Source organism: Prosopis cineraria, unplaced genomic scaffold (assembly GCF_029017545.1).
Source record: "Prosopis cineraria cultivar Desert tree isolate PC_DT_omini unplaced genomic scaffold, ASM2901754v1 PC3, whole genome shotgun sequence".
Classification (NCBI taxonomy): Eukaryota; Viridiplantae; Streptophyta; class Magnoliopsida; order Fabales; family Fabaceae; genus Prosopis; species Prosopis cineraria.
Genome location: NW_026555334.1, coordinates 30,829,834 through 30,901,922, shown reverse-complemented (window position 1 = coordinate 30,901,922; position 72,089 = coordinate 30,829,834).

The following is a 72,089-nucleotide window of genomic DNA, read 5'->3' as shown; positions in this document are numbered from 1 at the left end:
GCAAAGAACAAAATATGTGACTTGGAACCCAAGTATCAATCCTTTTATTCAAACTTTTTATTTTTTTTTTCTTGTTTTCTCATCATTTTTTCTTGGTTCTTTTTTTTTTTTTTTACTTTCTAGTCATCTTGGGTATCAAGTCAAACGAGAATAATGCACTTGTTCTTTGAATGAAATGGAACAATGGAAGAATGAAAAATAGGAAAATGAGTTATATCCACTAAGTCAAACCAAAGAAAGATGAGAGTGTTGAAATACAATTTCAAAACAATACATGCAATCCATGGTAAAATAGGGATAGTGTTTAAGAAATGAAGAAAATAAACAAAATGTTCAAAGGGTTAACAAAAAAGGTTGATCAATCCATTAAGGTTGGCCTTTTAAGTCTCTTGGCTATTTTTAATGAATGCCATTATCATCTTCTCTACAACAAATGCAATGATATAGCTTTGATTAAGAGGAAAAACAAGTTCTAGAGGGCATAAATGCTAAGGAAAAATTGCACTAAAGTGTTTAGGTTTCTTCCAACAAGGGTTTTTGCCTCTCTAATCATTTGCACACAATCTAAAAGAAAACTTGTTGAATAAGGTAAAACAATTAAGGCAACACCATTTCAAGATTTCAGGTTCCAAAAATTCAAAAGCAAGTTTCTTAAATAACCCAAGACAAAACAAAACAAATTTTTATAATTTTCAAAAAAAATATTTAAACACACACAAAAGCAAAAATCAGATATTTTTGTCTCTCCCCACACTTAGATCATGCATTGTCCTCAATGTATGTACATACATGTCCTTAGACAATGTTTTCAAAAAAGAATGCATGAAAAATGTAATAGGAAAAATTTTTGTGAATGAAAGACTTAACAAATCAAGACTCGAGACTAAAGAACAATGTTAGATAGAGACAAAACACCCAATTCAAGAATTGAAAACCCTTTTATTTTGAAAAAGAAATAAAGAAAACAAACCTAATTCTAAACCTAATGGAAAGGGTCATATCTCCCCCATACTTAAACCTCAAAATAGATACCACAAAGTATAATCACAAGTAAGAATCAAGTGATCCACATGTGTGCACTAGTGACAGCAGGTATATACCAAAAAGTGCTCAACATGTATGCCAAATGAACAATTAAAGTAAATAAAGAATGTGAGTTAGAGAGATATGATCTTAAAGTCAATCATGGAGGTTTGAAATAAAAGTTGGAATCTCTAATTGTGAAATTGTGCCCCTTCCAAGAGGTTGAATAGGAGAATCCTCCTTTGATTCCATTCAGAGGGTTAGGCTCAATTGGCAAAGGCCTCACAGAATGAGCAATGAACAATGACCTTGCACAATAGAAGACTTAAGTAAATCATTGTAAGCAAATAATACAATTAAGGAATGATACAATATACCATCAAAATAATTCAAATTATATAACTCCCTTTCTTTATCCAATACAATATCACATGAAAGGATCTCCTTTAAAGAATCACGAACATGATTTTTATGAGTGTGAGGCAAATCTTGAAAATCTAGATATAAAGTCCTGATTGAGTTCTTGACAAACCCAAACACAATGTCCATAAATATACTATCCCATTTCCACTTAGGGATATCTAATAGCGACAATATGTCTGCTAGCCTCTGGTGTCCTATCTTAATCTTTTGATAGGTCAAACACTGAGTAACAAAGTCAGTCACTTCTCTCTTCATACTTGGCCATCACCAATACCGTCTTATATCTTGATACATCTTCATAGCTCTCGGATGGATCATGTATTTACTACAATAAGCTTTATTTAGAATAACTTTCCTTAAATCTGTATCATCAAGCATATAAATCATATCCTAATAGACAACAAACTCATCATCATTAAAACTAAAAACTCTAGCTTGGTTTGTAGCATCCTGATTTTCTAATCCTATAATTAGCTAATAATTAGGGGTGAATTAGTAATTAGTAAATAATATTTAAAATTTAGATGATTACCTGATGTTTTACGCTCTTAAGATGTTGAATGAATATATATGAGTGGAAGAACCATATCGTAGGATGAAGCGTGTGTGTGTGGTGAGGATTCTTCTTACTATGCCACGTATCACGGCATAAGTTTCCTTCACCGTGGCACATGACATAGAAAGTCAGATAATAAGTCATGATTTACTTTGATTCTTGCTTAATAGTAATAAAAAGGTTCTTAAGAGTTAAATTAGAGCTTTGCAACTAGTTTAGAGCCGAACGATAGAGCTTTAAACCTATAGGCTCGATTTGGCCCTAAATTAAAAGGAAATTAGGGTAAACATCTTGTTTAACTAAAGTGAGACCAGTGAGGTAATGTAAAGTAGTAATCAAGTAGTAATGGACTTAGAATAGATAAATTGAAAAGAATAGATAGCTAAATATAGCCATAAGTAGTAATTATGTACTTTTAGTGAAATTAGACTAATTGACTAAATTGTCCCAAATGTGTTCAGATTGGCATATCATGGATGTGAGTTGAGAAAGGAAGCTTGTGACAAGCTATTATAGTAATTAATATTCACAGGTAACCTTACTAGTGACAGAAGGGTTGAGGTAACTGGATAACTTCCTCTGTTTGGCTATTTATTATGATTGTGTGTGAGTATGCTATATATTGCATGAAATTATTTTAATCTAAGTATGCTTCATAGCATTGCATGAATATTGCATAAAAATGGCTTTTGATTAAATAAATGAGTAAGAACAAGTGATTTCATTCTTTATATAAATATATGCTGTGTATTAAGGACATGTGCATAAATAAGGAACCTATGTAGTTCGAAAAGCATTATCATAGGGGTGAAAGTTCACCCATATAAGACCATATGGCATATTCTTCTTAGTACCTGACAAGGTGCGGTTTTGGAGAATTATACCTCCTAAGTGCCTTTAAGGTACGGTGTTGAAGATGATCTCGCTAGTGCCTATTGAGGCGTGGTGTTGGAGATTTAGACTCCTTAGTGTCTATATGATATGGCATTAGAGTCAACGATACCCTATTGTGTGTATTAGGGGAAACCATAGTCCAGAAGTAAGATAGAACACCTTTGGCTGGGTGATTCTACTACTAAAGGTGAGCTAAGGACCAATGAGAGTATACATTAGTCTAAGGTAAACCTATGATTTTGTGTTGAGGTGATTGGGAGGTTCAGTCAGTAGTGATCATGCTATATGTTGTATATGTGGAAAAGTGGTGATTATCGGGGTAAAAGAAGTGAATTGACATATATGGTTGTGATTTGAAATGAAATATGTGGTATACAATGTTAAATGATATATTATGCTTTACTTTCATATAGTTGCATTTGATAGTCAATAGAAGTGAGTTATTTTATTGTTAATATTTTTATCTTACCCCTCGTGGTTATATTTTACAGGGCAAAGCAATGATCAAGGCAAGGGAAAAGAGTCAGGATTAGCTTAGAGTTGTTAGAGCTGTGAGAACTCAAAGTTGTAATGAATTGAAAAATCATGTATAGATATGTAAATAAGTTTCCATAGGAGAATGCACGCATGTTTGAGTTATATTTTGCGGGAAGTGTAGAGATTTGTGGTAATGTTGTGAATTCTAGTGAATCTTAACCTATATGTGAAATTATGATGAAATGAGTAATTTGAGACTAAGATTGAGTTGTGATTATGTTATGAATATGTATGGATATATTTTTGGTGAGAAAAGGGCCAAGTAGGCCAAGTTGTGTCAAATTGTAATAGATTATGAAAAGTTAAGAAATGTGAAAATTGGCCGTTGAGGGGTCAAATTTTGGTATACATGCATATATGTGTTGTGTAGTGGTCAATCAGGTGCAATAGGTCCTTTTGGACTTAGTTTAAGGCTTTGTGTGGTCTAATAAGATAAAGGAATCAATTTGAGTGCTTGGATGCACAAAATTTTAAAAAATAGTGACTTTTTACACTCAAGTGTCCAAATTTTGATTGGATCATTAGATCGTATCCAAACCTCTATCATTAGTTAGCTTATGAGATAAGCTTCATGTGAACACTTGAATCACTTCGATTGAATATCGCATGTGAAAACGGCGCACACCGGAAGTTCATCATTTTTGCTATCAAATGACAGTAGAAAATTCGGCCTGCACATGGCATCTCATGCTGCAATGCATGACATAGAAAGTTCGGCATGTAGCTCTATGCCATATGCTGTGGCGCATGTATTGCACACTGTGGTGTATAGCCCTTTTTTCAACCTGATTTTGTAATTTGAGTTGCATGTAGCTTGGTTCTACAAATGCATATGATTTGCTTTCACTGTGTATTACTCAAATGTGTTGTGATTTCAATAGCTTTATGAAATGAGTCTTAGGCCTAAGCTTTTCAAATAAAATATTTGATTACTGATTGGTATGTTTGACGTAGTGATTTTGTTAATTTTCTCCTGTATCTAGAGGATATAGGAGGACGTTACAAATATGTGGCAAATGAATCAAATTTTTGCCTGGATGTTATGTGCAGTGATATTTTCCAAAAGTTGTTGATGTGAAATTGGGCCGTCATGTAAGATCTACCTTACTAGTCCACAATTAACTCCAAAATTTGAGGTAATCATGGGAATAACCCAATTGAATTACCAAGTTTGAAAATTTTACATAAATGGGATCCCAAGATTTCAAAACTTAAAATATTATAAAATCATTTTATAAATTAAAATCATGGCAAAACCTATATACGAAAGCATGGACATCAAAAAAGAGTGAGACAACATCAAATTAGGGTCAAAAGTGTAAAAAAAGTGATTCTAGAAAAATATGCTGTAACATAAACTATAGAACCCATGATAGCAAAAAAACTATCATGGTAGCTTTTCTAGCCAAACTTCCAATGTGTGCCATTTTCACATCTGACATCCGATTGGAGTGATTCAGTGCCTACACGAAGCTTATTCAATAAACTAATTAATGGTATAAGTTTCATTATGATCCAATGTTGTATGTGAAATTTAGACACTTGGATGCAAAAGTCAGATTTTAAAATGATTTTCAAACATCCAAATATCTAAAATTCAAAACTTATACTATTAAACCATTTTGAGGCTTGAACTAAGTGCAATTGACTAATATATACCTAATTGACCATTTAAATAGACAATAACACACTAAACAAAAAATTTTGCCACTTAAGGCTGGTTTCACCCATTATAGCCAAAAGCCCAAAATCACAATCACACAACATTTAGCCTCAAATGCCACATAACACACCACATATACATTATCACTATATGTATACAACCTTTCTTGTACTTGTATTAGTATTGTAGCCCTTCACTATAAAAATCACCACATAATCACATCATATACAATATTGGGCTAAAATACAAAATAGCATAGTATAATAAAAGTACTAATAACAAAATGTTATGCATTCCTAGTTGGCAACTCATATTGTCATATATTTAAGTTTATGCACACACAATCCAAAGTAATGTAGGACATATGCTAACCCTTGCCCGATTCCTTCCCTTGCTCAGACTCAGTAGCACAACCTATAAAATAATAACCACAGGATGAGATAAAAATCTTAGTAATTAAAATAATCTACATTATTGATTAACATGTCAAGTTATAAACAAGCCTAAAAATATGCATAATGAATGCACCATATATAAATTACCATAATTAAAATGCATGATCGTTAATCAACCAATCTTTTAATACTCCTGACTGAACTGGTAGGCTATTTCACAAGACCAAATCACATGTATTGCCCCCAAGCTCACTATCTATGGTGGGATTACCCAGTCAAGGCATCTTAAACCACTTTTCGACTACGGGTTCCCTTTATTATAAGTAATTAGGGTGTCATTACTCCAACATTGCATCCTATGGATGTTAAAGAGCATAATCTTAAACTCCGTACCTTTCTAGGTACTAAGGAGAGTTAGTCTTCAATACCATACCCTTTTCTGGCACTAAGGAGAAATATGAGCTACACTTAGCATCTTGAGGTTCCAACAATACCATATGGACTTAATCTCCACTAACTCCAATAAGGTGACCTCCCATCCTCTAACATGCCACATTTCACTACATATCTCCAGTTGACTATGCATAACTATTTTCTAAACAAATATAATGAATCTTATCACTTAATTCAAAAATAGAAAATTTCATAAATCAATACTCCACACATTTTCTAAAATAGTTAACTTTTACAAAATTTATATATATATAACCAATCATACAAAAACAACTTCTGAATAACTTAATCAAAGTAATAAATAATGTAAATTGTCTAGTAACCTCAACCCTTTTGTTACAAAAAGGGTTACTTGTAGTACTAAATCTCCTCTTGGGTCACAACAAGTTTTCCCCACACCTCAATTTACAGCAACAAGTACTATATGTTAATTTTCAATTAACACAAGTACTATTAAGCATCAATATCACTTTAAATCTCCTACTTTTTGCTCCTATCCTCAACATAAAGAAGCTATTCAAGGTTATAACTAGCACACACACCATCCCCTCAAGGTTCTCTCTAACTCTATCATAGTATACAACTTGATATCTCAAATTGTCATAGCTCAAAACCCTATAAAACAACTAGGGCTTGATCCAATTTATTCTAAACAACCCCTAAGCTTCATAATAAAAATTATTCAAGTTAAAGAAACTCTAATTAACCTCAAATCATCCCATATAATCTTAGGGTTTGAATATAATCTTTCCCAACTGAAACCCAAAATCTCCAACTCTCCCATCCCTTTAAAAAATAACTTAGAGAAGGAGGAGAGGGAGTTAGCAAGCTTACCCGGATGATTGAGAACCCAAATCAACTTCCAATCTTGCCAATACTGAAGCCTTAGCCTAGCTACTCAAGATCCCTCTTTGTGCCCCCCAATCTCATAAATATCTGATTTAAAATTTTATGTTGTTTCACGCACATTTTATTTTTAGATCTGGGCTTTATGCTGCATCATAATTTGTTTATGCTGCAACATAATATACAGTCAGACCAATCTCACTTGTATCATGCTTTCTTGTCCTAATTCAATCCTACTTTGACCCTAGCTTAACTTTGGAGGTATCTAATGATCCAAAACATCAATCAACAACTCAAAAACATGATCAAGTTAATTGCACATTATTTTTAACTAATATTTCATTTAATTAGCAATAAATTATAGATTAAAACTCCGGATGTTACATGTTGAACAGCTAAATTTAGGTTTGTGTGTATGTAAGTTATGAAATGTGGTCCATCATTCTATAAGTTCCTTTTGGACTTAGTTCAAGGCCTAAAATGGTCTAATGAGACAATAAGAGTGATTTGAGTGCTTGGGTGCTTTAAATTTTTAAAAAAAGTGATTTTTTGCACCTGAATGTTCAGATTTTGATCAGAATGTTAGACTGCTTCCAAATTTACCTCATTAGCTAGTTCATGAAATAAGCTTCTTGTAGGCGCCTGAATCACTTTAATTGAACGTTGCATATAGAAATGAAAAGGTCAAAAGTTCACCCTATGAACTGTCAAATGACAACAGCAAAAACTATCATGTGCATCACGGTACATTGCATGCCACACTACGATACAGTACACAAGAGGGGTCAACTCATGGCTTTATGCTACATGCCACAGTGCATGTGGTGTATGCCGCAGTGCATCCCCTATTTCCAAACTATGTTTCTTTATTTTGAAGGCATACATTAAATATGTTGAATGGCAGCAGTAGTCTTCCACTGTGCAATGATTAGTGTGTTGAGTTTTAAATAATTTTGATGATTTACAAGACAAGTCTTAGGTCCCTAGCCTTTCAAACAAAGCTTTTTAAAATTAAAATATGATTTGGTTAGTGAATGTGGTGATTTGGTTAACCTCTCTTAATGTCTAGCGGATATATTAGGAGAGGTTATATGGTTTGCCTCAATTTCTTCTCTAGTCCCAAGAAGGCACTCATCTCCTTATTGTGCCATGCTTAGTTCCTTCTAAAAGTCACTACTGATTAAAATGGAATAGGCACTAACTAATGCCTTCAATGGTGCATCCTACTATGACTCTATAAAAGATTCTATCAATCTATGCTCCTGTACTATTAGACTTGCCATATGCAAAATCTTTCGACTCATTGCGTCAATAACCATATTTGCTTCACCCGAATAGTATTTCAACTCAAAATTATAATCCTTTAAAAGCTCCATCCATCTTCTCTACTTATGTTGAGCTCCTTTTAATCCACCAGGTATTTCAAACTCTTATGATCACTAAACACACTGAATACTACACTATATAGGTAATAGCGCCAAATCTTTAGAGCAAACACCATGGCTGCAAGCTCTAAATCATAAGTAAGATAGTTCTCCTTATACAGTCTCAACTTTCGAGATGTATATACTACTACTTGACCAACTTGCATCAAAACACAATCCAGGCCTCTCAACAATGCGTAGTGTATACCTGATAATGCAACCTCAGATTAAGGATAATCAACATTAGTGCTATGGTCAATTTCTCTTTCAGCTTCTAAAATACCATTTCACATCAGTCATCTCAAATATAAGGATGATCCTTCTGTGTCAACTTAGTCAAAGGAGAAGATATTTGAGAAAACCTCTAGATAATTTGATAATATCCAACTAATCCTAAGAAACTATGTATCTTCATGGCTAAACTGGGATATTCCCATTTCAACACAGCGTCAACCTTATGTGGATCCATAAAAATCCCATCTACTGATACCACGTGTCTCAAAAATCTAATTTCTCTCAACCAAAACTTACACTTACTGAGCTTAGCATATAACTTCTTATCCCTCAAAATCTGGAGCACCATTCTTAAATGCTTTGCATATTACTCCTTATCTTTAGAATAGATTAAAATGTCATCTATAAAGACCACTACAAACTGATCTAAATACGGCTTGAAGATATGGCTCATATTATCCATGAATACTGTAGGCACATTGGTCAAACCAAACGGCATAACTAAGAATTCATAGTGCATACTGAGTTCTGAAGGCTGTCTTGGGCACATCCACTGTACTAACTCTCAAATGATGGTACCCTGACCTCAAGTCTATCTTAGAAAAGACTGAGGTACTAGCCAACTGATCTAAAAGATCATCTATCCTTGGCAAGGGATTCTTGTTCTTCATAGTAACTTTGTTCAACTATTGATAGTTAATACAAAGATGCAAATTGCTATCCTTCTTCCTTATAAATAGTAATGGTGAGCCCCAAGGTGATACCCTCGGTATAATAAACCTCTTGCCTAGTAAGTCTTTAATCTGCGTCTTCAACTCTACCAATTCTAATGGCGACATTCTATACGGGGCCTTTGATATTGGTTTAGTTCCAAGAACTAAATTAATCGAGAATTCCATGTCTCTTTCAGGAGGTAATCCAGTCATCTTATCTAAAAATACCTTTAAGGACTCACTTATTACCCCGATCTTCTCGATTCCCCCATTATAGACTGTACTAGAAGAAAAAAACACCATATACACATCATAACCTTGCCAGATTAACTTCTGTACACTAACCACTAATAAGAATTTGTATTGCTCAAAAGAACTTATTATTGCCAATGACACTAGTAACGAAACTATCTTCCTGGCACAATCAAGTATAGCACTATTCGCTATTAGCCAATCCATGCCAATAATTATATCTATTCCCTTTATAGGAATACAAATCAAATTAACTTTTTAAATTCTAACCTCAAATCGAATCTCCGCCCCCTGACAAGCTCTACTAGTAATACTAGATGATCCAGAATGTGTAGTTACTCTAATAAGCATAGGTAATTCTTGCAATGACAAACTCAATGTATCCATACACTCCTCATACACAAAGGAATGTGTGGCACTATAATCAAATAATGCTTTTACTTGGTGACCATAAATAGAAATCATACTTCTAATCAAGTTCGGAGACACTGTGGGCTTTTCCTGTATAACTATAAATATTCAGCCAGGAATAGTGGATCATTGCTTAGTTCCCCTCAACTTTGACCTTTGGGCACTACCTCACCAAGTATCCTGACTTGCTATACTTGAAGCAAGTCTAACATCTACCTATATGGGATTGACCGTAAATGTTGCATTGAGCCAACCTCCCTACACTTAGTGTCAATGTTAGAATATTGGATGCTTTCCTCAAAGACTGTGGTGGCCCAATTCTCACACCTCAACTTCTCTGTACTGATCCCCTCTATACTAAATGAGATTAAGATCCTATGACAAAACCCTTCTTCTAGAGGAACTAGAACTGCCCGAACTGTACCCAACCTTCTTTGATACTCTACCTGTTAAACCTAACGGGGATTAAAATCTCCTAAACTATCTTGCCTTCTCTCAACTTCAGCCTCTTTGCCTCTTTTGGCTACTACTCTCAACTTGTGGTACATATCTTAATATGTCGTCATGTCAAACAGGGCAATCCGTTGCCAGTAATCGGGACTTGTCTTCTCCAACAACCTTTTGGCCTTTTACTTAGTGTCATTGTTATGCTGGAAGTATGTGGAGTAAATAGATAAATCATTAAATATTCTAATGAACTCCCTATTTGAATGCATAAAATTCTTCCTCTTTCTCTATTTTAAAAGAAAATGGGAAGTACTAATTGAAGAACATCTTCTTACAATCTTCCTAACTTAGACAATCACCACTGGTCGATCATATAGATTCTCACCATCTCTCCCAAATCATTCAAAACATGGTCAAATCATTATTTCTACACTTGTATTAGTATTTTAGCCCTATAAACATATATATGCATATATATATATATATATATATCATCATACATAAAGACTAAGGGCCTAAAATACAAATCTACATTTCTAATAACAAGATAGTGCAGGTATGATGGCATACATCCTAGAATTGAAAAATCATATATTATTACACAATTTAATCTAAACTAGTGGCATACAGTAGGAATATGCTAATTCCTAGCCTCCCAAATCTTCTCCCTCTCAACACCAGAGCTAGAGCCTGAAAAGTGTTAAATGAAAGGGGTGAGCCTAACCACTCAATAACTAAGGTTAAACCTACCCTGTGCAGTTGTATATCAATTATAAACCAAATACATGCATGAGGAAATCAAATGCATAAAACGTGCTGGCATATATTGTCACATCCTAAAACTTCAAATATTGAAAAATGGATTAATTAAGGGATAAATTAGTTAAAAATATGATTAATTTATTTAATTACATTTTTGGGTGGCTAATTAGATTTTTGGGTCATATTTGGCTCTAAATTGAGATAGGATGAAAGTCGGATCAAGTCGGGAAGCATCAAGGGGAGCAAAATCAAGTTGTTGCTCGCTGCACCGTGAGCCATAGCTTGCGTGGCGTGCACTGTGGTGCATGGCACAGCGGGCAACTAAATTTTCGGCAATCAGCGAAAAAATTAGATTTTGTGGTGGGAAACCTAGAGCACGAAGGGGGCAACTTTGGGCACTGCTAGGGCATCAATTTGGAAGGATTTTAAAGATCATTTGATCCTTCAAACTCTTGGGTAAGTTTCCTACCCTTCTCCTCTACCTTTTCATCTCATTTTTCATAGGATTTGGAAGAGTGAGAATTTGATCTGATGGGATTAAGCCATGAGTCAATGTTTTGAAGGTTTCTATTAATTCTAAAGGTTTAATTTAGGTTTATTGATCTTGGATATATGGTAATATGAAGCTACTTTGTTGTTTAGTAGGAGTTGGATCAAGCTTTATCTTGATCATAGGGTGTTGAAGTGTGATAAGTTGAGATATTGAGTTTTATGTTGTGATAGAGTTAGAAAGAGATTTAAAGGAATGATGTGAACAAATTCTAATCTTGATAAGTCTATTTTTTGAGAATTTGAGTGAGAAGTGAGAGAATTGGGAAGTTATTATTAGCTAATGGTGCTTGTGTTAATTGAAAATTAACATATAGTACTTGTTGATGTAGATTGTGGTGTGGGAAGACTTACCTTGACACAAGAAGAGAATTTTATACCATAGGTAACCCTTTTAGTAACAAAAAGGTTGAGGTAACTAGATAATTTACATTGTTTATTGCCTTGTATAAGTTATTCTCAAGTGCTTTTCTATGATTTGTTGAATATATATGCATAAATTCTTTAAAGGTTATCTATTTTAGAAAAAGTGGAGTATTGGTTTTGTAAAATTCTATATTTTTGAAGTTAATGGAAACATTTTGTTATATTTGCTTGGAAAGTTGATTATGCATGGTCAAGTAGAGATATGTAGTGAAATGTGGCGCATTAGAAGGTGGGAGGTCACTCTAGTGGAGATAGTGAAGATTTAAGTCCATATGGCATTGCTGGCACCTCAGGATGCCAGGTGCAGCATTTACTCTCCTTAATACCCGAAAATGGGTGCGGTGTTAGAGACTTATTCTCCTTAGTACCCAAAAGGGTGTGAAGTTGAAGACTATGCTCCTTAGCATTTGTAGGATGCGGTGTTGGAGTAACGGTACCCCCAATTACTTGTAATAGGGGGAAACAGTAGTCCAGAAGTGGTTTAGGACACCTTAGCCGGGTAGTTCTACCATAGATGGTGAGCTTGGGGACCATACATGTGGTTTGGTTCTGTGAAATAGCCTACTGGTTCGGTCGAGAGTATTGGAGGACTGGATGGTTAGGGATCATGCATGTAAATCTGTGGTGATATTATATAATGTAATTATGTCACTTATTTTAATGCTTGTTTATAACTTAGCTTGTTAATCAATAATGTAGATTATCTTAGTTACTGAGATTTTTATCTCACCTCGTGGATTATCATTTTACAGGTACTACCAGTGAGACTAAGCCAGGGAGAGAATCGGGCAGGGGCTAGCATATTTGCTACACTCTTTGTAAAGCTCGATTTTTGTTTGAGTAGTGTACATAAATTTGTTATATGATATTATATGTTGCCAACTAGGAATACATATCATTTTGATTGGTTGCACTTGCTTCATACTATGTTGTTGTGTATTTTAGCCTAATATTGTATATGAGGTGAATATGTGAGAATTTTTATGGTGATGAGCTAAAATACTAATACAAGTGCAAGGAATGTTTTACCTAAGTGATGATAATGTATTGGTAATATATTATGTGGCAATAGAGGTCAAATAGTGCTAGTAGTACTAATTGTGTATTTTGGCCATATTGGGCAAAATGGCTATTGAGTGGTCAAATTTTATATTTGGTATGTTTTTGTGTGTTTGATTGGTCACTCAAATTTATTTTGGTCTATTGGACTTGGTTCAAGCCTCACAATAGGTTAATGGTATAAGTTATGAGTTTTGGGTACTTGGATGGTTGAAAATTTCTTTGAAAAACTGACTTTTGCATCCAAGTGTCTAAAATTTTCATACGGTGTTGGATCATAACAAAACTTATACCATTAGTTAGCTTATTGAATAAGCTTCACGTGGGCGCTTAAATCATTCCAATCGAACATCGGATGTGAAAATGGCGCGCGTTTGAAGTTCACCCAGAAAAGCTGTCATGACAGCATTGCTGTCATAGACAGGTGCACCGCGGCACATTTCATGCAAGCTGCGGCACACGATACAGTGAGAAAATTTGTCTTTTTGTGCCACATGCCGCAACGCACAGACCACGAGCCGCGGCGCATGGACCAAAATAGTCAAAAATGACATTTTTGGCCCTGTTTTGAAGTGGCTTGCTTCCCAAAACTTTTCCATGCTTCCAATGCCTATTTAAAACATTAAGTTTGAGCTTAAACTATCAATTTAAAGGGTTTTTATAGGATCCCAAATATTCTTCAATTATTTTTAAAGGATTATTAGTTTTAACCCTTATATATATAATGTGAGATTAGGAGCAAATCCTTGCTCCTAATTATGATTGGATGTTGTGATTATGTGGTGAATTTTGGTAATGTCAAGGTGGACATTACATATATCATATCTCGTCATTTATCATTAAATAACTTCTTTAACTCTTATAACTAGGGGCATTGTCACCATACTCTCAAATATGTAACATGACCCATACTTATGCAACTTGCCACCACTTAATATGTGTGACACGTCATATATTTACTTAGAAAATGATCAACCAACCTTATATCCTCCTTATTTCCTCAAACTAAAACTGGGAGCTATAATACTGATTAGGGCTCCATTCGTGTGATTAGACTACTCAAGCTCACCAATCATGAGGTATGACCTAGCCAAAGATCACAGGACTCACTCTCGAACCACGGCTTCCCCCATTCTTCAATCCCTTAAATGTCTCATACCCTAGGCTATTCTTCTCATTGAACTAGTGGAGATAACTAGCTTCTAGTCCCTCAACAAACTATGGGACAGTCCCTCGACAAAGAATGGGGCAAGGCTATGCCTCCGTGCATTGAAGGGTAGCCTAAATACGATATTAATTTTTCTCTACTCCCAATCCCTAGGCGAACTTCTGCCACTGATCATGCCATAATCAATTACTCACTCGTCTACTTTTTGCTTTCATATACTCATTATTAGAACAAACATGTTGGGCTCATGACCATACGCTACCTGTAATGTCCACCTTGACATTACCAAAATTCACCATACAATCACAACAACCAATTATAATTAAGAGCAAGGATTTGCTCCTAATCTAACATTATATATAAAAAAGGTTAAAACTAATAATCTTTTAAAATAATATGGAATAATTGGGATCCCATAAAAACCCTTTAAATTGATAGTTTGAGCTCAAACTTAATGATTTAAATAGGTATTGGAAGTTTGGAAAGGTTTTAGGAATCAAACTACTTCAAAACAGGGCCAAAAATGTCATTTTTGAGTGTTTTGGTCCGTACGCTGCAGCTCATGGTCCGTGTGCCATGGCTCGTGGCACAGGGGCCAAGTTTCCTCACTATATTGTGCGCCACGGCTTGCGCGAAATGTGCCGTGGCGCACGTGTCCATGACAGCAATGCTGTCATGATAGCTTTTCTAGACGAACTTCGAACGCACGCCATTTTCACATACGATGTCTGATTGGAGTGATTCAAGCGCCCACGCAAAGCTTATTCAATAAGCTAACTAATGGTATAAGTTTTGTTATGATCCAACACCGTATGAAAATTTTAGGCACTTGGATGCAAAAGTCAGTTTTTTAAAGAAATTTTCAACCATCCAAGTACCCAAAACTCATAACTTATACCATTAACCCATTGTGAGGCTTGAACCAAGTCCAATAGACCAAAATAAATTTGAGTGACCAATCAAACACACAAAAACATACCAAATACATAATTTGACCACTCAATGGCCATTTTGCCCAATATGGAAAAAATACACAATTAGCACTACTAGCACTATTTGGCCTCTATTGCCACATAATACATTACTAATACATTATCATCACTTAGCTAAAACATTCTTTGCACTTGTATTAGTATTTTAGCCCATCACCACAAAAATTCCCACATATTCACCTCATATACAATATTAGGCTAAAATACACAACAACATAGTATGAAGAAAGTGCAACCAATCAAAATGATATACATTCCTAGTTGGCAACATATAATATCATATAACAAATTTATGTATACTACTCAAACCAAAATTGAGCTTTACAAAGAGTGTAGCAGATATGCTAGCCCCTGCCCGATTCTCTCCCTAGCTTAGTCTCACTGGTAGCACCTGTAAAATGATAATCCACGGGGTGAGATAAAAATCTCAGTAACTAAGATAATCTACATTATTGATTAACAAGCCAAGTTATAAACAAGCATTAAAATAAGTGACATAATTACATTATATAATATCACCACAGATTTACATGCATGATCCCTAACCATCCAGTCCTCCAATGCTCCCGACCAATCCAGTAGGCTATTTCACAGAACCAAACCACATGTATGGTCCCCAAGCTCACCATCCATGGTAGGACTACCCGGCCAAGGTGTCCTAAACCACTTCTAGACTACTATTTCCCCTATTACAAGTAATTAGGGTGTCGTTACTCCAACACCGCATCCTACAGATGCTAAGGAGCATAGTCTTCAACTCCGCACCCTTTTAGGTACTAAGGAGAATAAGTCTCCAACACCGCACCCATTTTCGGGCACTAAGGAGAGTAAATGCTGCACCTGGCATCCTGAGGTGCTAGCAATGCCATATGGACTTAAATCTTCACTATCTCCACTAGGGTGACCTCCTACCCTCTAATATGCCACATTTCACTATATATCTCCACTCGACCATGAATAATCAACTTTCCAAGCAAGTATAACAAAATCTTTCCATTAATTTCAAAAATATAGAATTTTACAAAACTAATAATCCACTTTTTCTAAAATAGATAACCTTTAAAGAATTTATGCATATATACTCAGCAAATCATAGAAAAGTACTTGAGAATAACTTATACAAGGTAATAAACAATGCAAATTATCTAATTACCTCAACTCCTTTTGTTACTAAAAGGGTTACCCATGGTACTAATTCTCTTCTTGTGTCAATATAAGTCTTCCCACACCACAATCTATATCAACAAGTACTATATGTTAATTTTCAATTAACACAAGCACCATTAGCTAATAATAACCTCCCAATTTTCCTACTTCTCACTTAAATTCTCAACAAATAGATTTATCAAGATTAAAATTTATTCACTTCATCCCTTTAAGTCTCCTTCTAACTCTATCATAACATGAAACTCAATATCTCAACTTATCACACTTTAACATCCCATGATCAAGATAAAGCTTGATCCAACTTCCACTAAACAACAAAGTAGCTTCAAATTACTACATATCCAAGATAAATAAACCTAAATTAAACCTTTAGAGTCAATAGAAACCTTCAAAACATTGACCCATGACTTAATCCCATCAGACCAAAATCTCACTCTTCCAAATCCCATGGAAAATGAGATGAAAAGGTAGAGGAGAAGGGTAGGAATCTTACCCAAGAGTTTGAAGGCTCAAAAGATCTTCAAAATCCTTCTAAATTGATGCCCTAGCAGTGCCCAAAGTTGCCTTCTTCGTGCTTTAGGTTTTCCACCCTAAAAATCTAAGTTTTTCTGCTGATTCCTGAAAATATAAGTTGCCTGCTGTGCCGTGCGCCACAGCACATGCCGCGCAAGCCGCGGCTCACAGTACAGCAAGCAACAACTTGATTTTGTTCCCCCTCGATGCCTCCTGACTTGATCTGACTTTCATCCTATCTCAATTTAGAGCCAAATATGACCTAAAAATCCAATTAGCCACCCAAAAACATAATTAAATAAATTAATTATATTTTTAACTAATTTATCCCTTAATTAATCCATTTTTTTTTCAAATTTAAAGTTTTAGGATGTTACACTACCCAAGTGTGTATTCTCATCATCTTCTTAACATTATTCTCACTAATTTCAAAATCTAATTGACTTCGCATTTTGCATTTTAAGCCAAAATAGCATTAGGCTCAATCAAATTTTCATACACTCATTGAAACTTAATAAATGGTTTTACATAAAAATCAATCTCATGCTTGTAAAATTCACAATTCACATTCAATAATCAATTAATATATAACTACTCAAAGTAGAGTTTCCCCCCGGTTACCTCAAACCTTTGAGAGGTTAAAGGTTTACCCCTCAATCAACTAGCTTCCAAGCTTGAATTTCCAATCCAATAGGTGACCAAGAGCCAAAACTACAATCAAATAAGTTGAATTTTTTTAACATAACCAACTCAAGCATTTAAACCCTCAATCCCCAATTCTAAATTGCCCAACATTCATTCTACAAGAGTTTGAGCCTATCCATTGGGTTTAATAATTATCTTTAGCCCCTAATAGCATTAATGAGCCATTAAATCTCCATTAATGGCATCACAAACTTTCAACCACCCATAATAAATGAGATTTTTGGTTATTAATGGTGTCTAACAACCTAAGACACCAAAACTCATTATACCTAGGTTTAGATACTCTAATCTACTCCCATTAACTCCATTTGAGTCAATAAATTTGGACCCATAACCTATATGGACTGAAATTCCACTTCCACTATCAAACCCTAACCATAAACTCATAAATGTGGAAGAAATAGGGAGGTTAATGAGTATGATACTTACCTTGGGTGTTTGTAGCCTTCAAAATATCCCTAAAGTTATCCACAAGTAAACCCTAGCAGAGTATTGGCGCGTCTCTTCATTCTCTCTTTTCTCTTCATTCTATTTTTATCTCATTTCACGTCTAATAAACTGCAAAAAATGGCGGCACATGGTACAGAGAGGTCCTCCCTTATTCAGAAATGTTTGTGCACCGTGGCAGACGATCTCCACTCCACAACGTGTGGCACAGCAACTTCAACTCTTGCTTTTCTTCTCCTTTTGATGCCCGGGTGGCCCGCCTTAATACCAAACCCATAACTAGGGCTGAAATACCATCAAATATAGTTATTAGACCTCTCAGGCCACACACCACTTTAATTTACTTAATTACTCTAATTAGGTTTAATCAATCAGGGAATTAAAACTCGGGATGTTACATAGATCGAACGAACTTGTTTAAGTCAAAGTGGATAGAAGAGTTACCTTTTAATTCTTTTAACTTGGCGCATGTTCTCTTCAAGAGTTTGCATCTCAAGAGTTGACAACTTAGATCTGCTCCCTCTACCGGTATCCACACGAACAACTTTCTAACTCAAACAGCATACTAGCGCTCCCATTGTCCGTTCTTCTTTGAACGTTAGTTTTCATTTCTATAGGGTATTTCATGGCTCTCAAAGTGTTTTTGCCATTAGAACTTTTCTAATTCTCTATAAAGCATGTCCCTATCTATATATATATATAGTATATGGATCTGGGTGTTCATCTTCCTCTTAAAAAGCCTACAAAAATTTAATTAAACTTATCTCATAAATTTAGTTCATGATATTATATCTAATTTGAATTTATCTTATAAATTCAAATTATAAAACTAACATGATATTCTCTCATATCATGTTAGTTATTAAATTTAATCTATCATATAAAATTAAATTTAAAACTAACACAATATAATATAATATGATACAATATAATATGAGATATATCACATATACATATTATATATAGACAAATATATATACAAATATATATTTTGAAAATATATGTATATATTATATCAGATATATATACACATATGAATATATATATATATATATATTTCAAATATATATAACTGTATTTCAAATTTTATATTTTATATAAATATATATATATATATATATTTATCAAATAAATATTCAAATATATATATACATATAATTCATTCACTCGATATTACATTCATTGAATCTAGACATATTTCAGATTCAATGAACTTGGACATTATAGCTCAAGTTTTTTGAAAGTTTTTTGAATGCTCAAATAAAGAAAAGTTTGCTCTCATATCAAAAATTCTTAACAAAGCTTGAATTGTATCACATATATAGTTTTGGCAGTTGACAGACTATTAGAATAGTGTTACTAGTCATTCGTGACATATCTTGCGTGCATCCTGACATATCACGTGTGAAATGGCTTGTATCAAAGTTCTAGACAAGTGTATGTGACAATTTAGGCATGAACCTCACAGTATCTCACACGTGTTTTGGAGTATGTGAATATGCAACCTATTTTATGTGACAAAATCACGTGGAACCAATATGCTTTCACATGTGCTTTAGCTGGCATAATGCGAAAGCCAATTCTATGTAACAAAACTCACATGGAAGCAATGGACTATCACTTGTGGAATGGCTTGTTTCAAACTAGAATCATTCGGGAAGACAGATCATGTGTAAGATTCAACAACACTTACATATGAAATGGCAAGCCATAAAACTTAAACCCTTCTAAAATGCATATCACATGTGGAAACTATTATGTGCTCAAGTAAGATTTTCATGATCAAGAGATATGGAACTATGAATGATAGATCACGCAAGTGTGCAAGTTGAACTAGGCTTGAAATGGCTTAAGACTCAGTTTTGACAAGATGTGTTCAAGAGGACTAATGACAAATCATGTGTGGTTATCATCTACTCTCACGCGTGAAATGGTTCTTGACAAAATAGAGTTAAACACAACTTGACAATTCTAGCGTGCAAACTATAGGGTTGCTTGCATGATTTGGAATACAAAAGCAATGTCAAAGCATCACACAAATATGAGTGACAAATCATACATCGATCACTCTTTAATTCAGGCATGAAATGTCAGTTGGTGTGCCTAACATGACAAATCAAACATGTGAACACACTGAATCATGCGTTATTCTTCAAATGAACAATTAAAAGCTAAAATGACATAACTTGCATGCTTGAATTTTCTAACATGAGTCTTAATGTGTATAATTGAGACTTATAAACTAAGGATAATGCATTTACTTTAATGATAATGATATGTGATTAAGCTCTCAAAGTTTTCAAATTGAATTTAAGAGAATTAAATAACTTATCCTATAAATCTTCATCTTCTCTTGATTCTTCATATTCTAGAGGTTTTATCTTCATCCATAATTCTTTATTTCTCTACATACATAACAAATACCTTTTCTCTTAGTTTTGTAATCATTAAAACACATGATCTAACAATCTCCCCCTTTTTGATGATGACAAAACCTTAAGATCATGGTTCTTAGTTCTATTTAATACAAAGCTCCCCCTTAATCAGATATTGGAGTATAAAGATTATAAGTGTAGAAGAATTAAATTTGCAATTAACAGCTTGAAGACATGAATGAATAACTTAGAAAATTTCATTGATTGATAAAAGATAGATTACATATCAGAAGAGTTTATCAATGAAAAATACAAAACCTTAAGTATAAGTTTTCTTCTTAAGTCCTAAGACTATGTCCTACAACTCCCCCTTAAGTCTAGCCTTTTTCTCATGGTATATCTTCTCCCCTTTTGGCATTATAAAAAAGATGCAATTCTGCCTAATAAAGAGGAAACTCAATGTTTGAGATGGGCTTCCAGGACTTCTTAATCAGACAGAGAATTTGGATTAAAGGGCTGAGTAGTAAGAACCATAGCTCAGGTGGAAGAATCATTAAGATCTATACATAAAATGGGATCCAATGCAGCAACTAAGCTTTAAGTAGCTCAAGCAAAATCTTATGGATGCTCTAGATCAATGTCTTCAATTTGACCTTCAGTGGTTAAAGGGACTTGAGTTTACTGATGCTGACCTTCATTTCCTTACCCTTTAGTTTTTCAATAATTGTTTCCTCAACAGCTAGGTGTTCTTGGCGAAGGGAAGGCTTAGTGTGCTCGTGGTTTGCAATGTGTAATGCCCTCACTGACATTACCATACACCACACTACTATCAATCCTAATCAAATCAAAATTATTTAATTTGTAAACTTTAAAAACCTTGGGATCCTAAGAAAAGATTTCCAAAATTATTTCATAATTAACTTGAGTTATAAAACATTGCACACAGTGGAAGCAATAGTTATAAGTGCATTAAAGACTAAGAAAACATGTGCATTACAATAAAATTAAGTCAAAGTTGGGACCGTGCACTGCAGCACGTGCCACATGCATCACGACATGTGGCACAGAGACAACAGTTATTTGCTCTGTGTTGTGTGCCGTGGCATGCGGATACATGTGCCACGGCACACACTTGATTTTGTTGTCAAAATATAAATTTTTAATGTGAATTTTAGATGTGCGCCATTTCCACATTTAATGTTCGATTGGGGTGATTTAAGTGCCCACATGAAGCTTGTTTTGAAATCTAACTAAAGACACTAGTTTCATTTCAATCTTTGATATTTCTTTCAAAAATTGGACACCCAAGTACATTTTGACTGTTTTATGCTAAAATTTGCCACTCGAGCATCTCTATCTGAAACCAAATGCTATTAGCCACCTTTTTTGCCTTGATCACATCCAAATGGAAAATAGACACCTGATTGACCACACGCATGCACAATATAACACATACACATATTTGGCCTGTAAACTGCCTATATCACACTTTGGGCCAAATCTCATTTTTCATTCTTTAATCTCATACAAGGACAATAATTTCTACATACACTTCAAACACCCTATATCCACACATATGCACATTCATCCACTAGCCCATTCAATCATTTCACCATTCACACATATACAAAGGGCTAGGGAGCTCAAAACCAACAAAACACAACATTCCACACTATGCACATGTTTGAATCCTAAGGCAACTTATACATATTCTTATCTAACAATTTACAAATTCATTACACCAATTCTTACAAAACGCTTAGGCGAGAGACGTCGAATCAGCCTATGTCATTCTCTTTTGACCCACCAATACCAGAACCTAAAAATATGAATAATCACGGGTGAGATAAAAATCTTAGTAACAAATATAGTTCGTTAAATGTCTACTACCACAAATAACCATGCCCAAATAACAAAACTAAAGTAATATCAAATATATAGCAAAGCATGATAAAATTTCATATTTTCAAAGTATTTCCACACAAATACACACTAGCATGATCATCTAGCCATTGAACCTCCAATGCTCTCCGACATGAAACCATAAGCTTTCCAAGATCAACCACCTGTTAACTCGAGCATGCTTTTAGTAGTAGAAATACTCGACCAAAGGTGTAACCTTCCCTACATATCCACTTAATATAGGAAAAGATCACGGTATTACCACATCACTCATAACAATCAGTAAATAATTGCTTGTTGAAAAGCTTGAGCACAAGACTCGTTTACACAAAACTAATCAAATCTCAACATGATCAGGGAAAACAAAGCCGAAGCAATCATATATTTACACTATGTGTAGTGGACATTACCCATCAGCATTCTTATCTCAATTGCATGCATTTATATTACAAAATAAAGTTGAGATTTGGTCCGTGCACCGTGGCATGCAATATGTGCATCGCAGCATGTGGCTCTGTCTCTCTATTCGTGCATCACGGCATGTGACACCATACGCCGTGGCGAGCTTGTATAATTTTTTGCTGTCATTTTGATAGCAAAAATGATGAACTTCAGTCGTTCACCATTTTCGCATATGATACCTGATTAGAGTGATTCAAGTACCTACACAAAGCTTAGCTTGTATACTAACAAATTAGATAGGTTTGGACACAATCTAATGGTCCGATCAAAATTTGAACACCTACGTGTAAAAAGTCACTTTTTTTGAAAAATTTGCACACCCAAGCGCTCAAATTGATCCCTTTCTCTCATTAGACCTTACTGGGCCTTAAATGAAGTCCAAAAGGATCCAATATACCTAATTGACAACAATATGTCTCAATCATACTCATATATCAAAATTTGACCCTTCTATGATCAATTTCCATAATTCACTAACTTTATACACTTTGCTATTTCTTAGCATAACTTAGCCTACTTGGCTAATTCTCAACACATTCATACATATTCATGTTTACAATATAATCTTAGCACTCAAATTACTCATTTCATCATAATATGTCCTTTGGCTAATTCTCAACACATTCATATATATATTCATGTTCACAATATAATCTTAGCCCCCAAATTACTCATTTCATCATAATTTATCCCTTGACTTAAGATTCACTATCACGCAATCATTTCAACACAATATTCTCAAATCACAAGCCCTTTTGTTTCAATCAACATATATACACATAATCGGACTAGATTTCATAAAATCCCTATTTAAATCATGCATGCAACCCCATGGCAACTCATTTACACACACATATATACAATCTTAGTTCAGTTCATTACACACACTTAGAGTACACGGCTTCACAACTCAAGTCAGTCCAGACTCTCTTTGCTTGCCCTGATCACTTCCCAATCCTATAAACATGTAACCATAAGGGTAAGATAAAAATCTCAATAATAGAATAACTCACTCTTATTGACTATCACATGCAACAATATAGAAGTAAACATAGTATATCATTAAAACCTCAAAAAATAGCATTTATATCACATATCTCATTTCATACTCAATATTTCATTAATCACATAGGATTCTATGCCATTTCAAAGCTTATCTCATCATAACACATAGCATGCTAACATGATCACTATCAACCAAACCTCTAAATCACCTTGACACAAAACTATAGGCTCACCTTAGACTAATGTACACTCTCATTGGCCTTGAGCTCGCTGTAGTAGTAGAATCACCCAGCCAAAGATGTTCTAACGCACAATATAGACTATGGTTTCTCCCAATACACATAGTGGGGCATCATTGACTCCAACACTGTATCATAAAGATACTAAGGAGTCTCTCATCTCTTATACCACACCTCAATAGGCATTGAGGAGATCTTCTCCAACACTGCACCTTTTAAGGCACTTAGGAGAATTATTTCCAAGACCGCACCTTATGGGGTACTAAGGAAACCTTACCATATGGTCTTTATCATCTCCTACACTCAAGTGAACTCTCACCCCTCTAATTATGCTTTTCCGAACCATTTAAGGTTCCCATTTACCATTTCACATACTTTCTTACACATAACACATACATATAATACTTTACATTTGAAATCACACATTTCAATGCTTTATTTCAACTAAAAGTGATTTCACACAACAATCACTAAATGTTATAAAACATGCTCAGTTTAAAACCATTTCATGCACTACAGAGCACACTGACACACAGTTACAATAAACAGTGAAACAAAAGAAGTTATTCAGTTACCTCAATCCTTCTGTCACTAGAAAGGTTACCCATAAATTTCAACTATCACACAAGCTTATCTTAAGCTTGCTTCCTCTACTCATGCATCCAATATGCCAATCTAAACACATTTGACACATTTTAGTCATTTGGTCCATTTTGAACAAAAACTCATTTTTACTACTTAGAGCTATATTCATCCATAAATTCTTTTTCATTTATCTATTCTAGGTTCATTACTACCCAACTACTACGTTATATCACCTCAACCAGTCTTATTTTTCTTAAATCATATTTTTGCCCTAACTTTCTCTCTCTAAAGGCTAAAATTGAGCCTACAGGTCCAAAGCTTTATCGTTTAGCTTTAAACTAGTCACAAAGCTCTAATTTAACTTCTAAGAACCTTTTTATTACTATTAAGCAAGAATCAAATCCTTCAAATTTTATCGATTCAATTTCCCTATAACTCATTTTCAGAGAAATTTATGTAGAATGGAAGGTAAGATTTATACGTAGCTTACCTGACAAGTTATCAATCAGGATCACCTTCTAATAACCTAAAATGCCTTGACTTAGCTTCTCAGCCCTTCACCTCTCCTCTGTCGTGTGTTTCTTAGATTTTTTACTTCTAAAAATCACCCAATTTCATTACCTAAGAAGTGATTTTCTAGTCCATATGTCACGGCGCATGCATCACAAGCCGCGACGCGTGGTAGAGTAAGATTTATTCTCACCATGCACACTTGCTTCGATCTGAAACACACTCCTATCACCTATATCTATTCATACAATACATAAACAAGTCAAAATATCAATTAATTATCTGAATCTCTAATCCCACACTAATTTCCACTTCACCCTTAATTAACCTCTAAACTCAGGATTAAGAAATTCAGGATGTTACAAAAAGTAATCCAACCTACCTACGGACTATAGTTTCCCTCTTCATAGACTTGTGATAGAGGCATCATTTTCTCCTAACTACACCTTAACGGGTACTAGGGACTTGCCAGACTGTCTGAATGTCCCATAGTAATAGTCCCCTAATATGATGTACCGCATTACCCATGGTAACAGCCTGTACAATACTGCACTGGATGTCCTATAGTGCCAGCCCGACCATATGAATTTTTCACTCACTTCTCCACACACACACATCCCCACATATCCTGGGTGAACTCCTACCCCCTATGATCATGCTCTTTTCATAATTTTCACTACTTTCATTCATATTTCCACATCATATACTTTTATACATAACATATATATATATATATATATATCAATTGAAACCCATAATTTTTCAAATTTCATTTCACAAATAAATTTTCATGCTAAAACTACGTATAATGTCAAATCATGCATAAAACTCATAGAACAACAAATTCTCCATTATGTACATACTTTTACATAGTTATAATAGTTAATAAACATAATAAACTATATGGTTACCTCAACCCTTCTGTTCGATAGAAAGGGTTACCCATGAAATTTCCTTACTTGGATCTCTCTTTGCTATTTGTGCGTCACATACTAGAATGTACACAAAATTATCATCTAAAGTCAATTTCACTATTGACAAAAGTGTCAATTATTGCAATTAAGCACCTAATAACTACCAATTCCATAATTTGTACTCAGTCATGTGTACTATAACTAATTACCCTTTATTAGTAGCTTTTGTTGGAAATTGTACCCTAGGGCCAATCATTGTACTAGGCATATTATTACTTAATGATTTTTTTTTGCTATCATAATAATTGCATGTTCAATATGATAACTGTATCCCTCAACAAACTATAGTGATTGTCCTAAATGTCCTTGGTCGGTCATCTTTGAGAAATCATAGATGAAACAAACCTAGTATGACTTTGATTAATTATAGAGATATAAATTAAAGTCATGGGCACTTGAAAGAGTACAAAGTGCTGGACTGACCTACTATGAGAAAGCTGTATGGTACAAGTCATAAGCTTATCTCATATGTAACTATATCACAAGCCTTTTAACCTGAGATCATTATGGATTCCTACATGATGACCACTGAACTTTGACCTAGTCAAAAGTTACCTTTGACCGGGTGATCATAAAGGCTGTGATTGAGTTTAGTGATATTCATGCAGATGAATATGAGTGGTCAAGATAGAATTTGTCCCTCACATTACGTGAGAGATATTACCGGGCCCCTTGATGAGTAAGGCCAAGAAAATGTATGGCCATACTATAATGGAAAGGGTTTTTCCATTGCTATTGTTAGTCTACTCATAGATTGAGAAAGTAACGGTTAGGTAAAGAAGAATGACAATTTCATATCTCATACTTGACTAAAATATCACATGACAAAAGGGATGTGATATGGTTGCATGATAGGTTATATCGGATCATCGATCCTTATGTGAATTTGGTAGTTGCAATGTCTTGCTAGAGGCTACTTGTGACTTGTGGGCCAATAGCATAATTAACCTACTACCAATTACATATAGGCCTATAGGGTCGCATACAAGAACAGCCCAACTTGAGCTATAATGTCCAAGTTCACTGAATCTAGAATGTCTAGATTCAATGAATGTAATTAAGGTGAATGAATATTATATATATATACACACACATTTGAATATTTATTTGATAATATTTATAATATATATATATTTATATAAAATATAAAATATAATTTTATATATATATTTGAAATATATATTCATATATGTATATATATATATATCAAATATATATATATATGATATATGTATATGATATATTAAATTAAATATAGATAATATAATATATATATATATATTTGAAATATATATGTGTATATATATACTCGTATATATATATAATATAATATGTATATGTGATATATATTATATTATATATATTATATTATATTAGTTTTAAATTTAATTTATATGATAGATTAAATTTAATAACTAACATGATATGAGAGATATTATGTTAGTTTTATAATTTGAATTTATAAGATAAATTTGAATTAGATATGATATTATGGATTAAATTTGTGAGATAAATTTAATTAAATTTTTGTGAGCCTTTAAGTGGAAGACGAAAACCCTTATCTATATTACATATAGATAGGGACGTCCTTTATGGAGGAAGAGAGAGTTAGAAAAGTTCTGATAACAAAAAACATTTTGAGAGCCACGAAACACCCTATAGAAAGGAAAAATCACATTCAAAGAAGAACAGACGCTAGGATCATTAGCATGCTGTTCAAGTTAGAAAGCTATTCGTGTGAATACTGGTAGAGGGAGTAGATCTATATTGTCAGTTTCTGAGATCCAAACTCTTAAAGAGAATGTGTCGTAAGTTCAAAGAATTAAAAGATAACTCTTTTGTCTACCTTGACTTAAATGAGTTCGTTCGGTCCATATCAGGATAGGAACTTTAAAATTTTAATCTTCCATTATACCTCCCTATCTAACAATGGTATCAGAGCTAGGTTAAATTTTTATTTAAGTTGGGTTTTGGTTGATTATGTTCGTAAATCTTTATGTAATGAATTTCTTTATATGAACATTGCTTTGAGATTTTCAAAATTTATATGTGATATTTTCAAAATCTATATATATTTTTCATGTGATATTTTCAAAACATATATATAAACTCATTTTATATATATATTCAAATTTATATAAATTTAAATAAATTAATATGATTAATATTTAGCTATGTGATGTGCATTATTAATATGACTAATATTCATCCATATGATGTGCATTCTCAATGTCATTATTGTTGTAACACTTGCCCCAAGTATTATTCAAAAATTATACAATTCAAACAAACTAAGTGTGGTTAAGGAGTTGATCCTAAAACCAACTTAAAAAATAAACTATTTAAAATACCAAACAATCTACACCACAGAAAAACACACATTTAAATTAATTTTTTTTAGAAAAGCATGAAGAATTACGCTATAGTACATGGAAGCAAACTAGGCAAAAAGGGGTATTTAATTGCTGTCATGATAGCATTAATCTGCTATCATGACAGTCCTTTCGGGAAAACTTCCGAGATGAGCCAATTTATTGTTTGGCCTTCGATGGTAGTGATTTCATAGCTCACACATCACTTCTAATGTGTATTAATAGTGTTACAAATTTTAAAAAGATCCAACAATCAGATTAAAATTTGGACACGTTACAAATTTGGTTATCTTTGTTCTCATGACAGCTTTTCAGTTGTTATGACAGCATGTCTAGACTAACTTTTAAAGTACACCATTTCATCATCAGACCTTCGATCAGAGTGATTCTAAATCCCAAACATCACATTTAAAGGGTACTACAAGTGTACCAAATTTCAAAAATATTTAACGGTTGGATCAAAATTTGTGCATGTTGCAAATTCAGCAACTTTGCTATGATGACAACATTAAATAGCTATCATGACAGCACCTCTGGACCAACTTCCAGAGTGCACCGTTTCTCCGTCTGGTGTCTGATTAATGTGATTCCAAAGCCTACACAAAGTTTATAAAAAAATTTTACTTGTGATCAAAATTTTAGAGAAATCCAACGGCTGGATTGAGATTTGGACACCTGGATACAAAAGTATAGTTTTTTGGTAAAACCATTTTCAAAATTGTTCAAATCTCATCCTAAGGGTCACAAACTTGTGGGAATACTTTGGACGCATCAAATAAGACTAAGAGTACCTAATAGAACATTCAAACGATAGAAAAACTCTTTATATCAAAATTTGATCACCCGGGTGCCATTTCCCAAAATGGACCCTAAACCCCCAAAATGCATACATCATACAATAGTGGTCAAAAATCAACCCAAACACCATGTATTTATATAAATGTACATGTTAAACATTTTCACATGGGCTCATAGATCCCAGTGGGGCCCACGCACCTACTCTCTCTATCCAAGGTGTATGTTTGCCCTTAGCATACAATTCGCAATGCAACCACTTTGCAATTGCGTGTAGAATCACACATATTCATATATATACACCAAAATAAACTTTCTTATAGTAAAAACTTAGTCTATCAAATGAATCCATCAAAACTACATGCCATAACCAAGTTTCCTAAACACAAGTCTATAAGCAGCAAAAATTCATACACAAGCACACAATCCACATATGTGCACATATATGTATAGTCACATCCTATTGGCACCCTAACCTAAATACATTACAATATACTTGCTTAAAAGAAAGGGGTTACAGATCTTTATAATCCACAAGCAAACCCCTAGCTTGGTTCTTTTCCCGTCTACTATTGGATCCTTTACTTAGACCTATAAATATTGTAAAGAAAGGGGTGAGACAACCACAGTCTCAGTAATAGAGAAATCAATATTCCTTATTATAAAGAAAGCCATAGTCAAGTAAATAAATAATAGATTCAAAATAATATATAATTAACTAATTAAAATGCTTGAATGTATGAGATAGGCCGACATAACCTTTCCTAACTAACAGAATGCCCCTTGACACTCTTTAGCTTATAGATAAACCTTACACCCACTGTAACTCCACAAGCACAAAATATAAACTAAGGCATAATCTGATCCATCAAACTGCCTGTACCCCTTCGATGTGAATCTTGAGCAATCAAAGTTAACTCTCTACTAAAGCCAACTTGACTTACCCTCTATGTGAGGGCTACCTTGGCTTAGGAACTCAACCTTACACTTCATATACCGGATTCCCTTCCCCATTGAGAGGTGTCGAATACTCAATCCACTAACCACTTTAGTGTACTAAGCCCATAATATGAAAGGCAACACTAAGTACTAATAGTGAGCCATACAATATCATAAGACCACATCTCCTTATTAATGAACTCCCACTGAGATCATGCCTCCTCCCCTTTTCTAAAACATGTAATGCATGCTAGATAATATTATCTACTTAAAAATAGCTAAACAAAGCAATAAAAAATATAAATTTTCTTGTGACCTCAACCCTTTAGTACCAAAAGGGTTTCCTTTGTATAAAATAAGACTTGGCTTGTTCTCTAACTTCTTAATAAGTTCCCCTAACTATTCCCTACAACACATAAGTGATCCACATCACTTTTCATAGAAAATAGCATAAAAGAAGACAATAACTCATAGCACATAACTTGGGTCAACGAGCCATAATCCATCCCAATAGTTCATGTATTAAACTAACTATTCTCATATTACCACTTAACCATTAAAATCTTTTACTAGCCATTACTAGGCTAATTTCCAATTAATATAATTTTTAATCAATTAAAAACCTTCACTTAGTGTGGTTTACCAAGATAGTTTAACTTAGGGTTAGAGAAGAGATTTAAATAGATTAAGCTATTAATTTAGATTCAATAATGATAGTTTTGTAGTTTACAGGGATAAGATTTGTGTGCCTGAGATGTGGATCTAAGAAAGGTTATCTTGGATGAGGTTCATTATAGCAAGTACATGATCCATCTGAGAGCTATAAAGATGTACCAGGATGTAAAGTGGTATTAGTGGTAGCTTGGTATGAAGAAAGATGTGACGGAGTTTGTGATTCAATGTTTGACCTATCAAAAGTTAAGATAGAGCAACAAAGACTAGCAGGAATGTTACAACCGTTAGATATTCCTAAGTGGAAATAGGAGAGCATTTCTATGGATTTTATAACTAGGTTACTAAGAACTCAATCTAGACATGATGCCATTTGGGTCATAGTCGATAGACTTACTAAATAGGCTCATTTCTTAGTAATTCGGATTAGTAATTCTTTGGAAAAGTTGGCAGAGATCTATATCTGAGAAGTGGTAAGGTTACATGGTGTACCAAAGAATATAATTTCTGATAGAGATCCAAGATTTATTTCTAAGTTTTGGGGAGCTTTACATCATGCTGTGGGTACTGAGTTGAGATTCAATACAGTGTATCATCCACAAATAGATGGGCAAACAGAATAAACCATACAGACTTTAAAGGATATGTTGAAAACTTATATATTAAAGTTGAAAGGTAACTGGGATAGCCATCCCTCTTTAGCTGAATTTGCTTATAAAAACAATTATCACTCCAGTATATAAATGGCATCGTATAAGGCATTGTATGGGAGAAAATGTAGATTGCCTTTTTGCTGGATGGAGTTGAGCGAAAGAAGTATGTTAGGACCGGATATTATGGATCAAACAACTCAAAAGATTGAGTTAGTCAGGCAAAAGCTATTAACGGCTCAGAGTAGGCAAAAGAGTTATGCAGATAGGTGTAGAAGGTCGCTAGAGTTCCTGGTAGGAGACTATGTGTTTTTTAGGGTTACACTAGTGATGGGAATTAGGAGATTGATAAGAACTAAGAAATTGACTCCTAAATTCATTAGTCCTTTCGAGATTCTGAAGAGAATTGGACCAGTTGCCTATAAGATCGCTTTGCCACCACAGTTATCAGGTGTGCATGAGGTGTTTCACATGTCGCAACTTAAGAATATCAACCTAATCCTTCACATGTGATAGAAACGAAGGAGATTAAACTCCAAGAGAATTTAACCTATAAGGCTGAGCCAGAGAGAATCATAGATGTGAAAGAGAAGCAGTTAAGAACAAGACTATATGATTAATTAAAGTTTCTAGCGAGGCATGGCTCCCGGTGATGCTACCTAGGAGACAGAGAATAGAATGAGGCAATATTACCCTTACCTATTTTTATAGGTGTATATTTATGTCTTTTGTTAATTTTAAGGGCAAAATTCTTAAAAAGAGGGGAGAACTGTAACATCCTGAATTTCTTAATCCTAACTTTAGAGGTTAATTGAGGGTGAAGTAGAAGTTAGTGTGCGATTAGAGATTCGAATGATTAATTAGTATTTTAACTTATTTGTGTGTTGCATGAATAGATATGGGTGATAGAAGTGCATTTTAGGTCAAAGCAAGTGCCCATGGTGAGAATAAATCTCACTGTGCCACACGCCGACACTTGTGTTGCATGCGTCACGGTGCATGGACCAGAAATTGCCTTGATAAGCCATGAAAGTTTAGAAATTTCAGAGGAGAGAAGTTGAGAAACACAAGAGATAGAGATAGGAGAAGGGCTGAGGAGCTAAGTCAAGCTATTTTGTAGCAATGAAAGGTGATTTGGATCGGTAACTTGTCAGGTAAGCTACATATAACTCTTACCTTCTATTCTACATAAATTTCTTTGAAAATGAGTTATAGGGAAATTGAATCGGTGGAAATTGAGGGGTTTGATTCTTGCCTAATAGTAATAAAAAGGTTCTCGAAAGTTAAATTAGAGCTTTGTGACTTGTTTAGAGCTAAACGGTAGAGCTTTGAACCCGTAAGCTCAATTTTAGCCATATTATGTGTTAGAACATCTTTAGCCGGGTGATTCTACCACTGCAGGTGAGCTCAAGACTAATGAGAGTGTACATTAGTCTAAGATAAGCCTATAGTTTTGTGTTGGGGTGATTTGGAGGTTTGGTTGGTAGAGATCATGCTAATATATTATGCGATATGATGAAATATCTTGAGATAACATGGAATTCTTTGTGATTGAGGAAAAGCTGAGAATGAAATGAGATATGTGATATAAATGCTCCCTCATGAGGTTTTAATTATATACTAGGTATACTTTCATATTATTGCATGTGATAGTCAATAGGAATGAGTTATTTTATTGTTGAGATTTTTATCTCACCCACGTGGTTACATGTTTATAGGATCGAGAAGTGATCAGGGCAAGGGAAGAGAGTCTGGACCGCCTTGAGTTGTGAAGCTGTGTACTCTGAGGTTGTGTAATGAACTGAACTGAAAGATTGTATATATAAGTGTATATGAGTTGCCATAGGGTTGCATGCATATATTGAATTGAGATTTTGTGAAGTCTAGCCCGATTGATTGTTTATGTGTTGAAATGAAACAAAAAAGAGCTATGACTTAGAGTATATGTGTGAAATGGTTTTTTGTATTGGTGAATCTTAAGCCAAAGGACAAATTATGATGAAATGAGTAATTTGGGGGCTAAGATTGTATTCTGAATATGATTGTATATGTATGAGTTGAGAAATAACCAAGTGGGTAAGTTATGCCAAAAAAATAGCAAAGTATGTGAAGTTAGTTAACTGTGGAAATTGACTGTAGAAGGGTCAAATTTTGATATATGAGTATGATTGTGATTAATTGTGGTCAATCAAGTGTATTAGATCATTTTGGACTTAGTTTAAGGCCTAGTATGGTCTAATGAGAGAAAGGGATCGAATTAAGTGCTTGGATGTGCAAATTTTTTTAAAAAAGTGACTTTTTGTACCCAGGTGTCTAAATTTTGATCGGACTATTAGATTGTGTCCAAACCTATCTTATTAATTAGTATACAAGCTAAACTTCATACGCGCACTTGAATTAATCCAATCGGATGTCGCGTGAGAGATTAGCACATGCTAGAAGTTCATTATTTTTGCTGTCAAAATAACAGCAGAAATTCAGACAAGTGCGTGGCGGTGCATGGTAACACATGCCGCGGTGCACGACACAGACAGGGTGAGCGTCTGGCTTTGTGCCACATACCGCGACACATTGACCGCCTGTTGTGGCACACAGATAAAATTTTAGTTTTTATTTTATGATGAAATGCATGCAATTGGGTTAGAAATGCTGATTGGTTATGTCCACTATGTAGTTGAGGAATGTATGATTTTCTTCTACTGTGTTTTTCTCTGATCATGCTGTGAATTGATTGATTTTACAAAATAAGTCTTCAGCTAAAGCTTTTGAAATGAAATTTGATTTGTTGTGATTGATGTGAGGTAGTGGTAACACTGTAATCTTCTCTTATATTGAGCAAATATAGGAGGAGGTTACAGAATATGTAGCTCCAAAGTTAAATAAAGCTTCTATTCTACTACCGTAGACAAAAATTATACCTTTAATTAGGTTTGGAGACGCTTTGGCCTCTTCCTGTGTCACAGCAAATACTCGTGCTGGAATTATCAACCACTGCTTTATCACCTCAATTCCACCTTCTGGACAATTGTTGGCGATATGGCTCGACTTCCCATACTTAAAGTAGGACTAACATCCTCTCGCATGGAATTTGCCACAGATATTGCATTGGGGTGACCTTCTAGTGTTAAAAGTTAGGAGCTGGCATATGTAAGGCTTGCCTTGAAGGTTACAGAAGCCCAATTTTGACCCTAGTACTCCTCTGTACCGAACCTCTCTGAACTGACTGGATCTAAAAACCTCTAGCAAAGCTCCTCTTCCTAAAAGCTCTAAAATTATTTGAGCTATAAAAGGCTTCTTTGATACACCACCTGATGGACCCAAAGAAGGAAAAAATCTTCCCATGCTGTTTCTCTTCTTCTCAGCCTCTGCTTCCCTACCTCTCCTCGCAGTTGTTCTCAGCTTATGGCACATATCTTCGTATATGGTAATGTCAAATAGAGCAATTTGTTGCTGGTACTCTGGACACATCTTTTCTAGAAAATGCACTGCCTTCCACTTCATATCATTATGGTGCTGCAAGTATGTGGAATAGGCTGATAAGTCATTGAACCTCTTGATAAATTCCTCTTCATCTAAGTCCCCTTGTCTGAACGGGTGGAATTCTTCCTCTTTCTCATTACAAAAGGATGTCAGGAAGTAATAGTCAAAGAACACCCTCTTAAACTCTTTCCAAGAATACTTTACACCACCAGACAGTCTTACTGAATTCCACCATCTCTTAGCTGCTCCGACCAACTAGACTATGGGTAAAATCACTTTCTACTTTGAAGTACAGGCCACCACCTTGAATATTGTCTTGAGGTACTCAATCTACTGCTCAGTTTCTCCTTCTTTCATACTGTCGTCAAATGTAAGTAGACTGAACCTCATATAGGTCTTCCAAGCTTGGTCGATACTTGGATCAACAACAATTTCCAACTTGAAGCTTGAAGAGGCTCAGGTCTACTATGAGCTTTCTCTTGCACCGGTCTCTCTTGAGCTTCTATTTTATCAACTTGATCTCTACCCCTCAATAACACATCATGATCTCTTACTATTTGCCAGATATCGATCATCATATCTCTTAGCTCTTCTAACAAGCTATCTCTTCTATCAGCTTGTTGAGGCACATTCAGTTGAACCTTTGGCACAAGCTCATCCTTAACTAGATGCCTAAACACTCAAGTGCTATGTAAAGCTCGTGTACCTCTTCTTCTCATTTTCTCCCCTCCTAAGATGAAAGTAAAAGAAAGATAAGCAACAGGGAAAGAATAGGTGTAATGAAGAATATATAAGTTGCCAAAGTATAGGATGAATGCACAAACAATCAAAAAGATCAGGTCTCGAAACTCCAAAAACTGATACCAACTATTTGTAATGCCCTCATGTGACATTACCATGTGCTCTACTATAATCAATCCTAATCAAATCAAAATCATTTAATTTTCAAACTTTGAAAACCTTGGGATCCCAAGAAAATATTTCCAAAATCATTTCATAATTAACTTGCGTTATAAAACATTACACATAGCAAAAGCAATAGATATAAGTGTATCAAAGACCAAGGAAACATATGCATTACAATAAAATTAAGTCAAATTTGGGACCGTGCACTGTGGCTGTGGCATAAAGACCATAGCTGTTTGCTCTGTGCCATCTGCCATGACATATAGATACATGCGCCGCAGTGCACACACCTGATTTTGCTATCAAAATGCAAATTTCTAGTGCGAATTTGATATGTGTGCCATTTCCACATCCTATATCTGATTGGGGTAATTCAAGCGCCTACACGAAGCTTGTTTTGAAATATAAAGAATGACACTAATTTCATTTCAATATGATATTTCTTTCAAAAATTGGACAGCCAAGTGCATTTTGATCGTTTTATGCCAAAATTTGCCACTCGAGTGTCTCAATTCGAAACCAAATGCTATTAACCACTTTTTAGGCCTTGGCCACACCCAAATAGACAATACACACTTGATTGACCATACGCATGTACAATATAACACACACACACACACACACATTTGGCTTGTAAACTGTCAATATCACACTTTGGGCCAAATCTCATTTTCATTCTTTAATCTCATATAGGGCCAATAATTTCTACATGCATTTCAAACACCCTATATCCACATATATGCACATTCATCCACTAGCCCATTCAATCATTTCACCATTCCACATATGCACAAAAGGCTAGGGAGCTCAAAACCAACAAAACATAACGTTCCACACTATGTACAAGTTTGAATCCTAAGGCAACTTTATACATATTCTTATCTAACAATTTACAGATTTATTACACCAATTCTTACAAAAGGCTTAGGCAAGAGACATCGACTCAGCCTATGTCCTTTCCCTTTGACCTACTAGTACTAGAACCTAAAATATGAATAACCATGGGTAAGATAAAAAATATGAGTAACTAATATAGTTTGTTAAATGTCTATTTCCACAAATAACTATGCCCAAGTAACAAAACTAAAGTAATACCAAATATATAGAAAAGCATGAAGAAATTTCATCCTTTTAAAGTATTTCCACATAAATAAAAACTAGCATGATCATTTAGCGACTGAACCTTCAATACTCCCTTACATGAAACCATAGGCTCTCTAAGATCAACCGCTTGGTAACCCAAGAACACCTTCAGTGGTAGAAAAAACACCCGGCCAAAGGTAATCTAATCCACCTACGGACTATGGTTTCCCTCTTCACACACTTGTGATAGAGGCGTTATTGACTCCTAACTGTACCCGAACAAGCACTAAGGAGTTGCCAGACTGCTCGGATGTCCCATGGTAACAGTCCCATAGTATGCTGTATCGAATTACCCATGGTAATAGCCTGTAGAATGCTACATTAGATGTCCCATAGTGCTAGCCTGGCCATTTGGGTTTTTCACTCACTTCTCCACACACACACATCCCCATATATCCTCGGTGAACTTCCATCCCCTATGATCATGCTCTTTCCACAATGTTCACTGCTTTCATTCACATTTCCACATCATATACTTTTATACATAATATAATATATATCAATTAAAACTCATAATCTTTCAAATTTCATTTTACAAATAAATTTTCATGCTAAAACTATATACAATGTCAAATCATGCACAAAACTCATAAAACAACAAATTCCCCATTTTGTATTTACTTCTACACAGTTATAATAGTTAATAAATACAATAAACTATATGGTTACCTCAACCCTTTTGTTCGATAGAAAGGGTTACCCATGAAATTTCCTTACTCGAATCTCTCTTTGCTATTTGCACGTCACATACTAGAATCTACACAAAGTTAGCATCCAAAGTCAATTTCACTATTGACAAAAGGTGCCAATTATCACAATAAAGCACCTAATCACTACCAATTCCACAATTCACACTCGGTCACGCATACCACAGCTAATTACCCTTTATTACCAGCTTTAATCTTTACCTAGCCAAATTTCTCTCACTACTCTCTCTCTATATTAGGTTAATTTGTGCCTACAGCTTCAATGCTTTATCATTCCGACTCAAACTAGTCACAAAGCACTAGTTTAGTTCCAGAAAACCTTTCTATTACTATAGGGTAAGAAATAAACTCCTTAAAACTTTTAAATTCATTTTCTCACTAGTAAAACTAAGAGAAAACAAGGTAGAATTGGAGGTTAAGGCAGTATAAGACTTACTCGATAAGTAACAGGTCAGAAACCATTGTCCTTGCTCCTGTAAAACTAAAGCCCTAGCAGAATCCCTTCTCTTCTCTATGCCAAAATCCTGCTCTCTTGTTCTTCCCTTTTGTTTCCATAAGTAGACACATCCCAATTAATCTGATTTCTACACTACATGCTATGCTCACATGCTCTACTTCGCTCTATATTCGATATTCTACTTTCTACTCATATCTGTTTAAATAACATCTCAATGGGTCAAAATAATACTTCACTATCTAGAACCCTAATCCCATGTTAAATCACTAACTTAATCCCTAATCAATCATCAATGATGGATTAGAAATTTAGGATGTTACAGAATGGATTTCTTCCTCTAAAAGATTTTAGTTATCAATTGAGCAGAGGAAAGGGCTAGTGAAGGCATAACCATGGGAATGCATGAAGGTGTGGCTTAAAATGCCTTTACTGACATTACCATTCAACCTTTCACCCAATCCGTTAATCAATTTAAAATATATTTAAAAGCATTGGCCTTAGCTTCACGATCTATGCCATGTATCGTAGCATTTTATCACACATTAACACATGCACCATGGCGTACACATCAGTTTCAGCTATCAAATTATAAAATTTGACGTGAACTTTAGATGTACTCTATTTTCACATCCGATGTCAGATTGCGATGATTCAAGCACCCATATGAAGCTTATTTCAAAATCTAACCAATGACTCTAGTTTTATTCAAATCTAATATCTTATTTAAAAATTAAACACCCAAGTACATTTTAACCCTTTTTATGTTAAATTTGCCACTCGAGCATCTCCATTTGAAACCACAAGTCATTGGCCACTTCTAGGGCCTTGACTACATCCAAATAGACAAACAATACTTAATTGAATAGTTATATATGAAATATAACACATATATACACATTTGGCCTATAAACTACCCATCACACACTTTTAGGCATATTTCATATTCCTCAATCTCATTCATATCTAAGGCTAAATATCACATGGTCTCACATATACTTCACCACCATATTCTCAAATATCCATTATTTGGCCCACATTACCATTTCATCACATACACACATATATACAAGTCTATTGGGCCAAAATCAAAATCTCACACATTCACAAGTTTATGCACAAGTATTGGCTCCTATGGCAACTTATATACAAACATTCAACTACTAATATACAAGTTCATTACACCCTAGCTTGCAAGGTTTTATTGTGAAATCTCAATTCTCGGCCTGAATCTTTCCCTTTAGCACCACTACTACCCGAACCTAACAAATGTAAATAACCATGGGTGAGATCAAAATCTCAATAACCAATATAGCTTATTCAATGTTCATTAACACAAATAACCATGTCAAAATAAAAAAATAAAAGTCGTAGCGCATATATATATATATATATAACATATAGAATTTCCTCCTCTTTTTAAAGCATTTCCACACAATTACCAACAACAGCATGATCATCTATCCAGTGAGCCTCCAAAGCTCCTTAGCACAAAACCATAGGCTCTAATGGATCAATTACATATTGGCCCGAGCACACTTTCGGTGGTAGAAATACCTAGCCAAAGGTAATCTATCCCACATATAAACTATGGTTTGCCTTCATCTCACACACTTGTGATAAAGGCATCGTTGACTCCTAACTGTACCTGTCAACTGTACCCTGATGGGTACTAAGAAGTTACCAGATGCTTAGATGTCCCATGGTAATAGTCCTAATATAATGCTATACCAAATGTCCCATGGTACCAACTTAAATATAATGCTGGACTAGATATCCTATGGTACCAATCCAACCATATGGATTAATTTACATATACCTCCACACATACCCTAAGTGAAGTCTTACCCCCTATAATCATGCTTTTCACACACATTTCATTACTTTTCCATATTCACACTGTAACATCCTTATTTTCTAATCTAGTAATTGGCTATTAATTAGGGGTGAATTAGTAATTAGTAAAAAGTTAGAATATTAGATGAAAGTTTGGTATTATGACTCATTAGGTTGTTAAATGTACAGATATGGTGGAAGAATCATTTCAAGATAAACTATATGTGCGCAGTGAGGATTTCCCTCCCCACAACGTATGGCACAGAAAATGACTTGATAAACTGTGAATTGGCATGAGAGTTCAGAGAGGAAGAGTGAAAATCATGAAAAGGAAGAGAGAATAAAGAGAAGGCATTTAGGGTAAGCATTCTCGGAGCATTAGAAGAGATTTCCAACTAGTAACTTATTGGGTAAGCTTTGTACGACCCTTACCTCCAATTCTACTATAATTTCTCTCATTGTGAGTTATAGAGAAATTGAATCAGGAAAATTTAAGGGGTTAGTTTCTTACCCTACAGTATTAAAACAGTTATCGGGAGTTAAATTAGAGATTGGTAACTGGTTTAGAGTTGAATAGTAAAGCTTTTAAGCAAAATAGGATCATTTAATGTGATTAAAAGTGGTAATTGAGTGGTAATGAACCTAGAGTAGCTAAGTGGAAAGGAATGAATGGCCAGTTATAGCCTTAATTGATAACCAAGTATTTTTAGTCAATTGAACCGAGTGACTAATAATGCTAATTATGTGTAGATTGGTGTATTCTGTGAGTAAGTTGTGAAAAGAAGCTTGTAGAGAGCTTTTGTGGTAATTGAAATCCATGAGTGACCTTTCTTGTAATAGAAAGATTGAGGTAACTGAATAAATTTTTGGTTTGATTATTTGTTGTAACTATGTGTAAGTATGTTATCTAGTGCATGAAACTGTTTTAAACTGAGCATGTTTTGCATTATTGCATGGTTATTGCATGAAAATGAACTTTGACCAAATGAACAAGTGAAATTGTATGATATTATTATATATGTATATATGTGTATGGTGGTGAGAGGGCATGATCATAGGGGTAGGAGTTCACCCAGGTGGAGATATAGAGAAAGTCCATATGGCATTATTCTCTTTAATGCTCGAGAGGGCGTGTTATTGGAGAATTATATCTCCTTAGTACCTATTGTGGTACGGTATTGGAGATTATCTCTTTAGTGCCTATTAAGATGCGGTGTTAGAGATTTAGGCTTCTTAGTATCGATGCGATGTAGTGTTGGAGTTAACAATACCCCATTGTGTGTAATGGGGGAAACCATAGTCTGAAAGCGAGATAGAACACCTTTAGCTTGGTAATTCTACAATTGAATGTGAGCTCAAGGCCAATAAGAGTGTATATTGGTCTAAGGCAAGCCTATGATTTTAAGTCAGGGTGATTTGGAGGTTCAGTTGGTAGTGATTATGCTATATGCTAGAAAAGTGGTGAAAAGTGGTGAATATAATTGTAAAAGAGATGAAGATGTGATTTAAAGTGAAACTTAAGTTATATGTTATGTTTAATTGTATATTATGCTATGCTTGCTTATAGTTGCATATGATAGTCAATAGTAGATAGTTTATTTTGTTACTGAGATTATTATCTCACACCATGGTTGCATTTTTTATATGACAAAGTAGTAATCAAGGTAAGGGGGAAGAGTCAGGATCGACATAATAGTAATCATTTTTATATGTGCAATCTCTGAGTTTTATCTAATGAACATTACTCTTATGTATGTTATGTATATAAGTTTCGATAAGGATTGCATGCATGTATAAGTTGTGATTTATGGGAAATTTGTAGTGATTTTTATGAATCTTAGCCCATATGTGAAAATATGTGATGAAATGATTAACCGGGCTAAGATTTAGTTGTCAATATGTTGTAAATGTGCTAGTAATGAATATGAAGTGAGTTTGTGGTAATAATATGGTGGAAATGGCTAAAGGAACATTTTTTGTGCAATGTTGTGAAATTTGAAAATAGGCTGTTGAATGGCCAAATTGTAATATATGTGTGTATATGATATAAGATGTGGTCAATTAGGTATATTAGGTCCTTTTGGACTTGGTTTAAGGCCTAGAATGGTCTAATGAGATAATGTGATTGATTTGAGCACTTGGGTGCACTAAATTTTTTTAAAAAGTGGCTTTTGCACCCTGGTGTCCAAATTTTGATCGGACCATTAGATTATATTCAAACCTATCTCATTAGTTAGCTTACGAGATAATTTTCGTGTGGACGCTTGAATCACTTTGATTGGATGTCGTATGTGGAAAGGGTACATGCCAAAAGTTCATCATTTGTACTATCAAATGACAGCTGCAGAAATGGGCTTGTGTGTTGCAATGCATTGCACATCACACCACAGTGCATAGTATAGAGAATGTCAGAGCTTATGGCTCTATACCACATAATGCGGCACATGTTTTGCACGCCATGGCGCATGGACTATAGTCTAATCTTATTTCTTTATTTCAAAGGCATGCAATGATTGATATGAATGCATATGATTGTTTCCACTCCATATGGCATTGATATATTAAGATTTTCAGGGTTTTGCAAAATAAGTCTTTAGCTTAAACTTTTCAAACTAATATTTGATTATTGTTGGATTTTGAGTTAAGGTGGTCCCCTATATCTAATGATATAGGGAGGGTTACACTCACTCTTATATACATATATCACATGTATCTAAATCAATCAAAACTAATAATTATTAAACTTTCATTTTACAAATCAATTTTATGGTAAAACTGTTTACAATGCAAAATCATGCATAAAAACTAATAGAACAACAATTCTACAATTATACAATTACTTCTACACAGTTATATTAATCAACAACATAACAAATTATATAGTTACCTCAACCCTTCTACCTAATAGAAAGGGTTACCCCTATTATATCCTTTACTCAAGCCTCTTTTGTTACTTAACTCATCGTACACAGCAATCTACACAATAATTAATAACCACAGTCAACTTTGTTATTGACTAAAACTACTAATCATAGCAATTTAACATCTACTCGTTATCATTTCCCTTATTCACATTAATTTCCACCTTCTACACCTGATCACCTCACAATTCAAGTATTAACACACCTTCTATTTAATTTCTTTCAGTTTTCTCTCTCTAAACTAGGTTAGCCTGAGGCTATAGCTTAAAGCTTTATTGTTTTGACTTAAACCAGTCACAAAGTCTTAATTTAGTTCCAGAAAATCTTTCTATTATTATAAGGTAAGAAATCATCTCCTTATAACTTTTGAATTCAATTCCTCACTAGTTTAAACTAAGAGAAAATAGGGTAGAATCAAAGGTTAAAGCAGTATAAGACTTACTAGATAAGTAACATGTCAGAAACATCATCCTTGCTTCCAAAAATCATTGCCCTAGCAGAGGTCCCTCTCTTCTCCATGCCTGAACCTCTTTTTCCTTTCTTTCCTTCTATTTCATAAGCTAATACATGCTCAACTTATTAGAATTTTGTGCCATGCCCTATGGCGCATCCATCCTCAGCTGCAGTATATATGGCACGGTGAGGGAACTTCCTCACCACACTCACAGCTTTACTTTGCAATGCCATTCTTCCACTTATATCTATCTTATAACATCCTAAAGAGACAAATGGCATTCCAACATCCAAAACTCTAATCCCACATTAAATTACTAATTCATCCCATAATTAGTATCAATACAAAATTAGAAATTTGAGATGTTACAGTTATCCCCGCCTTTTAAGAATTTTGTCCCTAAAATTGAAATAACTACTAGTACACACATACCTAAAGGAATAAATGAGGATATTGGTACCTCATTTTAGCTTCTGTCTCCCAGGTTACATCACCAGGAGTCATACCCTTCTAGATTACGTTCACCAGTTGAGTAGTCTTTTTCTAAATTGCTTATCCTTCATGTCTACTATTCATTCTGGTTTAACTTTGCAAGTCATATTCTCTTACAATTCCACCTCTTCAAGCTCAATCACATTATAAGGATCCGGTTGGTATTTCTTGAGTTGAGACACATGAAATACGTCATACATTCTAAATAATTGTAGAGGTAAGGCAATTCGATAGGCACTGACCTAATTATCTCAAAAACTTCAAATGGACCTATGAATCTAGGAGTTAATTTCTTAACTCTAATTGAACTCTTAATTCCTATTACTGGCGTAACCTTAAAAAATATTTGGTTACCTACTAAAAACTTTAACGGTCTTCTTTATTGATCGGCATAACTATTTTGCCTGCTTTGAGCTGTCAATAGTTTTTGCCTTATCAATTAAATCTGTTATGTAGTCTAGTCCATAATGTCAAGCCTTACAGCACTTCATTCACTCAACTCTGTCCAACATAAGGGCGATTTGCATTTCCTTTCATAGAAAGCTTCATATGATGCCATCTGACTACTGGAATGGTAGCTATTATTATATACAAACTCAGCCAATGGTAAATGGCTGTCCTAACTACCACATAAGTCCAACACACAGGATCATAACATATCTTCTAAAGTCTTAATAGTTTGCTTTATTTGCCTATCAGTCTGAGGATGATAAGCAGTACTAAACTTCAAGGTAGTACCCATGGCTCTTTGCAGTATTCCACGAAATCTAGATGTAAACCTCAGATCATGAGTGAAAACTATATCCTTTGGCACTCCATGCAACCACAACAATTTCTCAAACATAGGTCTCTGCTAACTTCTCGAGAGAATCACTAATCCTAATGGCAAGGAAATAAGCTGACTTCATCAATCGATCAAACAATCACTTAAATAGAATCATGTTCGGATTGGGTTCTTGGCAATCTAGAAATGAAGTTATATGAAAAGCTATCCTACTTCTACTTAGGTATCTCTAATGGTTGCAATGTTCCAACTGGTCTTTTGATGCTCGATCTTAACTTTCTGACAAATCAAGCACCTTGCTTAAACTTGATCACTTCTTTCTTCATTCCTAGCTACCATTAGTAGCGCTTCATATCTTGATACATCTTCATAGCTCTCTAGTGAATAGTATACTTACTACAGTGTGCTTCATTTAAAATCACTTTTCTTAAGTTTGCATCATTAGGCATGCAAATTTTGTCCTAATATACCACAAATCCATCATCATTGAAACTGAAATCTTTAGATAGATTTGACTCAACTTTCTCTTGAATCCTAAGAAGATATTCATCCTCTAGCCCATCCTCACTCTTTCTTCTATAAATCACTACTAATCATAGTAGTATAGGTACCAACTAGAGCCTTCAATGGTGCATCTTGTTAAGAATCTATGAAAGACTCCCATTAAGCTGTGCTCTTACGCCATCATACTATTATAGCTAGGGAGGCATAGCGAAAGATTAAAATTTTAAAGTTCCTATCCTAATATGGACCGAACGAACTTGTTTAAGTCAAGGTGAATATAAGAGTTACTTTTTAATTCTTTAAATTAGCGCACGTTCTCTTCAAGAGTTTGGATCTCAGGAGCTGACAACATAGATCTGTTCCCTCTACCAGTATCTACACGAACAGCTCTCTCTAGCTCGAATAGCGTGCTAGTGCTCCCAGCGTCCGTTCTTCTTTTAATGTTAGTTTTCTTTCCTAATAGGTGTTTCGTGGCTCTCAAAGTATTTTTTCTGTTAGAACTTTTCTAACTCTCTCATCCTTTATAAAGGACATCCCTATCTATATATATTATATAGATCAGGGTTTTTCGTCTTTCACTTAAAAGCTCACCAAAATTTAATTAAATTTATCTCATAAATTTAATCCATGATATCACATCTAATTCGAATTTATCTTATAAATTCAAATTATAAAAATGACATGATATTCTCTCATATCATGTTAGTTATTAAGTTTAATCTATCATATAAATTAAATTTAAAACTAAATATAATATAAATATAATATATCACATATACATATTATATTATACATATACATATTATTTCAAAATATATATATTATATAATTATTTAATTTTATATATCATATATATATATATATATTTTAAATATATATATAATTATATTTTGAATTTTTATATTTCATATAAATATAGATATATATATAGATATGTATCAAATAAATATTCAAATATATATATAAAAGTCATTCACCCTAAATTACATTCATTAAATATAGACATATTTCAAATTCAATGAACCTACACATTATAGCTCAAGTTGGGCTATTCTTGTGTATGACCCTATAAGCTTATGTGAAATTGGTAGTAGGCTAATTACGCTATTAGCCCACAAGTCACAAGTGACCTCTTGCAAGACGTTGTAACTACCTAATTCACATGGGGATCGATGATTTGATGTAACCTATCATGCAACTGTATCACATCCCTTTTGTCACGCAATATTTCGATCAAGTATGAGACATGAAATTGTCATTCTCCTTTACCTGACCGTTACTTTCTCAATCTCTGAGTGGACTAACAGTAGCAATGGAAAAACGCTTTCCATTCTAGTATGGCCATATATTTTTTCAGTCTTACTCATTGAGGGGCCCAGTAATATCTCTCACTTAATTTGAGGGATAAATTCCATCTTGACCACTCATATTCCTCTACATGAATATCACTAAACTCAATCATAGCCTTTATGATCACCCGATCAAAGGTGACTTTTAACTAGGTCAAAGTTCAATAATCATTATGTAGGAATCCATGATGATCTCAGGTCAAAGGGCTTAGTGATATAGTTATATATGAGATATGCTTATAACTTGTACCATGCAGCTTTCTCATAGTGGGTCAGTCTAATATCTTGTACTCTTTCAAGTGCCTATGACTTTGATTTGTATCTCTATAATTAATTAAAGTCATACTAGTTTTATTTCATCTATGATCCCTCATAGATGACCAACTAGGGACATTGAGAAAAATCACTATAGTTCGTCTAAAGATATTGAATATGCAATTGATATGATAACAAAAGAGAAATTCATTAAATAATAATGTGCATAGTATAATGATTGGCCTTAGGGCACAATTTCCAACACATACTAGCCACATACAACGTCTTCTTGTTCAGCGCATCAGCTACTACATTAGCTTTTCCTAGATTGTATTTCAACTTAAAGTTATAATCTTTGAGCAATTCCATCCACCTTCTCTGCCTCATGTTTAATTCTTTTTGATCTATCAAATACTTCAAGCTCTTATGGTCACTGAATATGATAAATACTAAACCATACAGGTAATGACACCAATCTTCAGAGCAAAAACTACTGCTACTAGTTCTAAATCATGAGCTAGGTGATTCTCTTCTTACGATCTCAACTACCTCGATACATAGGTCACCACTCATTCATCTTGCATCAACACGCATCCTAAGCCTTTTAGAAAAGCATCAATATACACTTCGTAAGTAACTCGGATTCGAAATTATCAATACTAGTACACTAGTTAACTTCTCTTTCAATATTTGAAATGCATTTTCACACTTGTCATCCTAGATAAAAGGCTGATGTAACACTTGCCCTGAGTGTTATCCAAAAATTACATAATTCAAATAAACTAAGTGTAGTTAAGGAGTTGATCCTCTATCCAAATTAAGAAATAAATTATTTAAAACCTTAAAAAAAATTTATCGGTTTTACATATAGCACACGGAAGCAAGCTAGATGCAAGTAGAATAAAAAGATGTTGTCATGACAGCCCTCCTGGGCCAATTTCCAAGAGGTGCCTTTCTGTCATTTGACCTCCGATTGAATTGATTTTAAAGCTCACACATCACATTCAAAGGGTACTATAAGTGTACCAAATTTCAAAAAGATCCAACGGTCGGATTAAAAATTAGACATGTTAAAAGATTAGCTATTTTTGCTGTCATGACAGCTAAAAAGCTGTCATGACAGCACTTCCGGACTAACTTCTGGGGTGCACCATTTCATCATCCAACCTCCGATCGGAGCAATTCCAAATCTCACATGTCACTTTTAAATAGTACTATTAGCATACCAAATTTTGAAAAGATCCAACGGACGGATTAAATTTTGTGTATGTTGTAACATTATCAATTATTGCTGTCATGACAGCACTTTTGCTGTCATGATAGCTCCTCTGGATCAAATTTTAGAGTACGCCGTTTCTCCGTCCAATATCCGATTAACATGATTCTAAAGCCCACACGAAGCTTATAAAAGGTTTTACTTGTGACCCAAATTTTAGAAAAATCCAACGGTCAGATTAAGATTTGGACACCCGGATGCAAAAGTGCAAGTTTTTGGTAAAAAACCATTTTCAAAATTGTCCAAATCTCATCCTAATGGTCACAAACTTGTGGGAGCACTTTGGACACGTCAGATAGGACTAAAAACACTTGATAGAATATTTAAATGATAGAAAAACCCTTTATACCAAAATTTGACCACTCAAGTGCCATTTCCCAAAATGGACCTTAAACCCCCAAAATGCGCAAGTCACACAAGAGTGGCCAAAAACTATTTTAAATATCATATAAACATATGAATACTCACGTTAAACATTTTCACTTGGCTCAGAGATCTCTGTGGGGCCCACGCACCTACTCTCTTTATCCAAGGTATTGTTTGCCCATAACACACCATTTGCAATGCAACCACTTTGCATTTGCTTGTGGAATCACATATATATCAAAATAAATATTTACTTGTAATGAAAACTTGGTCTACTAAATAAATCCATCAAAACCACATACCATAGCCAAGTTTTCTAGCCACAAGTCTACAAGAAATCAAAAATTCATACACAAGCCATACAATCCACACATACTCACGCATATATACATAATCATATCCTACTGGCACTCTAATCCTAAATACATTACAATAGATTTGCTCAAAAGAAAGGGGTTGCAATTCTTTATAATTTACAAACAACCCCTAGCTCTGCTCCTTTCCTTGTCCTCCACTGGTTCCTTCCCCTGGACCTAGATATTAGAAAGAAAGGAGTGAGACAACCACAGTCTCAGTAACAGAGAAATCTACATTGATTATTACAAAGCAAGCCATAATCGAATAAACGAATAGTAAATTTAACATAGTATAATTTAGCCATTTAAAATGCATGAATGCATGACCTAGGCCGGTATGGCCTTTTATGACCAACAGAATGCCCCCTGGCACTCTTTAACTCCCAGGTAAACCTTATACCCACTTGTACCTCCACAGGCACAAAATATAATCTAAGGCATGATCTAATCCACCGAACTGCCTATGCCCCTTCGACGTGAATCCTAAGCAGTCAAAGCTAACTCTCTCCCAGAGCCAGCCCGACTTACTCTCCATGTGAGGGCTACCTTGGCCTAGGCACTCAACCTCACACTTCATATGTCGGATTCCCTCCCCCACTAAGAGGTGTCGAACATTCAATATACTAACCACTTTAGTGCACTAAGCCCATAATACATAAGGCAACATTGAGTACTGGCAGTGTGCCATAAAATATCAAAAGTCCACACCTTCTTATTGGTGAACTCCCACCGAGATCATGCCTTTTATTTATGTCTACCTTTCCCGAGTATTGACCACTTCAACACTCTAAGGTAGTATAGCATTTATAAATCTCCCTTAAACGGTTCCTTAGCCTATTTAAGGTATCTTACTTAGTTACACTTCCTTAAGTGCAACTTGTATTTTTTATGATTAAAATACATGTAAATAAATCTCGTTTCCATAAAAACATTGTTGTTAAACAATTAGAAAATATATTTTAGTACTATAATCAAAGTAATACCCCATAACCCCTTATAAAGTACATTTAATCTTTTAAAACACGTAATGCATGATAGTTAGTAATATTTATTCAAAAATAGCTCAAACAAAGTAATAAGAAATATAAATTCCCTTGTTACATCAACCCTTTGGTACCAAAAGGGTTCCTCTTGTACAAAATAGGGCTCGGCTTGTTCCTTAACTTCTGAACAAATTCCACCAATAACTTCTACAACATATAAGTGATCCACATCACTTATCATGTCAAATAGCATTAATGAAGACTATAACTCATACCACACAACTTGGGTCAATGAGTCATAATCCATCCTAATGGTCCATATATTAAACCAACCATTCACATAGTATCACTTAACCACTAAAACCATTTATTAGCTATCACTAGGCTAATTTCCAATTTATGTAATTTTTAATTAATTAAAAACCTTCACTTAGTGTCACTAACTTTCACCATTATCCCTTATCATGAAAACCAAACCTTAATTTAAATTTTATTGGGCTCAAATAGCAAAATTATAACTAAATCAATAGGCTTAACCCATTTAGGAGCAAAACCCAATCTCTCAAGGTTTAATTTGTGCCCAAAACACCTCTTTTCATCCAATTATCCACTTAAAATATTAGATCATTATATAGAAACTCAAACATCCTCCCTAAGATCCAAAGAAATAAAAGCTTACAAGAATAAAGCCTTTGGGATCAAAATCCTTAAATTCCCTCTTTCAAAAATTGAGAAAAACAAAGAGGAAGGGAAGAGGATTGAAGTAGAGAGTTTACCTATCGCGTAGCCGAGCTCACAATGGCCGCAAAGTCTCCTAGATCCGAGCCTAACTCCCTCTCTTTCTCCTTTCTTCTTCCTTTCTCTCTCTCTCTCACGCGTTTCCTTTCTAAAGCCATGAATACTCCAAATGGCATGACAAGGAACTCATAGTGCCCATAACGTGTCCTAAAGGCCATCTTGGGTACATCTTATGAACAAACTTTCAACTAATGATACCCTAACCTCATGTCAATCTTACAAAAGACTGAGGCTCCAGCCAACTTATCTAAGAAATCATCGATCCTAGATAAATGGTACTTATTCTTCATTGTCACCTTGTTCAACTATTAGTCATCAATACACAATCTCAAACTACAATCTTTCTTCCTCATAAACAATACCAGTGATACACTCAGTCTAATGAACCCCTTATCTAACTATCTTTAATTTACTTCTTCAATTCATTCAATTCTGAGAGGGACATCTGATACGGAGCTTTAGAAATTGATTCTATACCAGGAACTAAATCTATTGAGAATTCAACTTCCCTTTCTAAAGGTAATCCAGACATCACTTCTGAAAATACCTCAAGAAATTTTCTCAATACCCCAATCATCTCAATACTCCTAACATATACATTGTTGGCTACACAAATTACCATATAAGCACAACATCCCTCTTTGATCAATTTCTCACTTGTACTACTGATAAAAATCTAGCTTGCTCAACTGTAATGTCCACCTTGATATTATCAGGACAATACTCACATATCATTGTGATAAGTAGGATTAAATAAAATCCCTTGAAGTTACCACAACTCAAGAGTTTAAAGATAATTAGTTTAAAATATTGGGATCCCAATAAAACCCTTTTTAAAATATTATTTGAGCTCAAACCATGGTTAAAAATTAATTTAGAACAAATACAAAAGCATAGGAAACAAACCACGTCAAAATTAGGCTAAAACGCCATCCTTTTGCAAATTTTAGTCCATCCGCCACGATGTAAACCGCTACCGCCGTGGAGGATGGCACAGAGGGACAAGTAGGCGCTGTGGTGTGCACCTACTATTATGACAGTAGATTGCTATAATGATAGCCCTCCAAACTTTTGGAGCACATTATTTCACCATTTGATGTCTGATTTGAGCGGTTCAAGTATCCACACGAAGCTCTTTGAGCCCTCTAGCTAATGGCACCAGTGTCACACCCAAATAACCATCCATTTAAAAGATGGACACCTAAACCCAAAATGATTTGTTTTCACCTCAAACACACATAAAGTTGTCTAACTCACAATACTAAATGCCATTATCCCCAGAGACACTTTGACCACCTCAAATGGACCACACACAACATAACAATTGATTCATATCACACAATTAAGCAATCACACTCATAATGACCACCAAACCCCCATTTGACAATAACATAATGGGGTAGATAAAATCTAATGCACAAATTAATTACTCATTTTGGCACACAAGTCACTTGAAATATATCACATGTAAGTGTAACTTGGCCAAGCACATATACTAAATCCCCAATATCAACCTTGGACCAAGATACACACACCCTTATCACAAATTCATATCAAAGAATAATTACAACAATGTTATGTTACTAGGTTGCACTAGTATAAAATATGAAATTTAAGGGGTATTTTCTATATCGGGTGGAAGGCAAACGGTGTATAAAGTTAAGGCGGTGGCATTTTTGTAATAATAGCAACACGTATTATAGTTTTTACACCAAGTGAAAAGGGAACCACTATAAAAAAGGCTTTCTACAGTGGGTGACTAAGCACTTGCTATAGAAACTACAGCGGGTGTCTATATACCCGTTGTCGAAAGTAATTTAATTTTTTTCCCCAATCCACACCTCCTCCTTCATTTTCTCTTCTTCTTCCTCAATCTCACTTGACTGATTCCCCCCACTCCGCGCCTCCTCCTTCATTTTCTCTTCCCGATCTCGCTACCTCCCCCTACCTCCTCGGAAACCGCTCGTGCCCCTAGTCCCCCGTCCCTCCTCTTCCCCCTTCCAAGCCCCCTTCCCTAGTCACAAACCTATGGGAATACTTTGGACACATCAAATAGGACTAAAAACACCTGATAGAACATTTAAATGATAAAAAAACCCTTTATACCAAAATTTGCCCACTCAGGTGCCATTTCCCAAAATGAACCCTAAACCTCTAAAATGCACAAATCACACAAGAGTGGCCAAAAACTATTCCAAATATCATATACACATAGTGAATACACATGCTAAACATTTTCAGTTGGCTCAGAGATCTCTGTGGGGCCTACGCACCCACTCTCTCTATCCAAGGTGTATGTTTGCCCATAACACATCATTTGCAATGCAATCACTTTGCATTTGCTTGTGGAATCACATATATACCAAAATAAATATTTGCTTGTAGTGGAAACTTGGTCTACTAAATAAATCCATCAAAACCACACACCATAGTCAAGTTTCCTAGCCACAAGTCTATAAGAAAACAAGAATTCATATACAAGCTATACAATCCACACATACTCACACACATATACATAATCACATCCTACTGGCACCCTAATTCTAAATACATTATAATAGATTTGCTCAAAAGAAAGGGGTTGCAGTTCTTTACAATTCACAAGCAACCCCTAGCTCTACTCCTTTCTCCATCCTCCACTAGTTCCTTCACCTAGAGCTGGAAATATTGAAAAGAAAGGGGTGAGACAACCACAGTCTTAGTAACAGAGAAATCTACATTGATTATTACAAAGTAAGCCATAATCGGATAAACGAATAATAAATTCAACATAGTATATAATTTAGCCATTTAAAATGCATGAATCCATGACATAGGCCAGTATGGCCTTTCATGACCAACAGAATGCCCCCGGGCACTCTTTAACTCACAGGTAAACCTTATACCCACTTGTACCTCCACAGGCACAAAACATAATCTAAGGCATGATCTATTCCACCGAACTGCCTATGCCCCTTCGACGTGAATCCTAAGCAGTCAAAGCTAACTCCTTCCTAGAGCCAGCCCGACTTACTCTCCATGTGAGGGCTACCTTAGCTTAGGTACTCAACCTCACACTTCATATGTTGGATTCCCTCCCCCACTGAGAGGTGTCAAATACTCAATACACTAACCACTTTAGTGCAGTAAGCCCACAATATGTAAGGCAACACTGAGTACTAGCAGTGTGCCATAGAATATCAAAAGTCCACACCTTCTCATTGGTGAACTCCCACTGAGATCATGCCTTTTATTCATGTCTACCTTTCCAAGTATTGAACACTTCAACACTCTAAGGTAGTATAACATTTATAAATCTCCCTTAAACGATTCCTTAGCCTATCTAAGGTACCTTACTTAGTTACACTTCCTTAAGTGCAACTTCTATTCTTTATGATTATAATACATGCAAGCAAATCTCATTTCCATAAAAACATTGTTGTTAAACAATTAAAAAAAACATATTTGCACTATAATTAAAGTAGTACCCCATAACCCCTTATAAAGCACATTTAATTTTTTAAAACATATAATCCATGATAGCTAGTAATATTTATTCAAAAATAGCTAAAACAAAGTAATAAGAAATATAAATTCCCCTGTTACCTCAACCCTTTGGTACCAAAAGAGTTCCTGTTGTATAAAATAGGACTTGGCTTGTTCATTAACTTCTCAATAAGTTCCACCAACAACTCCCTACAACATATAAGTGATCCACATCACTTATTATGACAAATAGTGTTAATAAACACTATAACTCATACCACACAACTTGAGTTACTGAGTCATAATCTATCCTAATGGTCCATATATTAAACCAACCATTCACATAGTATCACTTAACCACCAAAACTATTTATTAGCCATCATTAGGCTAATTTTTAATTTATATAATTTTTAATCAATTAAAAACCTTCACTTAGTGTCACCAACTTTCACCATTAGCCCTTATAATGAAAACCAAACCTTAATTTAAATCTTATTGGGCTCAAATAGCAAAATTATAACTAAATCAATAGGCTTACACTATTGAGGAGCAAAACCCAATCTCTCAGGGTTTAATTTGTGCCCAAAACACCTATTTTCATCTAATTATCCACTCAAAACATTAGATCACTATATAAAAACTCAAAACATCCTCTCTAGGATCTAAAGAAATAAAAGCTTACAAGAATAAAGCCTTTAGGATCAAAATCTAGAAATTCTATCTTCTAAAAATTGAAGAAAATCAAGAGGGAAGGAAGAGGATTGAAGTAGGGGAGTTTACCTATTTTGTAGCCAAGCTTGCAATGGTCGCAAAGCCTCCTAGATCCAAGCCTAACTCCCTCTCTTTCTCCTTTCTCCTTCCTCTCACTCTCTTATGCGTTTCTTTCCTTTTGTTTTTTGCTTCTAATTTAGTTTCTACATTCTATTTCTTCTTTAAAATGCTGATATAAGACTTTGGGAAAATTACAAAAAAGGGCCCAACATTTTTTATTATAGCACAAAAGCCTGGGTCAACTTTGGTAATTTTCCCTATAGTTAAAAATAAAATAAAACCCAACTTTTACTTAGTAAAATTCAAACTCTAGACCTCTATCAAATTATTCTTAATTTTAATTTAATTATAGATATTTTATTTTATTTTTTTAAATAAATCCGAGTCTTAAAATTTTTGGATGTTACATATTACATGTAACATCCTAAATTTGTTAATCCTAAGTTTAGAGATTAATCAAGGGTGAAGTGGAAATTAAAGTAGGATTAGAGATTTGGATGATTAATTAGCATTTTGACTTGTTTGTGAGTTGTATGAATAGATATGATAGGAGTGCGTTTCGGGTCAAAGTAAGTGCACGTGGTGAGAATAAATCTCACTGTGCCACGTGCCACGGCTTGTGCTACATGTGCTGCGGCACATGGATCAAAATTTGCCTTTATAAGTCATGAATTTTAGAAATTTCAAAAGAGAGAAATTGAGAAACACACGAAACAAAGAGAGGAGAAGGGTTGAGAAGATAGGTTAAGTCATTTTGGAGTGATGAAAGGTTATTCAAATTAGTAACTTGCTAGGTCAGCTACGTATAATTCTGACCTTCCATTCTACACAAAATTCTCTAAAAATGAGTTATAGGAAAATTGAATCGGTGGAATTTGAGGGGTTTAATTATTTTCCAATAGTAATAAAAAGGTTCTTGGAAGTTAAATTAGAACTTTATGACTGTGTTAGAGCTTAACAGTAGAGCTTTAAACCTGAAGGCTCAATTTTGGCCTTTAGAGAGAGAAAGTTAGGGCAAAATCTAATCTGAGTAAAATAAGACTGGTTGAGTGATGTAAGTAGTAACTGGGTAGTTATGGACTTAGAATGGATAGACAAAAAAGAGTTTATGGATGAATATAGTCCTAAATAGTAAAAATGAGTTTTTGGTCAAAATGGGCCAAATGACTAAAATGTGCCAAATGTGTTTAGATTGGCATATTGGACGCATGAGTAAAGAAAGGAAGCTTGAGATAAGCTTGTGTGATAGTGAAATCCACGAGTAATCTTTCTAGTGACAGAAGGGTTGAGGTAACTAAATAACTTCCTTTGTTTGGCTATTTATTGTAACTGTATGTTAGTATGTTATGTAATGCATGACATGATTTTGAATTGAGCATGTTTTATAGCATTGAGTGATTGTTACGTGTGAAATAGCTTTTGATTGAAATAAGCATGAAAATGTGTTTTGTAATGAAAAATATCATATATTGTATAAGAAAGTGTTAAATTATGGAAAGGGAACCTTAAATGGTTTGAGAAAGCTTGATCTAAGAGGTGGGAGTTCACTCGAGAGTATAGGGGATGATAAAGACCATATGGCAAGGTTTTCTTAGTACCTTATTAGGGTACAGTGTTGGAAACGATTCTCCTTAGTACCTTGAAAGGTGTGGTATTGGAGAAGATCTCTTGAGTGCCTATTAAGGTATTGGGTTGGAGATGAGAGACTCCTTAGTATCTTTATAATACGGATTGGAGTCATTATGTGTATTAGAGAAAAACCATAATGTATTAGAGAAACCCCATTATGTGTATTAGAGAAAAACCATAGTCCGTATTGTGCATTAAAATATCTTTGGCTGGGTGATTCTACCACTGCAGGTGAGTTCAAGACTAATAAGAGTGTACATTGGTCTGAGATGAGCCTATGGTTTCATGTTAGGGTGATTTAAAGGTTTGGTTGGTAGAGATCATGCTAGTATTTTATGTGATATGATGAAATATCTTGAGATAAGATGGAATCCTTTAGGATTGATGAGAAGTTGAAAATGAAATGAGATATGTAATGCAAATACTACTTTAAGAGGTTTCAAATGATACATTATGTTTACTTTCATATTATTACATGTGATAGTCAATAGGAGCAAGTTATTATGTTACTGAGATTTTGGTTACATGTTTATAGGATCGGGAAGTGATCAAGCTAAGGGAAGAGAGTCTAGACCGGCTTGAGTTGTGAAGCCCTGTAGTCTGAGGTTGTGTAATGAATTGAATTGAAAGATTATATATATATAAGCATATATGAGTTTCCATAGGTTGCATGCATGTATTGAATTGAGTTTTTGTGAAGTCTAGCCCGATTGATTGTATATATGTGTTGTTTGAAACAAAAAGGGGCTATGACTTGAAGTATATGTGTGAAATGGTCGCTTGTGTTGGTGAATCTTAAGCCAAAGGATAAATTATGAGGAAATACATAATTTGGGGGCTAAGATTGTATTTTGAATATGATTGCATATGTATGATTTGAGAAATAGCCAAGTTGGCTAAGTTATGCCAAGAAATGGCATAGTATGTTAAGTTAGTGAATTGTGGAAATTGACCGTAAAAGGGTCAAATTTATATATATGAGCATGATTGTGATTAATGGTGGTCAATAAGGTGTATGAGATCCTTTTAGACTTAGTTCAAGGCCTAGTATGGTCTAATAAGAGAAAGGAATTGATTTGAGCGCTTGGGCATGCAAAATTTTCAAAAAAAGTGAATTTTTGCACCCGGGTGTCTAAATTTTGATCGGACAATTAGATCATGTCCAAAACTATCTCATTAGTTAGTATACAGGCTAAGCTTTGTGCGGGCACTTGAATTACTCCAATTGGATGTCGTATGCGAAAATGGTGCACGCCAGAAGTTAATCATTTTTGTTATTAAAATGATAGCAGAAATCTAGACAGGTGCGCTACAACACATGGTGATGCATGCCGCAGCACACGACACAGACAAGATGAGCGTGTGGCTCTGTACCACATGCCATAGCATACTGATCGTCCGTTGCGGCACACGAACCAAAATTTAGTTCTATTTTGTGTGCTGAATAGCATGCAATTGAGATAGAATGCTGGTGGGTTATGTCCATTATGTATTTAAGGAGTGTGTGATTTACTTCCACTGTGATTTCTCTAATTGTATTATGATTTAATTGATTTTTTAAATCAAATCTTCGGTCGAAGATTTTGAAAATGAAATTTGATTAGTATGAATGATGTGAGATAATGGTAACACCGTTAAGTGGATATATGAGAGGAGGTTATAGGATTGGCTAGATATTATTGATGGTTTATTCAAGGTTTCTCTCATATTACTTCTCCGTTAATGAAACTGACCTATAAAGATCAGCCTTTTATTTGGGACAATAAGTGTGAAAATGAATTTTAGAGATTGAAATAAAAGTTCACTACTACACCTGTAATGATAATTCTAAATCTGAGACTACTTTACGAGGTGTACCCTGATGCTTCTCTTAAAAGGTTAGGTGTATACTGATGCAAGATGAATGAGTAGTGGTTTATACATCAAGGCAACTAAGACCACATGAAGAAAATTACTCGGCTCATGACCTAGAACTTGTAGTCGTAGTTTTTGCTTTAAAAATTTGGCGTATTTATCTGTATAGTTCAATGTTTAGCATATTTAATGACCATAAGAGCCTAAAGTATTTGATAGATCAAAAAGAATTGAACATGAGGTTGAGAAGGTGGATGGACTTGCTCAAGGATTATAACTTTGAGTTCAAACACCATCCAGGAAAAGCTAATATAGTAGCTAATGTACTGAGCAGGAAGACGTTGCATGTGTCTAGTATGATGGTATAAGAGCACAGCTTAATAGAGTCCTTCATAGATTCTTAACAAGATGCACCATTGAAAGTTATAATTGGTGCTTATACTACTGTAATCAGTAGTGATTTCTAGAAAGAATTAAGGATGGCGTAGCTGGAAGATGAATATCTTCTTGCGATTAAAGAAGAAGTTAAGCAAAATCTATCTAAAGATTTAAGTTTTAATGATGATGGATTTGTGGTACACCAGAATAGAATTTGTGTGCCAAATGATGCGAACTTAAGAAAAGTGAATCCGAATGAAGCACGCTATAATAAGTACACTATTCACCCAGGAGCTATGAAGATGTATCAAGATGTGAAGTGCCACTGGTGGTGGCTAAGAATGAAGAAAGAGGTGATCGAATTTGTAGCAAGATGCTTGACTTGTCAAAGGGTTAAGATTGAGCATCAGAGACCAGTTGGAACATTGCAACCATTAGAGATGCCTAAATGGAAATGGAATAACATTTCTATGGATTTCATCTCTGGATTACCAAGAACCCAGTACGAACACGATGCTATCTAGGTGATTGTTAATCGATTGATGAAGTCAACTCATTTTCTAGCCATCAGGACTAGTGAATCTCTAGAGAAGTTAGCAAAGATCTATATTTGGGAAATTATGCATTTGCATAGAGTACCTAAGGATATAGTTTCCAACTGTGATCTAAGGTTTACATCCAGATTTTAAGGAGCACTGCAAAGAGCTATGAGTACTACCTTAAAGTTTAGTACCGCTTATCATCCTTAGACTGATGGTCAAACTAAACGAACCATTCAGACTTCAAAAGATATATTGCAGTTATGTGTGTTAGAATTGCATGGTAATTAGGCCATCCATTTCCTATTAGCTGAGTTCACATATAACAATAGCTACCATCTAGTATACAGATGGCAACATATGAAGTTCTGTATAAAAGGAAGTACAGATCACCATTATGTTAGATAGAGTTGAGTGAAAGAAGTATTATGGGACCTGACATTGTGGATCAAACTACACAAAAGATTAAATTGATACAACAGAAATTGTTGACAGCCCAAAGTAGGCAAAAGAGCTATGCCGATCGATGAAGAAGACCATTGGAGTTTCTAGTAGGTGACGATGTGTTTTTGAAGGTTACACTAGCAACAGGAATCGAGAGGTCAATCATGTGCTTTTAGAGTCTTTAACAAAAGAACCTTGTCTATTAAATAGTCAATTCATGTTAGATTTGATGAATCTTTATCAAATGAGAACAAGGAAGAAGAAACCATAAATCTTCCTATTGATAGTCTCTCGCTGAATGAAAAGGAGGAAAATCAAACTAATAATGATACCATAACTAATGATCAAAATGGAGAGACAAATGATCTTCCGAAAAGGTGGAGATGTAGCAAGTCACATCCTATTGATCAAGTCATTGGAGAAGTTGGTGTTAAAGTTAGAACAAGAGATTCACTTAGAGAAGTATGCCATGTTAGTGCATTTTTTCTAACAATGAACCTTATGATATAAAAGAAGCCTTATATGATGAATATTAGGTTATAGCAATGCAAGAAAAGTAAAGCCAATTTGAGAAAAGTCAAGTATGGGACTTAATGCCTAGCCTAGTGATCATCTTATGATAGGAGTAAAATGGGTCTTCAGAAATAAGCCTGATGAAACTGGTATTGTGGTAAGAAATAAGGTTAGGCTACCAGCCAAAGGTTATAATTAAGAAAAGGGTATTGATTATGATAAAACCTTTACCCACTACTACAAAAATGGGCTTTAGTGGCATTTAAAATTTCAATCTGGTGGCATTTAATAAACACTATAAAATTTAATGGTAGCATTTCATTAATTAATGAAGCACCACAAGACTGATATGAAAGTGAGGGTGCTTTATTTTCCAAACACCACCTCTATGATAATTTTTTTTTTAAATTAAAGAGGTGGCGTTTCTTATTTGACAAATGCCACCTCTCTCATACTTCAAATAAACAGAGATAGTGTTTCTTCCTTAAACAAATGCCACCTCTCTTATACTTCAGATAAATAGAGGTAGTATTTATTCCCCGAACAAACGCCACTCTATTAATTTTTTTTTCAAAATAAAATGTAAAATAGGTGACATTTTTAGGTCTGAAAATGGCACCTATTCGATATTCTTTTTTTAATTCATAACACATGGGTGGATTTTTTTTTAAGGGCTAAGAACTCCAAATATTTTAAAAAATAATTGAGCTTTAATTTAAAAAATAAAATTCAAATAGGTGGTGTTTCTACCCCACTAGAAACACTGCCTATTTAACTAGAGAGGTGGCATTTCTTCAAGGAAAAAACGCCACCTCTTTTTAAAAAAAATAAAATAAAATAAGCTTAGGTGGAGTTTCTTCCTCAAAGAAATGCCACCTAATGTTATTTTTTAAATAAATTTTCTTAAATTTTATAAACCCAAATTTTACACTAATATAAAAGATCGAACAATATATATTAACTAGTTCAACAATTGACAAATAATTCAGTTATACAATAAAAAGAAACATAACTTTGTGATACAACAAAGAAGCCTACAACTACATTAATATAGCTAAGTTCTCCAAGTAGGTTGAAGACATATAATGAAAATTTTGAAAAGTTTCTAAACTAACAAAATTATTTAACAATTACCTATGTTCTGGCATCCTAAATTCAAAACAAAAGATGACCATTCTTCAATTTGCTCATAGATTGGCTCATCACTATGTTCCAAGCACTTTGTATCCTCATAGTACAACAAAATATATTAAAAATGATGTCATAAATAACTAAAAAATAAAACCCAAATAAAATTAAATTGAGTTAAATGTTCATACCTTAAATGGGATAGAAGTTTGATCATGAGTGATCATGTCTTTCATGAATTATAGTAACCATAATCATTACTATTTGGTTGAAAAGGACACTAAAAAATTCACCAAAATATAATATAAATTTAAGAACAAAATAAATTTATTTTCAATAATTTAATAATTCTTTGAATTATAATTTATACTATGATTTTTGTCCATTGACAACTTTTGGAGAATTCTTTATTTTTGAAAAAAGGGGAGCTCTTTGTGACCCCAAAAACTATTCAATGCCCTAACAAAATAGAGAAAAATTAATCTATATTAATTGATGCAAATATATATAAAAATATGTAAAATAATTCTTACAAGTATAAATACTTACTTATTGAATAACCTCAATATATTAGGCTGATCCATTGGCATACCTCCAGATAGAGGATCTAAATAATAAATTAAAGACAAAGGAACAGCCACAGGATCGATAACAATCAAAATTCAATGTTTCTTAAAAAAATTTAAACATTGATTATGTCTTAATAAAATTGATGTATCATACACAAAAGAAAAAAATAATCAATAAACTACTTACTTTGCATTATAAGGTATTAACATATCTTTTCTAACTTCTACCTTCTCTATGAACATTTCTTTTACAAGGTTTACTTGTTCAGATGGACCTAACATCGACCCATGACTAATATCATAAGGACTAATTGTTGGATCATGTGTTTTGATGATTACAAAACTAAGAGAAGAGGTATTTGTTATGTGTGCAGATATAAAGAATCATGGATGAAGACAAAACCTCAAGAGCTTAAAGAATCAAGAGAAGATGAAGAAGTTTTGGATAAGTAATTTAAATTCTCTTAGATTCAATGTGAAAACTTAGAGAGCTTAATCACTTTTGTTAAATCATTAAATGATTGCATCATATGTCTCTAAAACTCATCTAAGTATGGTAAAGCTTGCGAACATTGGCCCTCTTGCATATGGTTTTTCATAGTAAAAGTTTGCATAGTGAAGATGTAGAATCACGTGTGATTCTACAGGTCACTCATGAGTTTTTGCATGTTAGGCACAATGACAGCTAGATCACGTGAGTGTGAAGCACTTGTGTTGTATGTTGCCTTATGATTTATCTCTACATGCAAAACAACGCATGAAAGACTTTAGTATCTATGTAATTTTTAGCACTTGTGCTTCATTATATTGTGACTAAGTGCAAAACCATAAGTGAGACTGATGGTAGCCATGCGTGATTTGTCACTTGTTGAACATTCACACTTTGCTTTGTTGAGTCTCAAATCCTCTCAAGTCAAGCTAAAATTGTTTACATGTATGATCATTGATTCATAAATCCATATCTCTTTATCATGCAAAATCTTGCTTGAGTTATGCTTTGTTCTATGTGTGAATATGCATCAGAAGAGTTTATGCATTAGTGCTTACAATTTCATTCTTGACATGTTTCTAGTTTCACACAAGTTTTTGATCACATTGAATGGCTTTGGCATTCTACCAGCCATTTCACGCGTGAGAGAGAAGGGTTCCACTCATGATTTGTCACACAAAACTGATGATAGTTCATTATGCACAAAACCACGCATGAAAGCAAGTGGTGCACTCACAAGTTTTAGCATCTTGATATGATAGTATATTCATAAGTGCTAAACCACATGAGAGAGCAATATGTTACTATGCATGATTAAGCATCCAGAATTGAATGTATATTCATGAGTGCTAAACAACGTGAGAGAGCATTAAGGTACCATGCGTGATTAAGCACACAAAACTGAATAGTTTCTCAAAAGTGCAAAACCACATGTGAGAGAACATGGTGTTCATGCATGATTTATCACATTCAGTCTTGTGAAACTTCCTTAGTGCAAAATCACGCGTGATTACACTAGTCATTCACAAGAAAATACACCAACGGATAGAATTGCTATTCCAACGGTCTGTCAACTTTCAAAAACTATATAAGTGATTCATTTTGAATTAGAACAGAGACTAATAATCCTTGAACAAATAAATTATCATTTGTGCTTTTAAAGAGTTTTTAAATTATGATTTTATGCATTGCATTCATTAATTATTCTTGAAAAGAATTGTGAAAGGCTCTCAAAGGTTTATAAAGCTTTCATTTGTATTCTCATCTACTCATTAAGAGAGTTTTTTGTAAAAAGCTATTGTTATCTTCTCAAAAATCTTAAAAAGGAATTTTTTAAGTATTGTAACAACTTACTGGATTGTAGCAAGGTGTGTTAAGTGAATTAAGACAATGTTAGTTTTGAGAGTTGTAATGTGATGGCAAGCACCCATTAAAGCTTGTGATTTTAGTTCAAAAATCTCAAGTGTGATCTTGAGGATCGGACGTAGGCCAAGTTTATGGCTGAACCAGTATATAACTTGAGTGTATCATCTTCTTTCTTCACTCTTTAGCTATTCACTCTTTTCAAGTTTTCAAAAATTTCAAATGTCACCCAATTCACCCCTATTAGGTGGGTGCCAGCCTATCCTAACACTAATAAATGCAAATATTCATTTTCTTCGTGTCTTTCAAAAGAAGAAATGTACAAATACCTTGATAAATAGCAAAAACTTGTATTAAAACCAATCATAATAAATGATAAAAATAATCAATATCAAAGGATATTATAAAACAAGTACCTTATCCAAGTGTTGATACCAAAAGCACTTGCCCATTCTCGATTAAGTATTTCCATAATGGTATTTCTATCAAAATATTCCTAACTATCTTTACAATAAATTTTTCTTCAAATTTTATTTCAATTGTTTGGCCATTAGCAGAAGCTTTGGCAAAAGAGACCAAAGAGCTTCATGACAATTATTAGCCTTTTTCATTTTTAAAGCCCTATAAGATACAGTTTTTTGCTTATGTGCATGGTATTTGATTCCTTGGAGATATTACTATGTCATACAATTATTTTCTTATTCTTTGATTTTGATTGAGTTCATAAAAATAAAAAAGTTAAGTCATCTAATTATAATTACATGTAGCAAATTATAAGGAAGTTTGAATAATATAATTACCTTCTCAAATGACTTAATGAAATATAGAGGCCACGCAACAAAAGTCCCCTATGCATCTTTAACCAATACAATATCTTCATTAAGAGGTATTGGTAACTTGGCATTATCATTAGTGCAAATGTCTATAGAAACTCATAATGTACCAAGATGTAATGGAATTATATGTAAAGTGTCTTTAGTGAAGTTGTAAACAGTACACACGGTAACTGCATTTTTAAAGAGAATTTCTGTGTACAATTTGCATTTTGATTTCCCTTAGGAACAAAGAAAATTTTTAACAATTTATATTATAAAAATAATAATATAATTAAAGTAGTATTGAAAAAATATTACCAGAGAGAGAGAGCTGGGTGGTTTGACATGGAAGTATATCTATCCCTTAAACTAGGGCTTTTAACTGCTGGAATTCTCACCACATGTAGTACCCTTATTGATATTACCATTCAACCCTCCCAATAATCTACTAATCAATTTCAAATCATTTAATTTGAAAACTTTGGGATCATAAGAAAATATTTCCAAAATTATATAATAATATATCTGGATAATAAAATATTACACAGCAGAAATATTGTGCAATAGCACTTTAAAGTTAACAAGAAAATATGTGCATTTTAACATAATCAAGTCAAAACTAGGACCGCGTGTCGCAGCTTGTGCCAGATGCAGTGAGGCATGTGGCATAGAGACCACAGCTACCCACTTTGTACCATGTACCGTGGCATGTGGATACATGTGCCGCAGCGCATACACTTGAATCTATTGTCATATTGCAGTTTTTGGTGCAAACTTCAAATGTATACCGTTTTCGCATCCGATGTCTGATTGGGGTGGTTAGTACAACCATACAAAACTTGTTTCAAAATCTAATCAATGACATTTGTTTCATTTAAATTTGATATCTCATTTAAAAATTGGACACCCAAGTATATTTTGACCATTTTAAGTCAAATTTTACTACTTGAGCATCGCCAATCGAAACCAAAAGTCATTGGCCACTTAAAAGGCCTTGACTACGTCTAAATAGACAATATATACCTGATTGATCAATCTCATAGATATATAACATGTATACACACAATTGGCCTATAAATTGCCCATATCACACATTTGGGCAAAATTCACATTTCTCATACTCAATCTCACACAAGGCCATATTGATAATACACTTCACACATTCATCATATCCACACTCAATACCATCCATCCACTAGCCTACACTATCATTTCATCACATACACACATATATACAGGGCTAGGGAATCAAGTTCACACCAACATACATCCATTCACCACTATACATATGTTTATGCAATATACTTGTTCCTATGGCAACTTATACACCTAGTCCACACTATTAACAAGTATATTCATTACACAATCTTACAATAGACTTTAATGAGAGATATTAACTCAGCCATTGTCTTTTCCCTTTGAACTACTAGTGCCAGAACCTGAAAAATATAAATAACTATAGGTGAGATAAAAATCTCAGTAACCAATATAGCTCATTGAATGTCTACTAACACAAATAACCATGTTAAAGTAGTAAACCCAAAGTATAGCATATATATTTAGCATAACATAACTTTATTCATAACTTTTTCTCACATAAATAATTTTCACACACAAGCATGATCATCTATGCACCAATCCTCTAAAGCTCCCTAATACGAAAACATAGGTTCTACTGGATCAATCACTCATTCACCCAAGCACGCTTTTAGTGGTAGAAACACCCGGTCAAAGGTAATCTAAGCCACCCACGGACTATGGTTTTTCTCATTTCACATACTTGTGATAAAGGTGTCGTTAACTTCTAACCGCACCCTAACAGGCACTGGAGAGTTGTCAGACTACTCGGATGTCCCATGGTAACAATCCCATAATATGTTATACAAGATTACCCATAGTACCTGCCCATAATATGGTATACCAGATGTCCCATGGTGCCAGCCCGACTATATGAATTTTTCACTCATCTCCATACACACACATCTCCACATATCTTAAGTGAACTTCTACCCCCTATGATCATGCTTTTTATACACTTTTGCATTACACATATATATAAATATATCAAACAAAGCTTAGAAATCATCAAGTTCTATTTCACAAATTTGATTTCATGCTAAAACCATTCACACTACTCAATTATGCATAAAACTCATAAAACAACAATTTTATATTTACTCTTACATAGTTATAATAGTTAATAAACATAATAAACTATATGGTTACCTCCACCCTTCTGTTTACTAGAAAGGGTTACTTGTGTTTCACAATCCCTATTCAAGTTTCTTTTCGCTATTTACACATCACACGCTTGAATCTACATAAAATTGACAAACTAAAGTCAATCTTACCATTGACAAAAGTGCCAATTACCATAATTAAACATCTAATCACTATCACTTCCATAATTCACACTCATTCACGCGTACCACAGCCAATTACCACTCAAAACAAGCTTTAACTCCCTCACAAACACATTCTCTCTCACTACTCTGTCTTTAGGTTATGTCAAATTATACCTATAGCTTCAATGCTTTATTGTTTTGACTCAAACCAATCATAAAGTACTAGTTTAGTTTCAGAGAAATTTTTTATTACTACCATCTCCTTAAAACTTCTAAATTCAATGTCTCACTAGTTAAAACTAAGAGAAAATAGAGTAGAATTAGACATTAAGATAGTATAAGACTTACCCGATAAGTAACAGGTCAGAAACATCATACTTTCTCCTAGAATCACTTACCCTAACAGAGCCTGGTTCCTTCTCCATGCTTAACCCCTCTAACTCTATCTCTCCTTCTTATTTTCATGAGTAGACATGAAGTCATTTATTAAAGTTCTACACCATGCACCGCAGCGCATTTGTTCTCCGCCATGGCATGTGGCACAGTGAGGGAAATCCTCACTGTACTCACACGCTCTACCATGAGACCTCATTCTTCCTCTCATATCTGTTCATACAATATCCCAATAAGTCAAAATAATACTTTACTATTCATAATCCTAATCTTATATTAAATCACTAATTCAATCCCTAATCAATGTTAATGTAGAAATCAGAAATTTGAGATGTTACAGCAGGCTCTGCTGCATCATATTATTCATTTGCTTAAATAATTTTTATTTTGTTCTTGTAATTGAAGATATTGTTCTTCATAATGTTGCTCACACATATTTTGTTCCAACATCTATTGTTGAAATGCATTCATTTCCTCTTTCAACTCAGCAATTACACTCTTGTTTTAACGTCTTCGACCGTCGAAATAAGTGGTTTAGGTAACACCAAAACTAACCCCTCTAACATGACCTAGGACTTCTAGAACATTTAATGCTTTACTGAGGATATCTTTATGGCCAAATTGTTGTGCTTCTTCTAGCCTTTTTTGTGACAAATTTTGCTATCATTATATATATAAAAGTAGGGTTTAAGGTTACGAGAGAATGCCACATGTCTAATTTTAGGTTTGCCTCATTTTTTTGATTTGAGATGCCTTTTGTATGATTCTATGTTTTGGAATCAAGTTTGGAGTTAGGTTAGGAAAGTTTTGTTGTTTTTTGTAAAATATAAAATATATTATTTAGGTTTGGAGTTAAGTGTAAAATAAATTATTAAAAATTTATTGTTACCTATTTGAAAATTCAAATCTGATTACATGTGTATTAAATTAATATCTATTTATTTAAACACTCTATCCAACCTAAATATATGATAAAATTTTAGGTTCATAATATTTAGAGTATTTGTATGCAGATATATATATTGATATTCAAATTTAAATTAATATATATCTGTCTAGATTAAAAATTAAAATTTTTTTACTATTTAAATCATTCCTCTTGAATATCAAAAATTATAAATATGATTTTTATTAATATATGAAATTTGACATAATATATTTATAGTTATTATATCTAACGTTAACGCCCGTAATTCTGTGTACATATACTACATATATATATTATGATTAAAATTTATATTAATATATATTTTTTTAAATATTTACAAAAGTATTATGTGTTTAAAAATTTATTGTTACCTATTTGAAATTCAAATCTAATTATATGTGTATTTAAATTAATATCTATTTATTTAAACACTCTATCCAACCTAAATATATGAAAAAATTTTAGGTTCATAATATTTAGAGTATTTGTATGTAGATATATATATATATATATATATATTGATATTCAAATTTAAATTAATACATATCTATTTAGATTAAACATTAAAATTTTTTTTTACTATTTAAATCTATCCTCATGAATGTCAACAATTATAAATATAATTTTTATTAGTATTTAAAATTTGACATAATATATTCCCAATTATTAATGCTAGGCTCAACGCTCATAATTCCGTGAGTCTCAAAAAATTTTGATTTTACCTATTTGAAATTTAAAAAATAATATGTCATAAAGGAGTTTTGAGACATGTATTTAGTTTAATATATATCTAAATACACACACACACACACACATATAGATCAGGTTTTTGTGAAGGACTTTGGAACTCAAAATATATTAATTTCATATATTAAGTTTGGTAAAATTCAAATTCCTAAATATCTACACTAAATAAAATAATTTTTAATGTCTATCATTTTAATTTTTTTTAAATCACCTCTTAATTTTCCCTCCCAAATCATCCTTATTCAATTACAAATTACTAGGTTAGTCTAATAGCACATTTAACAACTTCACATCTAAGTCACTCTTATTAATTGCATTAAGTTCATTCTCCTCTCTATTATTATTCATACTACCCATGCCTTCTACTTCTGAGATCTATGCTATTCGTGCTATCAACACAACAAAAAAAGATTTGCGCATTATGGTTAGGGTGATTCATATCTGAAGATTGCCAGGTAGAAATACATCCGAATAATCTAATGGCGTTGAAATAGTCTTCCAGGATGCTGGAGTAAGTGTTTATGCATTTTGTTTTTCAGATCCCCTTAATTATGTCTAATATATAATACTTATCCTATCTATGGGACAATGTTATTGTAGGTTGCATCACCTTAAAATATATAATGATTTCAAAATTGAGAGTCTCTCAGAGCTATGCATTATTATTAATAATTCATGCTTTTTTTTAATAAAAAAAGGTGTTGAATATGATTTATGCTTTTTGCTACAATTATATTGCTATGGTGTTTCCAACAGTGTGTGCAATTCATGAAATCACTATTTGTTAGACAAATTTAATAGTATAATTTGGTATTATTAAATTAACCTTGCATAAAAAATATTTGTGAAATTCAAATAATGTGATCGCATATGTCATGTTCACTAATATTATGGCTAAACTCAATGCTCAGAGTTCTGTGTATATATTATATCCAACCTCATAGTTCATAAAAATATTTCTTGCCAATAATTCACCATTAATTACCTTTTATTCATATAATACAAAATAAAATAGTATGCGCATTTATTAAAAATGTAAGTGAAGTTTTTTATTTAGTAAAGTTTAATTGTCAACAGCATGCGCAATTCATGAAATCATTTTTTGTTAGAGAACTTTAATAGTATCATTTGGTATTATTAAATTAACCTTGCATAAAAAATATTTGTGAAATTCAAACAATGTGATTGCATCTATCTTGTTCGTGAATAGTATTATTTGTTCTTATATTTCATATTGACTTATGATTAAGTATTACTCTAATAATCAACCTATCGTAGAGTGATCGGATTTCTACAATTATTTGGAAACCTTTTGTGAGACATTTTGAAGATAGGTTGCATCCCTTTAAAATATATGGAATTTCAAAATTTAGAGTCTCTCAGTGCTATGGATCGTATCGAATAACGAATTATCCTTATAAGATTAGCTTTATGTTCTCTACTACTGTAAAGTTGTGTCCTGAGACAGGTTCAATCTATCATTTCATGTTCAATTTTATTAATATTCCAAATATTGCAGATAGGGAGGCAATAAATGATAATTACTTAATTGGTATGTATTTAAATTTTCTAAATTTGTTCTTCAAAAACTCTATTTGATAATATCCTACTTTAATCCTTTTTTATCTATTAAAAATCTTATTTCTTTTTAGGGGGAAAAACTCACCAATCAAAAAAAGAAGGGCAATTACCAAGTTTAAATTATCTATTTTTATCTATCTTAATTTTAATGGTCTATTTTTCTTAATGACATGTGATTAAATGGTATACTTTTTTTTCATGACAGATGTGATTGGAAGATTGTCTGGAATTAGAGAGTTGGAGGAGCCGATTAAGGATGAGAAAAAACAAAAATGAATAGAAATAAGCCTAGAAGATGCAGAGTAATATGACACAAACTTCATCAATTAATATACTTGAAACCATATTTAATTTTTGGTGCCTATGATGACAATTCATTGATACTATTCTTATTATTATAGGAAAAACAAGGTGAGTTGTACTTTGTGGGGGGCCTTTGTAGATGATATACTAAACTTGACAGAGGAGGCACTAAAAAAACCAGTTATTATTATATTGATTAGGGAGTTCAACAGTACATGTCCTCACATAAATGTTTGAACGATATTGATTCAATTATATATGCATTCTCTCTAAATGTTTTGATTCTTACATAGAAATGAGGAGACTTACTAGCACAATGTATTGCTCACGAGTTTTTGTACACCCTTTAATTCCAGAGGTCACCAGTTTTATTTCTAGGTGAGTCTGTCATAGTATAAAATTTTGATTTGGTATGTTATGTCATGTTTATACCATTGTTAGTGGGTTATGATTATGGTTTTGATAAGCAAGTTATACAAATATAATCTTATTTTATTTTTAGTCTTGAAGCATCAAGTAATCACTTAGATGAAGACATAGAGCTATTGACTAGCCAAAATTCTCAGTCTATTAGTGAATCTTTGCTCATAATGCCAAATAGGGTTAAGATTGAAGAACTATCAGATTGTAAACATGTAAGTGTTGTGTATATTGTAGATATATTATGAATATTATATTGATTTTGTATGATGGTTGGAGTGTGATATGATAAGCTAATATAATTGTAGGAGGATGAAGTTGTAACTCTTGGCACTGTTGTCAATATTAATACCGATTGAGATTGGTTCTACAATGCATGCAAGAAATGTAATAAGGGAGTACTCCTTGATTGTGATGGGTTCTATTGCATAAAGTGCAATAGAAAAGTCAAGATTGTTGTACCAAGGTATTTGTTAAAATTGCATACTAATGAAAATGATATTCATTTATATTCTAAAATTTTACATGTATGTTTGTAAGTTTAAGGTGACATTTACTGCAGCTGATGATACTGGATCCAACACATTCATTATGTTTGATCTTGTATTTTCTAAATTTGTAAACTGCACTGCTGCTCACCTAAGGGAGTCTATTCCTAAGGTATGTATTCAATGCCATTTTTATGTTTAATAGCAATATGAATATTGCACACACATATTGAATATCAAATTGCAATAGCAATACACATATAATGGATATTGAATTAGTGACAATTTTAATTTAATTAATATTGATGACTCTATTGATTTTT